The sequence below is a fragment of the Rutidosis leptorrhynchoides genome, chromosome 2 (genome assembly GCF_046630445.1).
Source record: "Rutidosis leptorrhynchoides isolate AG116_Rl617_1_P2 chromosome 2, CSIRO_AGI_Rlap_v1, whole genome shotgun sequence".
Lineage (NCBI taxonomy): Eukaryota > Viridiplantae > Streptophyta > Magnoliopsida > Asterales > Asteraceae > Rutidosis > Rutidosis leptorrhynchoides.
In genome coordinates, this window is record NC_092334.1 from 315,449,845 (window position 1) to 315,521,933 (window position 72,089).

The window sequence follows — 72,089 nt, forward strand, 5'->3', positions numbered from 1 at the left end:
AATGAAATATAAATAAAATGATGTTTCATGGTGTGAACATCAATTAAGGAATATTGATCATCGCACAAAAGAATGCGAAAAGAAAGTTCAAATATAATGCATATGCAAGAACTTGCAAATTAATTACTTTATGCATTTAAAGATACAAAAAATAAGTGACTAAATCATATATACCAGCAGTAAATGCTTCAGCTAGAATTGAAATTACAAAAGCTGGCAATAATGTCACTCATGAGTCTTTGCTACGGCAGAAACGTGGGAGACCAATTGGTTCCAAAGATAAAAATCCTCGAAAAAAGAAAATCAGCTGATAATGAGGTAAAAGAAAGTGTTCAACAAGAACCACAAATCAATACTCCTTCTACAGAGGATATTGATAAATGTAAATACATAAATTGCAATAAATTATGCAATATTATGAAACTGAAATGAAATGAAAAATCTTGATGAGATATTTTCATATAATGTTACAATGACATCATGAATAAAGATGATGATCTGGAACCAAAATCTGTCATTGAATATCAAAATAGACGTGATTGAACTCAACGGAAAGGAGCAATGCGAGCTGAATTAGAATCGCTCAATAAAAGAAAAGTTTTTGGATCAATCGTTATCACTTTTAAAGATGTGAATCAATGGGATACAAATGAATTTTTATCCGAAAAGAAATGTGCAAATGAAGTTACAAGGCAAAACTAGACTTGTAACTCAAGATTTTCCACAAAGACCAGAAATGAATTAGGAGAAAAACTCTATAATGAATATAATTACTTATTAGATACTTAATCAACCTGGTAGTTATTTAAATGCATCTCATGGATGTTGTTACTACTTATCTGTATGGATCACTTAATAGTGATATATATATGAATATACCTGAAGGGTTAAGGTATCATAAGCATCTAATGCAAAACCCAAGGGAATATATTCTATTAAATCACAAAGATTTCTAAATGGGTTTATACAATCGGGACGTATGTGGTATAATCGATTAAATTACTACTTGATAAGAAAAGGGTATACATATAAACTTATTTGCATGTGTGTTTTATAAAAACAATGTTCGGATATGTGATCATAGCTGTTTATATCAATTATCTTAAATAAAGAAATCTATGAAGCCATTCAACTTCTAAAGAAAAATTTTAAAATAACAAAAATCAAGTATTACGTTGATTTACATATTGAGCATATAACTAATGACTTACTTATACATCAAACAACTTATACCGAAAAGATTTTAAAATATTTTAATATGGACAAGACAAAAACCATTAAGTACTCATATGGTTGTTAGATCTTAATATTGATACTAATCCATTTCATCCTCTAGAAGATCATGAAGATCTTCTTGGTTCAGAAGTTCCATATTTTAGTGCAATTGGGGCTCTTATATATCTTACAAATTATACAAGATCTGACATTTCTTTTGCAGTTAATTTGTTGACAAGGTTCAGCTCAGCCCCTACCAAAAGACATTGGAATGGGATCAAACAAATAGTTTGATACCTTCGGGGAACTACTGATTTATAATTATTTTATTCTAACGAATCAAAACAAGATTTGGTTGGTTATGCAGATGCAGGTTATTTATCTGATCCACATAAAGCTAAATCTCAAAATGTATATGTATTCCTAAATGGAGGTACCGCAATATCATGGCGTTCTCAAAAACAAACACTTGTTGCAACATCATCAAATCATGCCGAAATAATTGCATTACATGAAGCCAGTCGGGAATGTTTTTGGTTGAGATCAATGACACAACTCATTACTGATTCTTGTGGACTAGAACGCAATAAAAGTTCAACAACTATCTATGAAGATAATGTAGCTTGCATAACACAGATGAAAGAAGGGTATATCAAAAGTGACCGAACAAAACACCTACCCCCTAGATTCTTCTCATACACTCAAAATCTCATTAAGGACAACCAGATTGAAATGAGATATGTTCAGTCCAGCAAAAACTCTGCTGACCTTTTCACCAAAGCACTTCCAACTGCTATTTTCAGAACACACGTTCATAATATTGGCATGAGGCATGTTCAGAAGATGTAACAACTCAGGCGTTCCCTACTTGAGGGGGAGTCAACTCTATGCTGCACTCTTTTTCCCTTAGCTAAAGTTTTATCCCAAAGGGTTTTCTTTAGCAAGGTTTTTAACGAGGCAGTACTAGTTATTCACTAATAAAATTATCATCCAAGGGGGAGTGTTATAAAAGTAATAATTGGATGATAATTTTATTATTATTATAGATATTGCATAGTATATTTTTTTGAGTATAAATAGGTGTGTTGAGTTGGAGTTTATTGGATGTATTTTTTGGTTAACAAAAACACTCTCTCTCTCTAGATTCCAAATGCCACCAAACTCTCATTGTACATTTTTCTATAAATAAAAAACCAATTACTCATACCTTTTGTTCAACCTTTGTTTTCTCCGTTTTACAGTATCTCTATCTCTATATACCTTCTACAGTCAAGAACCACTAAAGGTAGTTATAAGCCTACTGAATTATAACAGAATTAACATTTTGATTCGTTTCGCATTATTGAAGAACAATGTGATACTTATGTACTTGATATATAGATATCACTAAATCAATATGACGTAATTTTAGCTCAAATTTAGAAAATTAATTTTTTAAATTCTAATAAGAAAACTTGTTGAAATTCGTCTTTTTAGCTATTGTGTTTATTATGAATATGAAATAATGTATATTAAGATTAAGATTAAGAATTTTACTAACATGTTAAAATTGTTATGTTATTTTTCTGATCTTAATTTTAAGTTTTTTTTGGTCCCTATAAAATAGTTTGTGAACCCGACATTACAAGGTACCTGAAGTTTTTATAAGCATAACAACAAAACCGCCATTGACAGACAAATAATTATATAGATGTGAATCAATAAAACCGCCATTGACAGACAAATAATTAATTTCTTAAATATTAAGAGGTTGCGCAAAATACATGCCAATGTACATAACGCGCTATATGAAAAACAAAATGATCTATACAAACAATAGACATATATGCACAAATGCTTGAGTTCAAAAACCATCAAAAAAATGAAAATGGAATATGGGATCTTACAGGAAACATCTTTACTTCATGAAAATAGCAAGATCCCAGGTTTCAGTTTCATTTTTAACTGTTTTTTTAGTCAGGTTAATCAAACCCTAATCACAGTTGTACGATAAACAAGCTAAAAAGAGCACATCTTCAACTCAAACAGGAATCTTCTTCAACAACACAGCAATTGGCATGCTTAAAAACCCCGTACCAATGCTAAACAACCATTGTGTTGCTGTTAGTGGTGATGTATTCGCGAATGTACCCAAGTATTCGATTATTATGACCTGAAAAATAACGGTTGCACCTATAACGCTAACGAAAACCTTGTTCTTCCATATTCCATCTAACACATTTTCTTTCTCCATTTCTCTCGAATTAACCTCGTTAAACAGCTGCATAATTTATTGAATATAAGTTCAAGAAACGTGATCGCAAAGGTTTGAAAATTTGATCATGGAAAAGTAGAAATGAAGTTACCTGACAGAAAACAAAGCAATTGAAAATGAGTGTGTTAAGAATGAGATCGGAATTATCTCCATCAAGGTCGAAATATGATTTGCCTTGCAATTGAAGTAACCATATAATTGCAAATTGGTACACAGCTTGACCGAATATATTTCGCCACATAACGTTGCTTATAAAGTTTCCTTTTCTTCCAACGGGGGATCGTTTCATTAGTTCATCGTTTGGAGGCTCGGTTGCTAATGCCAGTGCTCCCAATGTATCCATGATCATGTTCACCCACAAAAGTTGAACAGCCGTAAGGGGCGCACTCCCTGAAAAAGTAATGAATCATTCAGAACATGCAGAACTCATAATTACTCAGCTAGTACTCGGTCAAACTCGATCGAAACTCGGTAAACTAGGGATTACTCGGAAACTTGGTTAAAAGTAGGTCAAAATTGGTCAAAGTCAAGCTTGGTCATCATTAGAGTAGCGATTTTTTTAAACTCGAGAACATGATTAAGGTGTTATTTTCAAAAGTTTGTTAAAAATGACAGTTTGAATCAAAGTACCTGTCAAACAAGCTGAAGTGAAGTTCACTATTAAAGCAACGATATTGACAGTTAACTGAAACTGCACGAACTTTTGAATGTTAACGTAGACTGATCGTCCCCATTTGGCCACAGTCACAATAGTGGAGAAATTATCATCCAGGATAATAACATCTGCACTCTCTTTGGCTACCTGAAATCTCAATATCATCAGAATTTGATCGTTTTTATAAGGTAAAAGTCGAAATCTATGATATGAACGACGTAAAATGTCGCTTATTTGCTGACCTCAGTTCCCGCAATGCCCATAGCAAGACCAATGTCAGCTTCATGAAGAGCAGGGGCATCGTTGGTTCCATCTCCCGTAACCGCCACAACCTCACCAAATGTGGTGCGTAAATGTTTGACCAACATATGCTTATCTAGAGGCGATGATCGAGCCATAACCTACATAGCACACAAATTAAATGTTTAATAATCGCGTAACCCAATATCAAGTAGCTAAATAAAATAAAAATCGACTGGATTTAACGGTATTAATTAACGATCGTCAGCCAGAAGGACGATCTATGCAAAAAATTTGAAACCATGAGGACGAGGAATGCAAAAAAAAAAAAATTTGGGGACTCGGAGTGCAATTTCATACAAACCACAGAGACGAGCCGTGTAATTTTGTCAAAATAAAATGATGAAATATAATATGAACCTGAATCTTGGGAATCAATTCGATCAATTCTTCTAGACTCTTCTCACGAAAATCGGGACCCTCGATTGCGATCCCGTCATCCGTAAGGATACCACATTCTCTAGCTATGGCTTTAGCGGTCGTTATATTGTCACCCGTAACCATACGAACAGTTATACCAGCTGAACGACAAAGAGCCACCGATTCTTTGACACCTGGACGAACAGGATCTTTAATACCCACAATTCCTATACACGTATACCCCGAACATGGAATCGGAGTTTCACCCGAAACACCACTTCCAAGATCTACATACGCAAGACATAACGTTCGAAGCGCTTCACCAGCAAACGAGTCAATGGTACTCTTCAAACGATTAACAATTTCATCATCAAGAGCAACAACTTCACCGTTTTCGTTTATCACTTTGTCACAAGCAGCCAACACGATTTCGGACGCACCTTTACAATGAGCTCGAACACCTCCGTTAGGTAGCTCAAGAACCACACCCATTTGCTTCTTCGTAGAGTTAAACGGCTCGACTCGAACAACTTTAACCGACTGACGTTCGGTTTGGAAATCACCACCGAGCGACAAACCGAACTCCAATATCGCAGTATCTGTCGGTGACCCGAGTATTTCACGTTTTCCTTCTTTGTTACTCACAACTTCACCACCCGTGTTAGTAAATATCGATTGTATAAGTATCTTTTTCGTACTATCGGGAATCTCAGATGCGTTTTCATTCAAACAAATACACGATTTGACAACTGTCATATGATTAGTAGTCAACGTTCCGGTTTTATCGCTGCATATAGTCGTCGCGGACCCCATCGTTTCGCACGCTGCAAGATTGCGAACGAGCGCTTTATCGTTCATCATTTTTTTCATCGCAAACGCAAGGCTTAACGTGACAGCTAACGGTAACCCTTCGGGAACAGCAACAACAACAATCGTAACAGCAATCGCGAAATATTCCAACAATATTAACGCATCGTCACCCGACCAAATCCATTGTGTTCCTTCGAGCATCTTACTAGCGGCTAACTTTTGTACCAAAACCGCAAACGTTACAATAGCAAATAAAAGACCGATCTTTCCGATTATAGTAGCTACTCCGTTTAGCTTAACCTGTAACGGGGTTTCATCGTTGCCACCTTCGGTAAGCGTTGCCATTAATTTTCCCCATTGAGTTCGCATGCCTACTGTCACAACCAACATCTTACACGAACCGTCTTGAACCTTGGTTCCAGACAACAAGTAAGGATTTTCGGTGTTGACTTTGACCGGCTCGCTTTCTCCGGTCAAACTTGACTCGTCAATCGAAACCGCAAACCCCGAAAGAAAAAGTCCGTCTGCTGGGACTTGATCTCCGATACCGAGATGTACGATATCACCCGGAAGTAAATCGAAAATCGATAACTTTTGTCTGAAACCGTTTCTTGTCACTTGAATCGATATCTTCTTCTTCTCTTTATCCAAATCCCGAAACTGTAACGATTGACGATAATCACTCGTTGCGGTTACAAACACAACCAATAAAATACTCGCTACGATACCAAGACCGTCGTGGGCCCCCATCGGCCAACCTTCGGTTGCTATTCCGACAATCAACGAGATAAACGCACACGCAGCGAGAACCATAAGAGTCATGTCTTGTAAAGCTTCCCATACGAACATGAAAAAGCTTCGTTGTTCACGTTCGGTGAATTCGTTCGTTCCGTAAAGTTCCTGTCTGCGGGTCAACTGTTGGTCAACAACTAGCCCATTGGTTGTACAAGTTTTGAGTTTGCTTGCAATACCATTAACGCCGCCATAAAACTTCAGCTTTTCGGGGTTACGACCTTCTACAATGGCGCCAGCATCATCTGCACCAATACCAAAACCAGCTTCCTTGAATTCGTCAGGTAATGTTTCGTCACTAGATTCAGCACCTACAAGCATCACATTCATAATGGCCATAAGAAAAGTATTACATGATTATTGAATAATAAAACATTTATAATGTATATGCATATCAATTATCAAGCTAACTCACCATTCAAAAGATGAATAGCTGCCTTGGACACCAAAACCAGAACCCTTAATTTCTGTAATTATAAAAATACAATCAGTAATTTTACTAATCTGCACATAAGATATGTATATTCATGCTTAATTCTCAATTTTCCGTCTGCTGCTGCACGTATTGGTCTACTGTGGTCATGTATGATCTTCATTCTGTCTGTTCTGTACTTTGGGTCAAAGTAGGGATTAACTGGTCAACATCAGTCGAAGTCAAAGTAGGAATTAGTTGCTCAAAATTTCAAATACGGGATTGATAGATTAATTGTCAACTTTGGTCGAAGTCAAAGTTTGTCAAAAATTCGACTAACCCCGATTTGACCGACTAATCCATCCAAAATCACTACCCATTAATCCCCTATGAGTGATTTTAACTACGCTATTTTAAAAAAAAAGAAAAAAAAAGACTATGACTACACTATTTGATCCAATAAAATAGATAATGGGTTTGAGAGTAATCTATAATGCATATCAATAACATCATTCTTTCTAGACCATATAAGATATCAGATACAATTATCATAGATACCTAACATTTTTTTCAAGATGTAACTTTAACTGGTGCAAAAAGTCAAAGTTCTGTCAAAATTTCTAAAACGCTAATTTGACAACAAATTTTGATTCATAAAAAAGCTAAACTTGAGCCCTTTTTTTGTTCTCAAACATACTAGCAGCCAGTGGCGAAAGTGTGTGGGGGCAGAGAGGGGCGGCCGCCGTGGATTTTTTTTTTTCATTATAAAAATTTTGAGTTTTTCGACTTTGAAACCCGGTGAATTTTTTTTTTTGCCCCCAAACCTACATATTTTGCCCCAAAATCTTCAAATTTTGCTCCAAAATCTTCAACTTTTGCTCCAAAATCTTCAAATTTTGTCTAAAAAAATTGCTATGGTTTAAAAAAAAAAATTTTGACCCCCGTGAAAAAAAATCCTAGTTTCGCCTCTGCTAGCAGCATCATAATACACTTAAACAAAATTTAAAGCTAGTAATAATAAACTATTAATGGAAGGTATGTATGTATGTCCACCAAGTGTTCGTGAAAATGCCATAAAGAAAGAAAGAAACAAAATAAGTGACCTGATTGTTACGGCGCATAGCAGCAGCTTCATTACGCTTCTCAATATTGGCCGTGAAACGAAAGCGTCGTTTAGGGTTTTTTACAAGAGTACACATATCTCTCCATCTTTGTAACACTTCTGGTGACGAATGTTTTGGTTTCACTCCCCCAAAATTCTCATTCAGATAATTCTCCATTCCAAAACAAAACTACTTCACTCAATTGAATTCACTCAGATTCAGATCTTTCTTCTTTATATATAAATAAAAATACAATATTATTTTTCAAGTTCCAATTTTCTTCCAATCTCTGTTGTTAAAATACTATGCAACGTTCTATATTTTATAATCAACTGGAGTATTATAATTATAAGTACAACTATAAGCGCGTAGAAAGAAGAAATCACCGGGAAAATTCAATATAATTATGGGACAAAATCTTTTAAAAAGCAGAAAGTTACGCTTGTATAATATGACAAACAGAAATTACTCCGTATATAGAGGTATCAAAAATCAAATATATATTCAAGTATATATTATGGAAATTAAATTATGAAATTGCCAGGAAGTTGAAAAAACACGTTTTTTATACTCACTAGCATAATAAAGACATAGATGGGTCTATTAACGTGTTTGTTAATTGAGGGGTCTGAAGACCAAGCCAACGAGGTTGAATGTTATAACGTTATACTCTTTTCGTCCCTAATTTATTGTTCAGTATTTCATTTTAATTGACGAATTTGATGAATTTCATGTTAAATATTGCTACGTGTGTGAACGTAATAAAATGTGTGCTTTTAATAATGTTGGCTAACATCATTACATTTGTACTATGTCTCTAACACGACATGTTGAGTACTGAACGGAAATATTCATTTAATTTCAATTTATTCATTCATATTCATACCCGATAAATTATCTAGTTATGGCTGTTCATTAATCACGTCATCGTAGATATCTTTTTTAACTTCATATTATTTAAAGTTATAGCTCGTAATAAAAAAAAAATATAATAACTTAAAATAAGGCAACTTTATAACCTACAACTCTAAATCACTTGAATCAACTAGTCCGTTGTAGATTATATATACAACCAATGGTGTGTGAGAGCCCATAGTACCATGTTCAATCTGCACCAAATTGAACTCAATCTGCACTAAATTGATTTCAATATGTACGAGATTGAACATGATGCTTAAGTTCTCTCTTGATCCTAATATATATATATATATTAGGATCAAGAGAGAAGTAACCAATCGGGGGAAGCGGGGGGAAGCAATTTTTTTTTTCGTTTTTTGAAAAAACTTTGTTCACGAACATTATAGATTGGATGAAAATAAGAACATTTAGAAAAGACACTTCGTGATGAATGTTATTATTTTGGCGGGAAAACGCTCGAAGAAGTAATATATAACAATTATCGTGTTTTTCGAGCGTATGTTGAGGTTTTAGACATTAGGGTTTAGATATTAGGGTTTAGATATTAGGGTTTATAGGGTTTAGATATTAGGGTTTAGAAATTTAGGGTTTAAGGTTTAGATTTAGGGTTTAGATTTAGGATTTAGATTGAGTTTTTAACACGAACGGTTTAGAGTTTAGGGTTTAGGGTTTAGGGTTTGGTGTTTTGGGTTTATGGAATAAACCCAAAACACCAAACCCTAAACCCTAAACTCTAAACCGTTCGTAAATTTTACTTCACAAAACATGAAAAAAAAGTTAACATTCTTCACGAACAATATTATCTTGAATGTTATTTATGTCGATCGTTTTTCCGCCAAAATAATAACATTCATCACGAAGTGTCTTTTCTAAATGTTCTTATTTTCATCCAATCTATAATGTTCGTGAACAAAGTTTTTTCAAAAACCGATTTTTTTTTTTTGCTTCTCCCCGATTGGTTACTTCCCCATTGATCCTGCCCCTATATATATATATATAGGGGCAGGATCAATGGGGAATTAACCAATCGGGGAGAAGCAGGGGGAAGCAAATTTTTTATTTTTTCGTTTTTTGAAAAAACTTTGTTCACAAACATTATAGATTGAATGAAAATATGAACATTTAGAAGAGACACTTCGTGATGAATGTTATTATTTTGGCGGGAAAACGATCTACAAAAATAACATTCATGATAATATTGTTCGTGAAGAATGTTAACGTTTTTTTTCCATGTTTTGTGAAGTAAAATTTAGCCCGGTTTAGGGTTTAGGGTTTAGGGTTTGGTGTTTTGGGTTTATTCCATAAACCCAAAATACCAAACCCTAAACCCTAAACCATAAACTCTAAACCGTTCGTGTTAAAAACTCAATCTAAATCCTAAATCTAAACCCTAAATCTAAACACTAAACCCTAATATCTAAACCCTATAAACCCTAATATCTAAATCCTAAAATCTAAACCCTAATATCTAAAACCTCAACATACGCTCGAAAAACACGATAATTGTTATATATTACTTCTTCGAGCGTTTTCCCGCCAAAATAAAAACATTTATCACAAAGTATCTTTATTAAATGTTCATATTTTCATCCAATCTATAATGTTCGTGAACAAAGTATTTTCAAAAATTGAAAAAAAAAAATTTACTTCCTCCCGAATGGTTACTTCCCTCTTGATCCTACCAATATATATATATATATATATATATATATATATATATATATATATATATATATATATATATATATATATATATATATATATATGTATGGTGAGGATCCATGGAAAATCAAAGGTAGTAGAGAACCCATGGAACTCGTGCAGATTCAGTAAATCTGCGTGCAGATTCACATTTTTTTTTTGCAGATTTTTTTTTATAGTGCAGATTTTTTTTTTTTTTTTTTTTTTTTTTTTTTTTTGCAGATCAAGTCAATCTGCGTGCAGATTGACAATTTTTTCCCTTTTTTTTACAGATCGACTTTTTTCTTTTTTTCTGTAGATTGAGTCAATCTGCGTGCAAATTGAGTCAATCTGCGTTTTTTTTTTTCAGTTTTTTTTTTGCAGATCGACTTTTTTCTGTGCAGATTGACTTTTTTTGTGCAGATTGAGTCAATCTGCGTGCCGAATGACCTTTTTTTGCAGTTTTTTTTTTTTTCGCAGATTCACTTTTTTTCTGTGCAGATTTACTATTTTTTTTTGCAGATTTTTTTTTTTTTTTTTTTTTGCAAATTGTATTTTTTTTTCCATAGATTGAAGTTCAATCTCCACATAGATTGAAGTTCAATCTATGAGTTCTATGGGTTCTCTACATACTCTAGTTCTCTAGGGATTCTTTCAAAATATATATATATATATATATATATATATATATATATATATATATATATATATATATATATATATATATATATATATATATATATATATATATATATATATATATATATAATTAATTGGATTACAACATAAACACCATAGGTATTATAAGATGATGATCTTCAAATATATGTTGATCGAGAAAATATAGAGGGAAATATTCCGTCAATATGAATAAGAAATATTAGAAATGTAATGTAATAGAAAAATGAAAGAAATATGTATATATATATATATAAGTGAAAGTAATTGTGATGATATATTAATATTTATATATTATTCTCTCCGTCTCATATTAATAGTCATGTTTTCACTTTAATTTTTTTTTTTTTCAAATTTAAATAAATTATTATTATTGTATTATATAAAACTTGATGAACACTATACCAATAAAATTACATTCAAAAATCAATCCATTTATATAACTTTTATCGAGTAACAGTTAATACAAACAAAAATATTTAAAGTCAAGGTTGAAAAAAAAAAATCCGTAAAGTCAAAACATGACTTATGGTACGAATGGAGTATACGTCTATAATTTAAGCATTTCGGGTGAAATCAGGTTCATCCATGAATCAAAAATGACAATTGTCATCCATATCCGATTCAATAAACATCCATATCCATATTCAATATTCATCGATTTAGGTAATCCAACTACGTTTTAAGCGGATTAGATCGGATGGATATCCATCAAATTAGATGTTAATTGTCATCCCTACCTTCATGTCAGTCTTTCGTACTGAAGATGATTTACTCTTAGACATTGTGTCCCCACAGGTTGGCAAACACGATCCCAAGGTCGAATTAACGAATGATGTGACTAGAGATGTTGGAATTGGCGATGGAACTTTCATGGCTCTTGTAACACCGATCATTTTTCTTTTAATTCACATCGGAAGTAAATCAATCATAACGTTAATTATGTCTAAAGCAATGTCATTAAACATCATTAACGTATCAGTTTACAAAACAGGTGTTACGTGAAAACTGCTATTTCATTATTACAAAATCAAATCAGAGTTTCTCCTGGTCAAACATATCTTCACCATCCAGTATCCCTTCAATCAACTTCAAGTTCTAGAACCTGAAAGGGAGGGTGTGGGGAGTTTGCATAATGCTAAGTGAATGAAACTATACACATCGAGGTATAAAGTACCACATCACAAACTGTTAATCAGTATAATAACACATAACAGTCACACATAAGAAGAGCAGTTGGCGGAACTTGAAGTTTTCAATTAGGGGTCAGAAATAAACATTTAATTTTTTCTTAAATGTAATACGTTTCAAAATAAGTGTCATAACCATATATAAACGAAGAACAAATCATTTACAAGTTAGCTAGGTGATCTTTAAGCATTTCGACTCATTCGGAGTAATTCCAAATTAAACTCTTCACTGTAATTGTTAATCTTCCCGTTAATAACAAAATAAAGAAACTGAACTCCTTCAAATTTCACTAAACAATCATCCTAACATCAAAGATAAAATCATAATCATATTTGAAAGCTTAAGACTTCAATGCATATACTATATTCAATTTAATAGAGTATTTGCCTAATTGCTATTGCTAAAAGAGTTTAAATAATACGTAATTAAATATTCTTGCTTCCATCCAAAATTAACTACCCTTCTGTTAGACTTCTATCATTTAATTTACATTGAGTAACGTTTATTTTATATATACGATGCCCACTGCTTTAATACTATAACATTAAAATTTAAAAGGCCCAATATCCTATACTTTTTTAAGTCCATGAAAATTGTAATACTAACATAAATAGTTAGGAGGGCTGTGGCCTTCTTTGGTCCTCACATAGTTCCGCCAGTAAAGAAGAGGACTAGTGACTTATACGGGCCTGCAACTACTAGCTGACCGGGCTAGAGTTTACCAATAGTTCCCGTTACTGGCTCCCTCGTATAGTAATCCGGACGCAGGGGGTGCATCATTCAAACTATACAATGTGCAGTTTCCAACCTTTCTGGCTCAGTTGGTCCTTTCCAACCTTTCTGACTCAAATGGGAACATCACAATGTGCACATATAATCACAAGGAAACATAATAACAGTATAATAATCTTCTACTTTATACTTAACCACGAATAGTTCGACTCACCGATTACCATCAATAGAAGGTTCTCAGAGGTCTAATCTTTATGAGCCTTCTCTTATCATTTCCACCCGAGAAAGACATCATCAAGTCGGTAATCGTATAACATTACCAACAACAGATCAGACATAACAGAATCAAAAATTTCCACACATAAACAGACATATCATTCGGTCCTTTGTGCGGATGAGTCATCGCATTCGCATGAATGAACCAAACCATCATGTAGAATGTAAAAATCATCTGGGTCTTGCGAATCACTAGATGGGTCGCACAAACGACCACCTCATCCGCACGAATATCAGGACTTAGCAAAATCTAACCACGTTCCAACTCTGGTTCACACGAACAACCAAGTGGTTCGCATGAACCACTGCCTCATTCGCAGAATGATGAAGAAGAGGTAGCAGCAGCAGTTTCAACGGGTTTCAACCCAAAAATACTGATTGTGCACAGTCTATGGTCGCTTGATGCTTCATGAAGATCACACAACACATATACAACATATATCTAACAACAAACAAGCTGCTAACATCCTAAACAACAAGATTCAAGCATCATGAACCCAAAAACCCACTAAAATTCAAATCCCAAGTTATACAAGGATTTAAACATGAAAATTGAAGTACAAACATAATAATAATAATATGCTATATATGATGTAAGAATCAATTAGCAAGCTTTAATTAAACTAAGTATAGCACAAAATCAAGGTAGGGCTTGTGAAGATGCAAGTGTAGGTACGGGAGTGTTAAATGAACGAGTTGGGGAAAATGAGAAGAAGCTCCATGCTCTTCTCTTATGTGGTGATAAACTATACCCCACAACACACGGGTATTTGCCAGTTATCTGATAGCAAATGTAATTCGTTAGGCGGCCCTAACGGAGTCCAAATTACAGAGTATATAAATAAATATGTTCTGTGACCCTTGTCACAAAATGAATCTAATCATACCATCAATTAATTGCTAACACACAATTAAAAATAATGCATATATTAAAGCATATAACATCTAGGGAAATTTAGTCAACTTACGTCTAGGCCCAAAGTTTAGTATGTTACAAATCACCCCTTTAAAAAGATTCCGTCCTCGAAATCTGGTCTTGGTCAAACAAGCGAGGGTAACGGGCCTTCAACAATTCTTCTGTCTCCCAAGTCAAGTTGGCACCCAAACTGTGTTTTCACTCAATTAATACCATTGGTATCTTTTTATTTCTCAACTTGGTAATCTTCCTGTCAAAAATTTTGATTGGTTCCTCCAGTAGTTTCTAACTCATATCCACTTTCAGATCCTGCAATGGTAAAATCTACTATTCATTTTCTACTTTACACTTACGTAAATAACAAACGTTGAAAGTGTTGTGAATCCCAGCTAACTCTGACCCTAAATCCAAAACTACTGTATGATCATTCAATACTTGATGTATACTGAATGGACTAATGAATCTTGGCACTGACTTACCTCGTTTACCAAATCTAATAACCCCTTTCCATGGCGAGACTTTCAAATACTCTTCGTCTCCCACATAAAAAGTTACAGGGAGTCTACACGGATCTGCATACATTTTCTGTTTATCCTAAGTTGCTTTCAACTTTTCTTGTGTAATAGCAACCTTCTCAGCTGTCTGCTGTACAATTTCAGGACCCGTAAACTGTTTGTCCTCAGCTTATAACCAACAAGTTAGAGTAATACACCGATGACAGTACAACATCTCGTAAGGTGACATACAGATACTCGAATGATATGAATTATTATATGAAAATTCGATCAAGGGTAAATGAGAACCCCATGATCCGGTATTCTAATGCATACGCTCTTAGCATATCCTCTAAAGTTTGAATTGTTCTTTAACTTTGACCGTCTGTCTCTGAGGATGATATGATGTACTGAGATTAATAGGAGTACCCAAATTCTACTGTAAACTCTGTCAGAAATTAAACACAAATCGTGAATCTCCGTCTGACATAAAAGATAACGCAATACTGTGACGAACGATTATCTCATTTACATACAACTGTTCTAACTTTGATAATGACATCGTTTCACTAGCAGCTAGAAAATGTGAACTCTTGATCAACTAATCCACAATCACCCATATCATGTCATGTCGTTTCTGGGTTCGGGGTGTTTGGTTACAAATTTCATTATTATGTGCTCCCAATTTCACTCTGGAATCTCTAACTGACGTAACAATCCGTAAGGTTTCTGGTGCTCTGCTTTCACTTATTCCAAAATATGACATTTTCCAGTAAATGTGCAATATCTGTCTTCATTGACGATCACCAATACATGATATTCAGGTCATGATACATCTTTGTACTACCCGGATGAACAATCAATCTAGATTTATGAGCTTTAGTCAAGATTAAATCCCTCAATCCTCCAAGCATATGCACCCGGATTCTATTATTATAGGTCTTAAGTCCACGAGAATCTTCAGTTAAATCCACCATTCGTTTAGTCATTAATTCAGATTTAAGATGTTCATCCATCAAAGCTTCGATTTGAACCAATTTCAAACGATTAATCAAATTCGATGTTATCTCTAAACGCATAAATTTAACGTTCTATGATGAATTTTTACGACTCAACGCATCTGCCACCACGTTTGCCTTACCCGGATGGTATTTAAATTCACAGTCATAATCTTTAATCAGTTCTTTCCACCGTCTCTGACGCATATTCAGTTCCTTCTGAGAGAATATATATTGTAAACTCTTATGATCTATACATATAAAACAACGCGTTCCATACAAGTAGTGTCTCCACAGTTTCAAAGCAAATACTACTGCAGCCATTTCTAGATCATGTAATGGATAATTTATTTCATAAGTTTTAACTATTTCAAGGCATAGGCAATAAATTTTACATCAATCACAACCCAAACCAGCGAATGAAGCATCACAATAAACCACGAAGTCATCTGACCCTTCTGGTAATGCTAACACCGGAGACTAACACAATAACTGTTTCAAAGTCTAAAATGCCTTTTCCTGTTCATCATTCCATCAAAAGGCTACATCTTTTCGAGTTAATTTCGTCAATGGACCCACAATTTTCTATAATAATGCCAATTCCAGAAAACTCTTAATTTCTGTTGGAGTCTTTGGAGAATTCCAATTCATTACTGCTTTAATTTTGGATGGAACCACTTTAATACCTTCAGGACATATGATATGACCCAGAAATTGAACTACTTGTAACCAAAATTCACACTTGGAAAACTTGGCATACAATTTCTCACCTTTTAACAACTCTAAAACCTGTTGTAGATGTATCACACGTTCAAATTCTGTTTTCGAATACACTAGAATATCACAAACTTATCGATAAACGAACGACACACACGATTCTTCAAATCCATGAAAACAATTGTGCATTTGCAACCAAAACGGCATAACCATGAACTCGTAATGCCCATACCTGGTTCGAAATGCTTTCTTAGGGATATTTGATTCGGAGTCAAGAACATGGTGATGCCCTGAACATAAATCAATTTTCAAAAAAAACTAAGCTCCTGTAATTGATCAATCAAATCATCAATTCTCAGTAACGGTTACTAATTCTTCACTTTCCTCTTATTTAGTTATTTTTCTTTTTAAGAAACAACACTAAAGCACCCTACGACGGTGAACTAGGACGAATAAACCCACGATCTAATAGTTCTTGAATCTAAGACATCATATCACAGATTTATAACGAAGCTAAACGATACGGAGCTTTCGGAACTGGAGTAGTTCCCGGCACTAACTCAATCTTATACTAAACTTCTCTTACCGACGGTAAACTAGGAAATTCATCAGGAAATACTCGAAAATTTGGAAACCACTAGAATATCAGCGATTGATTTCTTCTCTTTCCTAGCATCAATAACATACGCAAAAAATGATTCACAACCTTTAGCTAGTCTTAGTGTAACGACCCGTCAAAATCGCTATTGACGCGGCACGTTAATCATTGATTCCACAGTGAGGTTTTGACCTCTATATGTTACATTTTGATAAAATATTGCATTCATTAAAATAAGTGACTTTCTAAACATAGAAAGTTATAAACATGTGGGCGAGTGCTTAGGTATAAGCAAAACCCCAAAATACATAAGTCTTTAATTTACAGGTTGACATCACAGTCCAATTATTTATTACACAACGCAGTTTTATTTTGAATGCAATAAACTTTGTACAAAGCATGAGAGACTCCATGCAGGCAACAAGCACATCACAGCGGAAGCATTCTAAGGACCTGAGAATAAAACATGCTAAAAAGTCAACACGGATGTTGGTGAGTTATAGGTTTAATTGCTCGAGTCATAAACATATATAAAGATAGACCACAAGATTTCATCAAAAGTTTATCAATAGATTCTACGTAACAGAGCACCCTGGTAACTAAACTTAATGCTATAGTAATAATTACCCCATTCGTTTTAATACGCGCAAACCAACGTGTCTTAAACTCAAATAACATACGTCCGTTAAAAGGCTAGCGCTCTAGCTCGGACGGGGATGTCAAGCCCTATGGATCCATATACAATTATTCGCGCCCACCAGTCCATATCCTATGTACTGGCAGCTACTAGTTAGCAAAGCTAAGGGATTTTCGGTTTAACTCAGTGTAGAATTTTGTATGTACTTGTGTCTTATTGCGTTTAAAATAAATTGCATGTATTCTCAGCCCAAAAATATTTAAAGTATTTAAAAAGGGAGACTATAACTCACAGTTCAATATTGCGATTCAATATTGTAGGCAAATTGCGTAGACGTAATGATGGTAGACGACTGTATAGTTGGTCTTGGATTCAAGAACAATACCCCGAACAATACCCAATATTTCCTTATTTTAAAACGGTTTGAAACCCGAATTAAAAATACCCTCGAATATACTTTATTATTATTAAACTTAAAATTAAAATTATAATTATAATTATAAATATAAAATTTACGTACATATATATTTATGAAAAATTTCGTCGAGCAAAACTGACCTTTTATAGTACTTTTCGATTTACTGTAGCTCATGCGATCGCATGAGTTTTCAGTGTTTTTGCCATGCGATCGCATGGCCGCCTTTTCTGTTTTTGTTTGCTAGTTCGTCGACATCAAATAGTGTTTAATGTAGCAAATAGTGTTACTGTAGCAAATAGCGTTTTACTGTAGCAAATAGCGTTTACTGTAGCAAATCACTGTAGCAAACTCGTTTTCACTGTAGCACTGTAGCAAAATACGGTTTTACTGTAGCAAATAGTGTTTTACTGTAGCAAATTGTGTTTTACTGTAGCAAAGTAATTTTTACTGTAGGAAAGTCATTTTTACTTGTACATATATATATATACATACATATAATTGTTCATGAATCGTCGAGAGTAGTCAAAGGTAATTGTATATATGTAACAGTTCTAAAATTTTGAGACTCAATCTAACAGACTTTGTTTAACGTGTTAAAATAATAAATCGTATAGAGAATTGGTTTAAATAAGTTAAAAATTTTCGGGTCATCACACTCAGCTTTCATCATCGAGATCAATGGACATCCAAACCCGTCTCGTTCTCCTTGAGCCACAACACGGTTACCATTAGTCAAAGGAAAGGTAATGATCTTCCTATGACACTTAGTGGTAGCCCTATGCCCTTATGGAGGCTCATCCAGTTCAATCCTAATACTACATCAAAGCTAGTAATAGGTAACACTAAACAAGTCACGGGGAAAAAACTTCCACCAATCTCTATGTTAGCTCTTGACACGGATGTTGTGACTGGAACTGTCTTACCATCAGCTACTTCTACTCTTAAGGGCTCAAGTAACACGGTAGCAGGTAATTTCAACTTGACACAGAAGTTTAGTGACATAAAAGATCTATTCGCACCAGAATCAAACAATACACGAGCATGTATTGAGTTTATTAGGAACATATTGGTGATCACTTCGTCGGTTGCAGTAGCTGTATCAACCAAAATTTGGAAAGCTCTGGCCACTGTAGTTAGATGGTTCTTACTTTTCTGGCCGCTGGAGCTGTAGACCCTCCAGCTAACATAGTTCAAGCCCCTGACCCTGCCCCGGAACTCATATTTTAGATGGACACTTAGCTGATCGGCGACCTTTCTGATGACAACTCCAACAAACATTTTCAGAGAAGGAACAAGCTTGTGATTCATGACCTACTTTACCACATCTCAAACATTTCCTCATTGCATCTGAGCAGAGTGCTGATATCGGCTAAAAAGTCACGTTTTCACCCCAGTATAAAGGCCCAAAAACAATAAAGTTCCAAACTTTATAACCAAAATACCCGCTTCGTCGGTTAAAATTGAAGAACAAGTGATTACGAAGACGGTGCAAGAAAAATCAAGTAAATCGGAGCTAAAACGAAGATTCTTGAGCAAAAACGGTGAAAGACAGGAAATCAAGTTACGATCCAGCAAATCAGCAAGCCAAATGGCTTGCCAAACGGGTTTCCAAATGGCTTGCTTGGCTTGCGAACAGCCTGCCACACGCCCAAGTTAAACAGCCACAGCAAACGGGCTGGTTTGGCAAATGACCCCTTCAAACGGCCTGCCAAACGGCTTGCCAAACGGCCTGCCTGCCGTTTGCAGGCAAATTTCAAGCTTATTTTAAAGGGTCTTTGTCATTCATTCCAACACACACTTCAATTCACTTCTTTATCTCTCTTGTATAATATTAGTCATACTCTCAAGGTCTTCGACTCCGTGTGGGAAACCTAGTACCCGGAGAAGAACGCCGAAGATTGTATTAGGAGCGGTCTGGAGTTTGAAGTTGTCACTTTTGTATTCAGAACTCATTTAATCTACTGGTACTTCTATCCTTTGTCTTTATATAATGTTTTCCATTATCATGCTTTGTGATACTGTTGCCATGATTAGCGAGTAGTTATCTTTAAGTGTATGTTATGACGTAGTTAGTTATAATGTCGAAATTATATTATGGTTTGTGTATGTTGTCAAAATGCTTTCTGATTATGCTTTGAACTCAATCGCTTTTCTAACTAATAGAACGTAGTTATTGGCAAACCCCGATTCAGAGTACACTATCTGTGTCACCCCTTGGTAAGAGAAGTCTGTCAGATACAACGTGAGTTTGACTGAGGCACACCGGTTGTAGTAAGTCCAAAGAGCCTTGAATTTCAACTGAGGACTCTTTCGTAGTGAAACATCTAACTAGACCCCTAGTACATTGTCGGTCATAGACCATGCTAGTGTAGTCACCAAGCATATAAACTTCGTACATGCACGCTGAAGCACAATGGTTGTTGTAATCTGTACCTCTGCTAAGTAAGGCCATGGAACACGGTTAGTGCTGACTAGTACACTTTACCATAACATTGTCTCAAGCATTGCACTCCGCTTGAGGGATTCTTGGTTAATTAAGGAACTTTTTGTTCGAACACATAAAGGATTGGACCGTTAGGATAACCGAACGTGTTCATGGAAGTCAACTTGACTTGGCCATGGTGTTATTTATGGTTAAACTCTTTTTAAGGGCCTAACTATCTTTTAAAACCAATCATTAACGAAAGCATCGAGGCACATCACGTCTCTCACATATGGAAAACCATGTATCTAATTATGCTTAAGAAAGTTTAGACCATTGTGTAATCTTAATACGTCACCCAACCAAGTCGCTCAATTGGATGAGCCGTCTGAACGTGTACGCCTGTAGTCAGACTGCACGGGCGTCGGGGGTAAGGGAAGTTGCTGTCTATTCAGAATCTTCAAGCCTATCGCATTATCCAGTTACATGTCTTATGACAGGTGAGTTTAGGACTAGTGTAATGAATACAAGTTCACTGCCTATCCATGAGCCAGCATTCCATAATCTCGGCAAAGTAACTGACGTAATCATGGCATGCACTTGTTTTAGCCTTATCTGAATAACATATTTTATTGTATTTACTTTACTTTATCTTATAAACTAGAAAACCCAAAATTAGGTAATAAACCACTACTCCTGCACCTTAGAATTATCTTAAGCTTTAGATATAGGTTCGATTCTACTGATATCTCAAAAATACGACTCTAGGTCATACTTCCCTTACTCATAATAAGGAGTAATAAGATTTAGGCCGCGCTAAATATAAATTTAAAACTATTGCTCCCTCTCTTGGTGGTTGATTCTGATGCATTGCGGCCTAACGATACCGCATAAATAAAACCGTCCGTTTCGGCCATATCAAGGAGGAGATAAATTTTTGACGCCGCTACCGGGGAACTGGTATCAGACAATATTGCTTCTATCAAACTCATTCACAAGCATTTAGTGGTGTCTAAGAAAGACAATTATGCACGAACTTGGTTGTTGGATTTTCCAAACAGTCTCCAATTATATTGGAACCAAAAGGATCCTACCTCTCCGTGGTAGGCCTGGCCACTTGGTTTGTTGAATAGTTCATGTAAAGCTCTGTTATCGAAATACCAGGGAATCAGTAGCAAGAACCAAACACATATCTCTAATTAGGATAATTAGAATACCTTAGATTACCTTAGATTAAGATTACCTAAGATTACTTTAGATTACCTTAGATTACTTTAGATTAAGATTACTTTGGAATTACTTAGCTTATCTGCTTAAAATTTAAAAACAAAAAGGCATACCCAGTGCATGACCCAAACCCGATCTAGACCAGGGCCGTTATTTTTCGTACCTGATTCAGACGCAAGCACGCAAGGAAGCACGAATCAGAAAATAACTGGCGTTACGCGTTACTTTAGCAGAAAACACAAAACCCTCGATTGAAGGTCGAGGAGGACCGATCAGATTCCCAGAGATTCAAGGACACTCATTCGAGTTAAAACATCACATTATACAGCTCATCCAAAATGGCTATCAATTCCATGGACTACCGAATAACGATTATAATTCTCACATTTATAAATTCATATCTCTTTATAACTCCTACTAACAGCCAGGGATAGGACAAGATATAGTCCGGCTATACTTGTTCCCATATTCTCTCACTCATCATGCACAAACATGGTTCGAAGGACTGAAAAAAGATTCTATCACGTCTTGGACGGAGATGGCTACTAAATTCCTAACCAAATATTTCCCTCCTTCTAAACAAACCAAACTTAAGAATGACATCATTAACTTTAAACAAAGTTATGATGAATCTCTTTACACTGCATGGGAGCGATTCAAAACCCTGCTGAAGAAATGCCCTAATCACCAATTAGAACAGTCAGCCCAAATCTGTACCTTCTACAATGGTCTTACGGTAAATCATATGACGATGATCGATGCCGCAGCTCAAGGAAATCTGATGAACCAAACCGCAGACGAAGCATGGGAGTTGCTTGAGAACATGACAATGCATCATCATGACTGGAACAGTGGTGAAATAACTTCATCATCTGCCCCACTCTCCGCACTTAATAATCAAACGCAGGCCATCAAATCTCTCACAGATAAGATGAAGTCTCTTGCCAAACAACTAGGAGAATTGAAGACGCAGCCGCAGCAAGTTAACCAGGTCCAGGCCTGTGTTAATTGTACCAACCCGCAACCCACTGAAGAATATCAAGTTGAGTATGAGAACCCTGACAGTTCAGTCTGTTACGTTCAATACTCAGCTCGTCAATCAAATCCCGGATTCAATCAACAACCTAGGGTTAACCAATTCCAAAGAAACAACCAACCTTTTCGCTATCGTTACCCACCTTATCCACCCCAACAATCTCAATTGACCTACGATCAACCACTTCCACTCACTGGTCCACCAGTCGAGGAAACCTAGATTACAAAAGTAATCAACACTACTCTCGGAGTCGATGATCAGTTGACACAGTTCATCCAAGGACAACAACATCTAAATCAGGGAACTGCTTCTAGACAAGACCAGATGGAGATACTAATGAGAAATCAATTGGCTCTGCTCAAAAGTCTAGAAACGCAGCTTGTTGGTACAATTTTCCGTATAGCGGCTGTAAGGCCTCAATCAATCTGGGGATCAATCTGTAATTGAACCGTATAGCGTATTGCTGCTAAGCGGCTAATGTGCGTTTAGAGTGAGACAGAATTGTGTGAGAGAGAAAGTGTACTTCTCTCTGACTAAAGTTCCGATGTTAAATGTTGTGACCCAGGGGGTCTATTTATAGGCGTAGAATGTCCGAATTTCTCGGGATACACGAGTCAATTATTGAGTGGTTCTGTTACACAAAATATCTGGAAGGTCCGTGGCGTGTGCTGACGTGGTTGCATACCGTTCATGCACTGAGTTAAAGGGCTTAAGCATAGAAGCTGCCTGCAGGGCTTACGCTTGATGCTGGGCGGCCTGCTGAACGCTGGGCGGCCAATAATGAAAACTGCCAAATTTCGTTATCTTTTGTGTTGTTTGATCTATTTTTCTATATAAAAATGGTGTTTTTATGAGTGTATCCTGTAGGATACACCATTAAGTCCCCCCAGTTTAATGTCTTTATTTTTGCAAAAAATAAAGTCATTAAACTTAAAATAAAAGATGCCTTTTTCCTCGAAGACACAAAACTGCTGTAGCCGTCTGCTTTTCTGTTCTGAAGTCACATTTCCAATTATGAAATTGCCCCCAAAATCTTTTTGATTTATTTTCAAAATTTAAATTGTTGCCCAATTAATCTGGTCCATACACGCGTCTCAATCTCATCCTTTGATTATCCATTTGCTTGACTATGAATAGCCTGTCCCCTTTTCCTTTTTCCTTTTCTGAAAATTGATTATTTGCGTTGAAGATAACTGCAATTACTTATTTTAACGATTTGATAAGTGCAAGGTCAGTTATCACTCATCTTACTCTTCTGCTTGTATTTCTTTTATTTTGCATACTACTATGGCCGAATCCAGCAACACTTCTTCCCAAAGAGACAATTGCGATGTGAGCACTATTCCGTCAAGTATTACCGAAGCCAAAATAGATAGATTATGTATAGATCATAGGAATCTTAGATTGCTGAACCCCATGGTTCCTTCTTCTAGTGATAGGGCGAATAAACCTCCTAAAAAGATGATTACACTGTATAAGCTTCAACTTACTAAAGGTAACCTCCGTATTCCTCCTTCCGTTTTTCTTCAAGGACTTCTATCTCATTATGGGATTGGTCTTAGCCAAATTCATCCACTTGGGATGCAAAAAATTGTGATTTTTGAATTGTACTGTAACGCTGTTGGTAAAATTCCAAGTATAAACGTTTTTCACGAATTGTTTAGAACTCGATTGGTGAGTAAATGCTGGTACACGTTTGACTGTAAAGCTAATAAAGCTTTCACTGGAACAAAAGAAACTTCTTTAAAAAGGTGGAAAGAACCCTTCTTTTTTGTCAACGAAAGGGTTATCCAGGATAATTGGGCAAACATTCGGAAATGGAGAAAAACAAAAATATCAGTAAACAAGTCAATCACACTATCTGATGATGAAAGAACAACTGTTGAAGATTGGAAGTCATTGGAACTTCCACAACGGTCATATGCTGATAATGAAGCTATTTTAGTCCGTTGTGGAATGAGTGACAACTGGCGTTCTGGATTTGCACCAGTGCTGCATTGGAAAGGCTGTGGTAGGCATTTTAGGAATATGCTATACTTGTATTATGTCATTGTGAAATGTATTCTTAGATATTTTTCTGCTTGTTTATATGTTATCTGATTGCTGAAAAAGAATTGCAGGTCTATAAAGTATTTAAGAAGGCCAATTTGGATTCCCTTTCTGTGACTGAGCGTCCAAAAACTGATATTGAACTTGAAGCTGATAAGGTCAGAGACACTATTTTTGAAGAGCAACTTAAAAGTCCTGAACGACCTACAAAAGGCGGCGATGATGATGCTGCACAGCCTTCTTCATCTGATGTGGAAATCATTGAGACCACCCCTAAACCGCCTGGCGCCAAGAAAACTGGGAAGCGCACAAAGCGTGTTTGGCAACGTGCAACAGGCCAGACTTCTGAAAAATTGAAGAAGAGAAGTATGTCTTTCCTTTATGTCTTGTAAAAAATGTCTATAAAATGTTATAATGCTAACTGTATGCTCATTTGTTTTTGAATTAGAATTGGTTCTTCCGGCAGAAGATGATGAAACCACTGCTAGTGGTGAAAAAGATAATAAAACTGCTGATGTTGAAGATGATGATGATGATGATGATGAGGAGGATGATGATAATGAAGATGATTCACATGAGGATAATGCCTTTGAACCTCCTCCATTCACTAACCCATTAACTTCTACAAAAACTAGCACGACACAATCTTCTTCTTCTTCTCAGTCGTCTTCTGCTGTGCTACTAGCTGGTTTAAGGAGTTTTCTGGAGAACCCTGTCAACAAATTTGAGAGTTTTATCAATTTCCTGAAGGTAAAAATTACAACTAAATCCATGGAAATCTATCTGTTTTGCCCATTATGTTTGTAGGTGATAATTGTATGTTTTTGTTGCAGACACATACAATTGCTGATCTTTCTTCTTCTTTATCTACACTGACTCTTAAACAAAGTTACCAATCCACCGCTGCAGCAATGGTACTTCTTAATCACCATGTAATGCATGGTCTGAAGATGCAAGAGGTTCAAGAAACCATTGTTGCCAATGCTGTCTAAAATTCCAACAAACTAAAGAGGTTGGAGCTTGATTTAAAAGATGCTAATTTGAAATGGAAACCACAATTGATTTGGCTAAGAAGAAGGAGGAGAGCCTGCAACTAGTGGAAGAAAAATGTGTTGCAGAGAGGGTGGAGAAAGAGAAAGTAATGGAGGAAAAGGAAAAACTGTTGAAGGAAATTGAAGACTTGAAGAAAATGTTAGAGCAAGAGAGGTGTGTCGTTGAAGAGAAGACTATTGCTGCTGCTGTTTCTGAAAAGAATTTTATAGATTTAAAAGCTGGTATTCCTGGCCTTGTGCAGAGGGTATTGAGATCTGAACTTGTTGGCAAAACTTTTCATAAATATCTTGTGGCCTCTGTTGAAAATGACATTTCTGATGCTGATGAGGAAATTGTCAACTCTCTTCCAAACAAGCCTGATCCATTACCTACTGTAATATCAAAGCATATCAAACATGATGCCGAGGCTACAATGCAGGCTGCAATGGGTGCAGTTTCTTCTTTAAAAATTGTTTCTGTTGAAGAAGTTTGTAAGAAAGAAGATTCCTCTAAGAAGGATATCTTAGAAGTCCCTATTTGAGGATACATTGAAGTTTATCTATAATGATTTTATACAATTTACATATTTATCATGTTTGTACATGCTGTTATTACCATGCTTTTTGTTTTTCATGATTAACATATTTTTGTTGTTGTATATGTGTCTAACCATTGCTAGCTATAATAAGCTTAAACATCATATGCCATATTACATAAATTTACTTTTACCCCAAACTATTTTTTATATGGCATATGTACTAAACTGTCATCCGTTATCCGCTATTCACCGAGCATTATTGTATTTTTAATGATATAATGATGACCGCACCAAGTCAATAATTTTTACTATTATATGTTCATAATATATATATTTTATCATGATTATTTGTGTGAAGACCCGTTCTAAACCATCCGGACGAAGTCCATATCGATTATAAACGATTCCCAACAGTTGATTACATCGCGAGGTACTTGACCTCTATATGATACATTTTACAAACATTGCATTCCTTTTGAAAAGACAATCTTTCATTACATCTGAAGTTGACAGACATACATACCATTTCATAATATATCCAACTATAATTGACTTAATAATGATCTTGATAAACTCAACGACTCGAATGCAACGTCTTTTGAAATATGTCATGGATGACTCCAAGTAATATCTTTAAAATGATCAAATGTACATCGGAAGATTTCTTTCGTACCTGAGAATAAACATGCTTTCAAGTGTCAACCAAAAGGTTGGTGAGTTCATAGGTTTATCATAAAACAATAAAATTCATCATTTTAATAGACCACAAGATTTAAATGCTGCAAGGTATAAATGGGCCCGAATCCTATACCCACCTATAATGTACATGCGATATCTTTTAAATACAGTACATCTTTCTCGTGTACGAAATCAACTTTAATAAATCTTAGTAAACGTACACATATTTCGTGCACAAAAATAACATACACATAACCTATATAATGCGCATAATAATATCCCCAAAACAGAACATCTCGTCTGTATAATAATCATATAAACTTCGAAGTACTAAATACCACGTCCACTAGCTCTTCCGTCTAGTGAACATTCTGGGTGGGGGTGTCAAACCCGGTAGCTACCTTTAGGATTTGAGTCAATTAGGCGTGCACTAATTCTCAAAATTAGTGATGTTCCCTAATTCTTAGGTTACCAAGCAATAATAATCAGGGGAAAAATATTCATATCAATTGTGGCAATTATCACATCCACATAATTCAATGGTGGCAATTATCACGTCCACATAATTCATTCGAGAAATGTTTTGCTTGTGTCTATCTCGTCAAACATTTATAAAAGCATCTCATGTATTCCAAAAATATAGATTTTAAAAGCATTGAATAAAACAGTTGTAAATTAGTTATAAAGCAGCGCATGTATTCTCAGTCCCAAAAATGTAAAGAGTAAAAGGGAATCAAATGAAACTCACCTAATGTATTTTGTATTAAAAATACATATGACTATAATCAACAATGCAGGGTTGGCCTCGGATTCACGAACCTATATCATTTGTATATTTATTAATATACATAATTGTAATCGAACAAATATATATGTATTTACTATTAGTGATATAACTTTTATATTTTTAACTTATATATATATATATATTTTCATTATTTCATTAAGTGTATTATTTTTATATTTGTTTGTCGAAACTAGTAATTGTAATAATACCCAAATTAATATTTGTAATGGTAAAAGTGATAATACTTGTTATTGCTAATAACTATAATAATGTTTATGAAAATAATAACATAATGTATTGTTTCAAAATGGTAATATTATTAATAATCCTAATTCTAATATTAATAGTAATATTATTAACGATAATAGTAATACATATGATAATATTAATAACAGTAGTTTTTAATAAAAATGAAAAGTTTACTAACTAAGATAATGAAAATAATGCTTCTGATAATTATACCTAATACTTAATAATAACAATCTCATTGCTAATGATAATTTTAATAACAATACTACTTACTAAATCTACTAATGGTAATAATATTAGTAGTAGTAATAATAATAATAATAATAATAATAATAATAATAATAATAATAATAATAATAATAATAATAATAATAATACTAATAATAATAATAATAATAATAATAATAATAATAATAATAATAATAATAATAATAATAATAATAATCACTATATTGGAAATTATAATCGTAAATGATATTTAATTCATATATCAATAATAGTAATAATAATAATTTAGTAGTCTATATCTAATATTAATAATAACCATAATAATACTAATAATGATTGTGATAATTATAATACTCATATTTACACTATTTAGTTATAATCCTCATGGTAATAATATTCATATTATTAGTATTAGCATATAATAACAATCAATAATAAATGTAACGATAATAATAATAATAATAGTAATAATGATAAAAACAATAAGAATAATAAAAGCTACCTTAAGAGTATAATGTCCCAAAAAAAAAACAATAAACCAGTCTCTGCCGAGACTCAAACTCGCGACCACCCGCTTACCTAAATCAACACTTAACCACTCGTCTGAACCATTTTTTATATATATCTCAGCAACCCTTTTTTATTTAACCCGTTCCTCCTATTTTTCCCTAGTTCCCCTTCTTCCTTCTCTCCAAAACTCCTTCGGACATAACCAATTAGTCACACAAAAAAAATAGCTGTTCTTATTATTTGTAAACGAATTAAAAGTATCTGTTGTAGTTATTAATAGAACCGAAAAAAAATAAAAAAAAAATACGCTGCCTGCTGGGTTACGGTTCCAATAACAAAAAAAAAAAAAAAATTACTTATGATTTTGACAATGTTTTTGAAAATTGTTACAACACGAAAAAGATTGTAAATCGTTCACTGAAACTATACAAACAATCAATTTAATCAGAAACATCAACATGACTTCAGATTTTTGGATGAACAAACGAGTTGACTTTCTAATTTGAAAACTTTGACTACGAAATTAGAATTTGATAATAAGAATTGGAATTTGAAACTTTGTAGAAAGATCATTTAAAGGTTTCCTAACACAATGGTATTAATAGATTTTGAAAACTTGTTCGAATTTGAGTCTTTGGTAAAAAGTACCCACGAGCAGAGGTAGCGAAGCATATATATATATATATATATATATATATATATATATATATATATATATATATATATATATATATATATATATATATATATATATATATATATATTAAAAAAAATAGCAGATAAATGGCCGTTGTATTTGATAATGATGATGGATAAAGGGAAGAACTTAATTAGAAGTATTGTATTAGTCGTGTCCTCTACAGTTAGTTTTAGTAGACAGTTTATATATCAGAAGATAGAAAGAAAAAAATAAATAAATAAAAAAAAATAAAGGAAAGGGATTGCTAACGAATTTTGTATGTATTAAAGATTTAGATTCGATTTTTGTGTACCATAATGGATTGAGACTGCTAACAAATTAGAGACAAAACAAGAAAGAAGAACAGTTGGATGGTGATGCACACAGAAGAATCAATTCCTTATATAATACTTATTTATAATTAATGTTTATATTAATAATTAGTAAAAATAAACATATTAATAATAATAATAAAAATACTGATAATTATTATAATAGAAAATGATAATAAAATATTACTAATCAAAATAATCATACTAACAATAATGATAGAAATAATAATAATAATAATAGGGTTGACAATACTAATACTGATATTAATATTTAAAAATATTGAAAGTAACTATAACAATTATATTTAATTCTATTTTGAACCCGTAATCGAACTTAATATTACATATTATAAAATATGACATTATAATAACATATATATAACGTTAATATTTATATATATTACAATATATATATAATATTAAATATGTATAGAATTTATATATGTTTACACATAGATTTATTTTAATAGCAACTTTATTATTTTATTTATTATCTTTCATATTCAATTCAAATGATTTAAATTGTTTTCTTTTATTATATATATACTTATGTTTATTTATATATGTATATATATATATATATATATATATATATATATATATATATATATATATATATATATATTATATTAACATATTTATTTGCACAATTGTTCGTGAATCGTCGGAAATAGTCAAAAGGGTAAATGCATTTATGTAACTGTTCCAAAATTTTGAGACTCACCATTACAGACTTTGCTTATCGTATCGAAATCATATAAAGATTAAGTTTAAATTTGTTCGGAAATTTTCGGGTCACTACAGTACCTACCCGTTAAAGAAATTTCGTCCCGAAATTTGAGTGAGGTCGTCATGGCTAACAATAAATATGTTTTCCTGATGAATAAGAGTTGATAAATTGAGTTTCCATCATTCCAGAATAATACAGATAAAATAATTCGATTATTCGAAGAGCACGAATGAAACTATCATGAGAGAGGTCCCAACGGGCATCGTCCACCTTCGCCCAAAAACTTGCCCAAATTTGTAGCCGTTAGTAAAAAAAATTTCCAACGGCTATCCCAACGTTCACTTTTACACTATATAAACACCAACCATATACTTCATTTTATACACTCAAACATACATTTCTTTTATATTTCCACCTTTCTCGAAATCAAAATCAAACACTCCCAACCTGCAAAATGTTAACACTTCCCCCAATGATTGTTTCATTCGATGTTCATTACGGAGGTGATTTCCGTAATCAAATGAAGGAATATAAGTGGGGCGACAGTATTTCGTTTGAAGATATCGACATTCGTGATGTTGGTTTACAAGACTTGCTACCCTTTCTGAAAGAAAAAGTTCCGTGTGAATTCACGTCTGTGTTCTTTTATAAAGACGATTATGATGCGGATTGTAGGGCAAGTTTTCTGTGTACCGATGATCAATGGTACTTTATAAAAGATACTATTGAAGATCACGGTAAATGCATTTCTTTGTATGCGGTTCTTGAAGATGAAGAGACGTTGGGTTATCGTTACCTCGATGAATCAGCTGAAGCAGCAGTTGAGGCATCAAGAGAAATACCGATGTCTCCAGAGTACCTCACAGATGGTGAAATGACTGGTGAACGCTACTTTGCAGATGACAATTGACGACGACGAGTAGTTTGATTGTTATCTTTTAATTTTTAATTGTCGTGATGTTTTAATTTTTAATTATTGTAATTTCAGTGTTGTTGTCGAGTTTTATATCTTCCTTTATGTTTCGGAGCTCTTCGTCTTTTTAATCTCCTCTCGATCTCTAGTAAAACGAGTAATGGTCTAAAATTTGTAAGTATGGAGTTTCGAATGAATTTAATGTTATAATCAAGAAAGAACGTAATAGCACGATTTGATTCGTCAAATTACCAGAATCATTGAGAATAGAGTTATCAAGAATATACTTTCTTAATATGTTCAGAAGTTAATTAGAATGAAAGAGTTATGTAACATGACACGTGATGACGATATGATCTGTGAATCATCACGTTCCATTAGAACTCAGCATGACTTACTGTAATATAATCACGTTGATCAAGTGTCATTATATTATACTAACTCATGCATCAGTTCCCAACATTACTTCAATAACATTCATATTTTAAGCTCGAAAGTTTACAGAATATAGAAACTAACAGTTTCTATATGATGTAATACTGATAACACGAAGAGATTAATGATTTCAGATAAGAATAGTTATAAAATATCTCCAGAAATATGGAGGATATTTATAATGAAAGATACGATAATATTTCGGAATATCTAAGATCAGAGGATGATAGAAACTATTGTCTGCAAGGGTTTAAAGTAAGGAGCAAGATATTCACTAAAGACTTTAGCAGACAATGAATCATTTGGATTCTTTGAAGTCAAACTTATTCTTTGTGATTTGTCCACGGCTTTCTTCATAGTTTCGTATTATCTGCTTTTTGGTACTAAATTTTCTATTGAATGTTTCCAATATAATGATACACAGGAAGCACGAAAAGGTATATAATTTCAGACTAGAATATTTATGAAAATATCCTCAGAAATATCGAAGATATTGATGATGATATTTTGGAATTTCTAAGTTCGATGGTTGATGGAGAAAGATTTTTCGCAAGATTTTAACATGACTTCGGAGCAAGATATTCTCTAAAGATTTCAACGGATCCAGAATTATCTGGATTACTTGAATATAGGGTATGGTCCTTGTATTTGTCCTTGGTCTCCTTCATGGTTAACTCTACCCGTTTTTCAGTTCCAACGTTTCTGAGCTTTTCCAACAAATTATTCTTTATCATCAACTTCTGACGGTTAAGGTCGTGTACAGTTTTTGCTGCTGTATTTAGGTTTTTCATAATTTGTGGTATTGATTTGTAGACTGAGTGCTTTTCAGGATTTCAGAATGAAAGATCATAATTCTAAGAGATAAATGTTGTACATATAACTGTTGTTGTAAATATGCTGTGAGTTTTTCAAGGTACTGATTGCTGATTCTCGGTATTTGGTACGGCAATTCTCGTTATCCGATGCAGATGGGTAGATGATAGGATTTCAATAAACATAATAACTTTTCATAAGGTCAAAGATCAATGATGTTGCTGGTAAATTTGTTGCTAATGTAGTGAGATATAAACGGTTTTCCGGTATTGATGACGAAAGGCAACTTTTATATCAGGGTTATAATAAGGTTGTTTCGAACGAAAAATTGAAGTTGACTTATTGGAGCTGTGACAAAATTGGCTAATTTGAAGAGAGATTATAAAGTTACTTTCGGTAATAATAACGCCAAGGAGTTAGCACAGATACGTGTTAAATGTTTACTCAGGTTTCAAGTGTTTTCAGGTGCATAACTATATGCGTTAATCTTTTCTTTCGTTGATGAAGTGCGGTTGGTTCATCTTCTCGATTGAGGTATTTTCAAGAATCATGAAAGGTTTGAACGCAGATTGTAATCGTCAAGATACAAATGAGGTTTAAGATGAAATCAAGTGGCAAACTTGAAGAGTTGTTTAGTTTCATATGTTATAATCAATATTTTAATTCATTTTAAATTGTCCAATCTTGATAGTCCACAGTCGATAGTCCACAGTAACAGTCCAATAATTCATATATAGTTTAATATATAATATTCGAATTAATTAATACGTATCGTGACCCGTATATGTCTCAGACTCGATCACAACTCAAAGTATATATATTATTTGAGAATCAACCTCAACCCTGTATAGAGAACTCGATCATTACTGCATATAGAGTGTCTATGGTGATTTCAAATAATATATATAGATGTGTCGATATGATATGTCAAAACCTTGTATACGTGTCCCGATATTTAAAGTGTGTAAAAATAAATAACAGAAATTTAAATGACGATAAATAAAGTGCGTAAAGTAAATAACAGAAATTAAATGACGATAAATAAAGTGCGAGAATGTAAATTGCGATAATTAAATTGCGATAAATAAAATGTAATCAGTTAACTAGGAATAATTAGCTAGGAACAGTTAGCGTGGATTCTTAACAAAATTTCTCATAGTTAATTTGTTTGTTTCTAACAAATTTTATGTTGTCAAATCTTTTCTTCATTATGCCACTTGTTGGATTTTGATAAACCAAAATCCAAATATGAAATTGGATGAATATGGTTATTCTCTGGTGAACGGATTTGTATAACGGTGGATGTAAGTAGGATAGTATATGACTGTTGAAACAGATTCGAAGAACGTACAATGTAACTTATTAATGTGAAATTTAAATATTCCTCGAGTATTACCTACCCGCCAAAATATTTTCACCATTAACAGTTTGTACAAGAGAATTTTAATTACAATCTTTATGAAAACATATATACATATGAAGGTATTTCGTATGCCCGAGAGACATATTAAATTAATGTGGCTAATGTGTTATGATCCAAGTCGGGTCATACCCAATAACAAGCTTACCAACACTTTATATGTATTTATTTTAACGGTTGGATTGTTAAATAAATACGCGACACTTGAACTTTAGAAAAATCGGTTTTCTAAATAATAATCACTTGAGATAAATTATTTGGATAATTTATATATGATGTGGATTTAATTATTTATAGGTTTAAATAATTATGTTATGTTATATTTTATAAAATGGTTTATAAAATTATTGCAAGTAACAAATACATGTTTATTTTATACAAGTTTTATAAAATTATTACAAGTTTTATAAAATCATTCTTGTTATAAAATAATGGATGGTGGGCAGATTTTGGAGCCCCAAGAAAGTCTATCCCATGCTTATTCTTGTTGCTTTCCATAACACAATTCCACATATACATGTCCTTTGACTAGTAGCAATACATACATGCAATTGTACATCAAAATTCTGCACAAAACTCTCCTAAAACCCAGCTGAATTTCGTGGCCTTTTGGGAGGAAGAAAGGGTTCTTCATTTGGTTATTGCAAGCTCAATTCAAGTGTTATTAAATCCTAACCAAAGGCTAGGTGTTGGTGCAAAAGCTTGGGGTATTTCTCCTTGAGGTTTCATCACTTTGAAGCTCCATTCTTCATCATCTTCATCATCTTCTTTTGAACTAACCCTCAACTAGCTTGAGGAGGTATAAACTCTAAACCCACTCTTAGTTTGTAAGTATGTTTCACAACTTGATCCTTATTGGGATTTAACTTTAATTGGTTAAAGATTTACAAGTTTCAAAATGGTAATCTACACGCTTCCGCAAATCTTATTTCTTGAATGATTATAAGTATTATGAAACTTGTTAAATCCCAACAATGGTATCTAGAGCCGAAGTTGTTGAAATATGCTTCGAGATGGTTATTAAACCCACTATAATTTTGCATTCTATGAAGATGCATGAAGTAGAATGTAAAATTTTCGGTTTTGGGTGGTTTGTCATTTTAGCCAAAATCACTTGTGATTCTGCATTCTGTACTGCCAATCACTTGTGATTCTGTACTGCCAATCACTTGTGATTCTGTACTGCCAATCACTTGTGATTCTGTATTGCCTATCTCTTATGTAGTTAAAGTTCACAATCTAAGCCTTGACCTTGTGTTTGGTTGCATGCATGGTTGATTGATATTTATTCAATTGGTTTGTAATAATATTTATTCATTTGGCATGTAATAATTCATTTGGTTATGTAATTTATTTTATATTTGGTATGTAAAATAGATTAGGTTGTAATTTGATTTTTTAGACAAAATGTATTAGGATATATTTTGTAAAAAGATGAAGATGATGAAGACTTGAAGAACACAAGAAGAAGCATTTGGATGCAAGATTAAGTGGGAGATTTAAAATCTCCTACTTTGTGTTATAACCCCTTATCCAGTGGCATTTGTTTTTGGCTAAACAAATGTCTACCAAAATGACTTGATTGTGAACATATTTGTTTTGCATGCATGGTTGTTTATTGTATGATTGTGGATTGTATGTTTGTATGCTACAAGTTAATCACACAAGTTAACAACAAGCAAAATGGCAATTTAATTGGTTAAATTATACATTTATTAACGACATGCAAAACGACAATTTAATTGGTTAAATTAAAAATGGCTAAAAGGACATTAATAAACGGTTATTAAGAACATGATTAGGATCATATATATAAAATGGTTTATAGACATGAAAATGGATTTTCATAAGAACCATACACTAAATGCATGTTGGTGTATGGCATAAAAGTTTTCTCAAACTAGAAATAATGAAAACTTAAAATCCCTTTAACACACTAGGTTAACAAGTTTAAACGCCATCCTATTGTATGACACTTAGACGTATTAAGGAACTTATAATGGGATAAAGGTCACCTAACCGTTATGAGCAAACTAATATGATTAAGGTAAATTTCGCACACTTGTGGGATAAAGGTCACCTAACCACTTGTATGTTAAGTTTACATGTCTAAACAAGTAGGACGACTTGATTTGGAAATCATGAACTTAGGGTCACCGAAGCATGATGAACAAATAGGTGTTGATGGGATAATATGTCATGCAAAAGGATTGCATGATCCCATAACTTAGAAGTTGCAAAAGGATTGCAATTGTCATATAATGACTACCTAGCTAAATCAAATGACGGGATAAAGGTCACCTAACCGAAATTTGGTTTATCGTTGGATTCTAAAATTTAATATATATCAATTGGATTTAAAGGGTATTGATTGTTAAATTTAAAATCGATACTTAAATGAACTTTGTTAAATTTTGTAGATGGCCGCCAATAACAACAACATGCAAAACGCACCTATTAACTTGAACAACCTATCGTTAAGGTCTCTCCTCAAGAAAGACAAACTCAACCATACGAACTTTATGGATTGGTTCCGCAATCTTAGGATTGTCCTCAAACTTGAGGATAAGGCGTATGTGTTGGAAGACCCCATTCCCGATCAACCCGACGAGGATGATACGGAAGGCATGGCTTATTGGGATAAGTATTGCACCGATTCGGTGCAAGTCGCTTGCCTAATGCTTGGGACTATGCTACCCGAACTCCAAAAGGATTTCGAGCATCATACTGCATACGACATGATCACGCAATTGAAGGAGATGTTCCTTCAACAAGCTCGTGTCGAGCGCTTTGAAACGGTCTGAGCGCTTCATGCATGTCTTATGGACGACTCCCAATCCGTTTCATCTTATGTCCTTAAGATGAAAAGCCTCATTGATCGTGCAAACCGTCTTAATCTCAACATATCTAATGAGCTAGCCACGGACTTATCCTAAACTCCTTGTCAAAGAGGTTTGACCAATTTGTAATTAATTACAATATGAATGGGATGGATAAGACCATTGGCAAACTTCATGGCATGCTTAGGACGGCAGAAACTAGCATGGGTAAGAGGGCTTCACCCGTGCTAATGATCAATGATGGTGGGTCCAAAGGTAATAACACCTCTAAGCCAAAGGCGGCTAAGAGGAAAGGACCCGCCCATCAAGTCAAGGGAAAGGGGAGGATGGTTACCCCAACCAAAAACAAGAACAAGAAGCAAAAGGTTGCCGGACAAGCAAAACTCAAGGAAGACCCGTGCTTCGGTTGCGGTGAAATGGGTCACTGGAAACGAAACTGCCTGGTCTACCTTAAGGAGTTGAAGGAAAAGAGGGATGCGGGGAAAACCTCAGGTAATATATATATGGTATATATAGAGCTTAGTATTACTTCTTCTAATACATGGGTATTAGACACTGGATGTGGAACTCACATTTGCAATTCTTTGCAGGGGTTCAAAAGAAGTAGCAAGCAAACGGGAACATCAAGTCTCTTTATGGGTAATGGAGCCAAAGTGCAAGTGAAGGCTCAAGGAGACTTTGTATTAAAGCTTCCAAGTGGTTTGGAACTTATTTTGAACAATGTTTTGTATGCACCGGATTTATGTCGAAACATTATTTCAGTTTCCCGTTTAAAACAATGTGGTTTTTATCTTAATTTTGTTAATGATGATATTCACGTTTATTTAGATAATGTATTCTATTTTAAGGCTTCACCTTCAAATGGAATTTATGAATTGGTTCATGATGACACATCATCTAGTAGCTCAATATACCATACTAGCACCAAGAAACTCAAAAGGGATTTGAGTGATTCCTACTTATGGCATTGTCGCCTTGGTCACATAAACAAGAATCGAATGCATACACTTCAAAAGAATGGCCTTTTGAAATCAAATGAACTAGACTCGTTTGATGTATGTGAATCTTGTTTACAAGGCAAAATGACTAAAGCACCTTTCAAAGGGACCTATGAAAGGGCTAAGGACTTATTGGGATTAATACATTCGGATGTATGTGGACCCTTTAAGCCCATAACTAGGAATGGTGAAAGATACTTCGTTACTTTCATTGATGACTTCAGTCGTTTCGGATATGTCTACTTGTTAAGACATAAGGACGAAACTTTTGAAGCATTCAAAGAGTATCAAAGCGAAGTACAAAATCAACTCAATAAGACAATCAAGGTACTTCGTACCGATAGAGGAGGTGAATACCTAAGTGATGCTTTCCAAGATCATCTTAGAAGTTGTGGGATTATCTCGCAACTCACTCCTCCTGGAACACCCCAACTGAATGGAGTTTCCGAAAGGAGGAACCGAACCCTAATGGATATGGTTCGATCTATGATGGCTAGAAGCTCGTTACCTCTATCATTTTGGGGTTATTGTCTATGCTCCGCGGCTCGTATTTTAAATATGGCCCCAACCAAGAAAGTGGAACGAACACCTCATGAGATGTGGTTTGGAAAACCTCCATCTCTATCATACTTAAAGGTATGGGGATGTGAAGCTTATCCTAAGCGTTACGTCCCTAATAAGTTGAATGCTCGATCCACGAAGTGTATCTTCATAGGATATCCCAAGGATAATATGGGATATTATTTCTATGATCCATCCGAGCAGAATGTATTTGTTGCTCGGAAGGCGGAATTCCTTGAAACTAAGTTCCTAATGGAAGGAAGTAGTGAAAGGAAGATAGATCTTGAAGAGGTTCAAGATCAAGTAGATGATACACAATTGGTTGACACTAGCACTCAACATGAAAATGTTGAGAGTGATCAAATGGATGATCAAAATACACAAGACGTTCGCAGATCTGGTAGGATTAGTAATCCTCCTGAGAGATATGGGTTTCTCATGGATGGTTGCTATGTGATTGATTTGGATGAACCAATAAACTACCAAGATGCTTTATCAAGGATTGATAAAGATAAATGGCAGGAAGCCATGAACACTGAGATGCAATCCATGTATGACAACCAAGTTTGGGAACTTGTTACACAACCTGCTGGCTCAAGGCTAGTTGATTGTAAATGGCTTTTCAAAATGAAAACCGACATACATGGAAACTTGGATACATATAAAGCTAGACTTGTAGCAAAAGGTTTCACTCAAACTCAAGGGGTTGATTATGATGAAACTTTTTCGCCTGTGGCGATGCTAAAGTGTATTAGGATATTACTTGCCATTGCTGCTCATTATGATTATGAAATATGGCAAATGGATGTCAAGATTGCTTTCCTAAATGGATATCTTGTGGAAGATGTCTATATGGTTCAGCCTGAAGGTTTTGTTGATCCGAAATATCCTAAAAAGGTATGCAAGTTAAAGAAGTCAATCTACGGATTGAAACAAGCATCTAGAATGTGGAATCATCGTTTTAATGAGGAAGCCGAGAAATTTGGCTTCATTAAAAATAGTGATGAATCTTGTGTATATAAGAAAGCTAGTGGGAGCACTATCATGTTCCTTGTACTATATGTGGATGATATATTGTTATTTGGAAATGATATTCCGGCAATGCAAAGAGTTAAAACTTGGCTAAGTAAATGCTTCTCCATTAAGGATCTTGGAGAAGCACAATACGTTTTGGGGATTGGGATCTACAGGGATAGAACCAAGAAACTGATAGGTTTGAATCAAAGTGCACACATTGAAAAGATCTTGAAAAGGTTCAAGATGGAGAACTCTAAGAAAGGTTTGGTACCTATTCAAAGAGGAACACTCCTTAGTTCATCTTAGTGCCCCACCACGAAAGATGAACAAGAGAAAATGAAGAAGGTCCCATATGCGTCTGCCAATGGGTCAATCATGTATGCAATGATATGCACTACACCGGATGTGTCATGCGCTCTTAGCCTGACAAGTAGATACCAGAATAACCCAGGAAACAGTCATTGGATTGCTGTCAAAAGTATATTGAAATACCTTAGGAGGACTAAGGATATGTTTCTGATATATGGGTCTGGTGAGGAGGAACTTGCTGTAAAAGGTTACGTGGATGCGAGTTTCCAAACTGATCGAGATGATTCTCGATCACAATCTGGTTATGTCTTCACATTAAATGGAGGTGCGGTCTCTTGGAAGAGTTCAAAACAGGATGTTGTTGCTTTATCCGCTACAGAGTCGGAGTACATCGCCGCATCATTGGCAGCTCAGGAAGCTGCATGGATGAAGAAATTCATCGACGACTTAGGAGTAGTCCCTTCCATTCAGGACCCTCTTGAGATCTTTTGTGACAACGAGGGTGCGATTGCTCAAATCAAAGAACCTCGTGCTCACCAAAAGACCCGTCACATTGAGCGGAGATTCAACTACATAAGGGATGAAGTTGAAAAGGGAAAGATATGTATTCGCAAAGTTCACACAGATCTTAATATAGCGGATCCTCTCACGTAGCTCTTACATGGAGCAAAACATACTGGACATGTTTGTGCATTAGGGCTTCGATATTCTAGTGATTGGTCATGATCTGTTTTAAGTATTGTAACGGAACGAAATTGTTCAAACTCATTAATATAATTATGGTATTAATTTATTTTGAGTTATGTTCCTATTTTGCATATTTTATCCATGAATAAGTAATTATTCTAAATTCCGTAGTCGATCACATTTGTAGGAGCAAATGTGAGGTTTAGACTATTATGAACTTGGATTGGTATACATTCACGGACTGAATGTGGGGCAAGGTTGCTACCAAGGTTCATAGATATTTGTGGGATACAAATATTGGAAGACCCGCTCTCAAGATTCACTAAATAGAGCCTTTGTGGTTGATCACATGTAATCTTGAGTAAAGGCGAATATCATTGTATCCTCTGACCTGAGATACATATTGGGTTCAGATATTTGCCAAGTATTGTGCCTTGATTCTTTCCTTCGCTATTCTGAAATATGGTAGTTCATAAGGAGGAGCTCAGGTATAATGCAAGGTATATATTTAGGACATATGTAGCCAAGATGGAATTTGTCCCTCTTATTCGTTGAGAGTCAGATGTTTAAGGCCTGATAAAGTTAAATCTAAAGGAGAGTGATCACTCCGTATCTCTTGGATTTAACATGACATCTAGGACAAAAGGATGTAATGAAAAGATTCACCTATTCATATTCGAGATGGGAACTCGAAAGGAATGATGTTATTGAATGGCACAAAGTCATAACATATTGGGGGTGATGGACGGTCGTTAGGTGGTATCCATCACTTGCATTAATTTCTTATGTTTCTCGTGCAAGTGGGAGATTGAAGGTATTTCGTATGCCCGAGAGACATATTAAATTAATGTGGCTAATGTGTTATGATCCAAGTCGGGTCATACCCAATAACAAGCTTACCAACACTTTATATGTATTTATTTTAACGGTTGGATTGTTAAATAAATACGCGACACTTGAACTTTAGAAAAATCGGTTTTCTAAATAATAATCACTTGAGATAAATTATTTGGATAATTTATATATGATGTGGATTTAATTATTTATAGGTTTAAATAATTATGTTATGTTATATTTTATAAAATGGTTTATAAAATTATTGCAAGTAACAAATACATGTTTATTTTATACAAGTTTTATAAAATTATTACAAGTTTTATAAAATCATTCTTGTTATAAAATAATGGATGGTGGGCAGATTTTGGAGCCCCAAGAAAGTCTATCCCATGCTTATTCTTGTTGCTTTCCATAACACAATTCCACATATACATGTCCTTTGACTAGTAGCAATACATACATGCAATTGTACATCAAAATTCTGCACAAAACTCTCCTAAAACCCAGCTGAATTTCGTGGCCTTTTGGGAGGAAGAAAGGGTTCTTCATTTGGTTATTGCAAGCTCAATTCAAGTGTTATTAAATCCTAACCAAAGGCTAGGTGTTGGTGCAAAAGCTTGGGGTATTTCTCCTTGAGGTTTCATCACTTTGAAGCTCCATTCTTCATCATCTTCATCATCTTCTTTTGAACTAACCCTCAACTAGCTTGAGGAGGTATAAACTCTAAACCCACTCTTAGTTTGTAAGTATGTTTCACAACTTGATCCTTATTGGGATTTAACTTTAATTGGTTAAAGATTTACAAGTTTCAAAATGGTAATCTACACGCTTCCGCAAATCTTATTTCTTGAATGATTATAAGTATTATGAAACTTGTTAAATCCCAACAATGGTATCTAGAGCCGAAGTTGTTGAAATATGCTTCGAGATGGTTATTAAACCCACTATAATTTTGCATTCTATGAAGATGCATGAAGTAGAATGTAAAATTTTCGGTTTTGGGTGGTTTGTCATTTTAGCCAAAATCACTTGTGATTCTGCATTCTGTACTGCCAATCACTTGTGATTCTGTACTGCCAATCACTTGTGATTCTGTACTGCCAATCACTTGTGATTCTGTATTGCCTATCTCTTATGTAGTTAAAGTTCACAATCTAAGCCTTGACCTTGTGTTTGGTTGCATGCATGGTTGATTGATATTTATTCAATTGGTTTGTAATAATATTTATTCATTTGGCATGTAATAATTCATTTGGTTATGTAATTTATTTTATATTTGGTATGTAAAATAGATTAGGTTGTAATTTGATTTTTTAGACAAAATGTATTAGGATATATTTTGTAAAAAGATGAAGATGATGAAGACTTGAAGAACACAAGAAGAAGCATTTGGATGCAAGATTAAGTGGGAGATTTAAAATCTCCTACTTTGTGTTATAACCCCTTATCCAGTGGCATTTGTTTTTGGCTAAACAAATGTCTACCAAAATGACTTGATTGTGAACATATTTGTTTTGCATGCATGGTTGTTTATTGTATGATTGTGGATTGTATGTTTGTATGCTACAAGTTAATCACACAAGTTAACAACAAGCAAAATGGCAATTTAATTGGTTAAATTATACATTTATTAACGACATGCAAAACGACAATTTAATTGGTTAAATTAAAAATGGCTAAAAGGACATTAATAAACGGTTATTAAGAACATGATTAGGATCATATATATAAAATGGTTTATAGACATGAAAATGGATTTTCATAAGAACCATACATTAAATGCATGTTGGTGTATGGCATAAAAGTTTTCTCAAACTAGAAATAATGAAAACTTAAAATCCCTTTAACACACTAGGTTAACAAGTTTAAACGCCATCCTATTGTATGACACTTAGACGTATTAAGGAACTTATAATGGGATAAAGGTCACCTAACCGTTATGAGCAAACTAATATGATTAAGGTAAATTTCGCACACTTGTGGGATAAAGGTCACCTAACCACTTGTATGTTAAGTTTACATGTCTAAACAAGTAGGACGACTTGATTTGGAAATCATGAACTTAGGGTCACCGAAGCATGATGAACAAATAGGTGTTGATGGGATAATATGTCATGCAAAAGGATTGCATGATCCCATAACTTAGAAGTTGCAAAAGGATTGCAATTGTCATATAATGACTACCTAGCTAAATCAAATGACGGGATAAAGGTCACCTAACCGAAATTTGGTTTATCGTTGGATTCTAAAATTTAATATATATCAATTGGATTTAAAGGGTATTGATTGTTAAATTTAAAATCGATACTTAAATGAACTTTGTTAAATTTTGTAGATGGCCGCCAATAACAACAACATGCAAAACGCACCTATTAACTTGAACAACCTATCGTTAAGGTCTCTCCTCGAGAAAGACAAACTCAACCATACGAACTTTATGGATTGGTTCCGCAATCTTAGGATTGTCCTTAAACTTGAGGATAAGGCGTATGTGTTGGAAGACCCCATTCCCGATCAACCCGACGAGGATGATACGGAAGGCATGGCTTATTGGGATAAGTATTGCACCGATTCGGTGCAAGTCGCTTGCCTAATGCTTGGGACTATGCTACCCGAACTCCAAAAGGATTTCGAGCATCATACTGCATACGACATGATCACGCAATTGAAGGAGATGTTCCTTCAACAAGCTCGTGTCGAGCGCTTTGAAACGGTCTGAGCGTTTCATGCATGTCGTATGGACGACTCCCAATCCGTTTCATCTTATGTCCTTAAGATGAAAAGCCTCATTGATCGTGCAAACCGTCTTAATCTCAACATATCTAATGAGCTAGCCACGGACTTATCCTAAACTCCTTGTCAAAGAGGTTTGACCAATTTGTAATTAATTACAATATGAATGGGATGGATAAGACCATTGGCAAACTTCATGGCATGCTTAGGACGGCAGAAACTAGCATGGGTAAGAGGGCTTCACCCGTGCTAATGATCAATGATGGTGGGTCCAAAGGTAATAACACCTCTAAGCCAAAGGCGGCTAAGAGGAAAGGACCCGCCCATCAAGTCAAGGGAAAGGGGAGGATGGTTACCCCAACCAAAAACAAGAACAAGAAGCAAAAGGTTGCCGGACAAGCAAACCTCAAGGAAGACCCGTGCTTCGGTTGCGGTGAAATGGGTCACTGGAAACGAAACTACCTGGTCTACCTTAAGGAGTTGAAGGAAAAGAGGGATGCGGGGCAAACCTCAGGTAATATATATATGGTATATATAGAGCTTAGTATTACTTCTTCTAATACATGGGTATTAGACACTGGATGTGGAACTCACATTTGCAATTCTTTGCAGGGGTTCAAAAGAAGTAGCAAGCAAATGGGAACATCAAGTCTCTTTATGGGTAATGGAGCCAAAGTGCAAGTGAAGGCTCAAGGAGACTTTGTATTAAAGCTTCCAAGTGGTTTGGAACTTATTTTGAACAATGTTTTGTATGCACCAGATTTATGTCGAAACATTATTTCAGTTTCCCGTTTAAAACAATGTGGTTTTTATCTTAATTTTGTTAATGATGATATTCACGTTTATTTAGATAATGTATTCTATTTTAAGGCTTCACCTTCAAATGGAATTTATGAATTGGTTCATGATGACACATCATCTAGTAGCTCAATATACCATACTAGCACCAAGAAACTCAAAAGGGATTTGAGTGATTCCTACTTATGGCATTGTCGCCTTGGTCACATAAACAAGAATCGAATGCATACACTTCAAAAGAATGGCCTTTTGAAATCAAATGAACTAGACTCGTTTGATGTATGTGAATCTTGTTTACAAGGCAAAATGACTAAAGCACCTTTCAAAGGGACCTATGAAAGGGCTAAGGACTTATTGGGATTAATACATTCGGATGTATGTGGACCCTTTAAGCCCATAACTAGGAATGGTGAAAGATACTTCGTTACTTTCATTGATGACTTCAGTCATTTCGGATATGTCTACTTGTTAAGACATAAGGACAAAACTTTTGAAGCATTCAAAGAGTATCAAAGCGAAGTACAAAATCAACTCAATAAGACAATCAAGGTACTTCGTACCGATAGAGGAGGTGAATACCTAAGTGATGCTTTCCAAGATCATCTTAGAAGTTGTGGGATTATCTCGCAACTCACTCCTCCTGGAACACCCCAACTGAATGGAGTTTCCGAAAGGAGGAACCGAACCCTAATGGATATGGTTCGATCTATGATGGCTAGAAGCTCGTTACCTCTATCATTTTGGGGTTATTGTCTATACTCCGCGGCTCGTATTTTAAATATGGCCCCAACCAAGAAAGTGGAACGAACACCTCATGAGATGTGGTTTGGAAAACCTCCATCTCTATCATACTTAAAGGTATGGGGATGTGAAGCTTATCCTAAGCGTTACGTCCCTAATAAGTTGAATGCTCAATCCACGAAGTGTATCTTCATAGGATATCCCAAGGATAATATGGGATATTATTTCTATGATATGCTAAGATATAAAGTAGCAGATACACTAAGATATGAATTTTGTCTAAGATATGAAACGTGTCTAGACTAAGAATGATAAGCAAGTGATTCCCTAAGAAGGATAAGCAGAAAATTTTCGACACGAAAAGATAAGCAAAACTTTTGACATGCAGACACGGTCTGAGTCCAGACTCACTAATGCATCCTAACGACTTATCAGTTAGACACACTAATGCAGACCTGGTTCGCTAAGACCACTGCTCTGATACCAACTGTGAAGACCCGTCCTAAACCATTCGGACGAAGTCCATATCGATTATAAACAATTCCCAACAGTTGATTACATCGCGAGGTACTTGACCTCTATATGATACATTTTACAAACATTGCATTCGTTTTGAAAAGACAATCTTTCATTACATCTGAAGTTGACAGACATACATACCATTTCATAATATATCTAACTATAATTGACTTAATAATGATCTTGATAAACTCAACGACTCGAATGCAACGTCTTTTGAAATATGTCATGGATGACTCCAAGTAATATCTTTAAAATGATCAAATGCACAGCGAAAGATTTCTTTCGTACCTGAGAATAAACATGCTTTCAAGTGTCAACCAAAAGGTTGGTGAGTTCATAGGTTTATCATAAAACAATAAAATTCATCATTTTAATAGACCACAAGATTTAAATGCTGCAAGGTATAAATAGGCCTGAATCCTATACCCACCTGTAATGTACATGCGATATCTTTTAAATACAGTACACCTTTCTCGTGTACGAAATCAACTTTCATAAATCTTAGTAACCGTACACATATTTCGTGCACAAAAATAACATACACATAACCTGTGTATAAAATCATTCTCTCGATACATAACATTCACTTTTCATTGCTTTCATAGCTTGGCTTGGTAACCGACCTTAACATATAATGCGCATAATAATATCCCCAAAACAGAACATCTCGTCTGTATAATAATCATATAAACTTCGAAGTACTAAACACCACGCCCACTAGCTCTTCCGTCTAGTGAACATTCTGGGTGGGGGTGTCAAACCCGGTAGCTACCTTTAGGATTCGCATTAATTAGGCGTGCACTAATTCTCAAAATTAGTGATGTTCCCTAATTCTTAGGTTACCAAGCAATAATAATCAGGGGAAAAATATTCATATCAATTGTGGCAATTATCACATCCACATAATTCAATGGTGGCAATTATCACGTCCACATAATTCATTCGAGGAATGTTTTGCTTGTGTCTATCTCGTCAAACATTTATAAAAGCATCTCATGTATTCCAAAAATATAGATTTTAAAAGCATTGAATAAAACAGTTGTAAATTAGTTATAAAGCAGTGCATGTATTCTCAGTCCCAAAAATGTAAAGAGTAAAAGGGAATCAAATGAAACTCACCTAATATATTTTGTAGTAAAAATACATATGACTATAATCAACAATGCAGGGTTGGCCTCAGAATCACGAACCTATATCATTTGTATATTTATTAATATACATAATTGTAATCGAACAAATATATATGTATTTACTATTAGTGATATAACTTTTATATTTTTAACTTATATATATATATATATTTTCATTATTTCATTAAGTGTATTATTTTTATATTTGTTTGTCGAAAATAGTAATTGTAATAATACCCAAATTAATATTTGTAATGGTAAAAGTGATAATACTTGTTATTGCTAATAACTATAATAATGTTTATGAAAATAATAACATAATGTATTGTTTCAAAATGGTAATATTATTAATAATCCTAATTCTAATATTAATAGTAATATTATTAACGATAATAGTAATACATATGATAATATTAATAACAGTAGTTTTTAATAAAAATGAAAAGTTTACTAACTAAGATAATGAAAATAATGCTTCTGATAATTATACCTAATACTTAATAATAACAATCTCATTGCTAATGATAATGTTAATAACAATACTACTTACTAAATCTACTAATGGTAATAATATTAGTAGTAATAATAATAATAATAATAATAATAATAATAATAATAATAATAATAATAATAATAATAATAATAATAATAATAATAATAATACTAATAATAATAATAATAATAATAATAATAATAATAATAATAATAATAATAATAATAATAATAATAATAATAATAATAATAATCACTATATTGGAAATTATAATCTTAAATGATATTTAATTCATATATCAATAATAGTAATAATAATAATTTAGTAGTCTATATCTAATATTAATAATAACCATAATAATACTAATAATGATTGTGATAATTATAATACTCATATTAACACTATTTAGTTATAATCCTCATGGTAATAATATTCATATTATTAGTATTAGCATATAATAACAATCAATAATAAATGTAACAATAATAATAATAATAATAACAATAATAATAGTAATAATGATAAAAACAATAAGAATAATAAAAGCTACCTTAAGAGTATAATGTCCCAAAAAAAATACAATAAACCAGTCTCTGCCGAGACTCGAACTCGCGACCACCCGCTTACCTGAATCAACACTTAACCACTCGTCCGAACCATTTTTTCTGTTTATCTCAGCAACCCTTTTTCATTTAACCCGTTCCTCCTATTTTTCCCTAGTTCCCCTTCTTCCTTCTCTCCAAAACTCCTTCGGACATAACCAATTAGTCACACACAAAAAATAGCTGTTCTTATTATTTGTAAACGAATTAAAAGTAGCTGTTGTAGTTATTAATAGAACCGAAAAAAATAAAATAAAATAAAAAATACGCTGCCTGCTGGGTTACGGTTCCAATAACAAAAAAAAAATTTACTTATGATTTTGACAATGTTTTGGAAAATTGTTACAACATCAAAAAGATTGTAAATCGTTCACTGAAACTATACAAACAATTAATTTAATCATAAACATCAACATGACTTCAGATTTTTGGATGAACAAATGAGTTGACTTTCTAATTTGAAAACTTTGACTACGAAATTAGAATTTGATAATAAGAATTGGAATTTGAAACTTTGTAGAAAGATCATTTAAAGGTTTCCTAACACAATGGTATTAATAGATTTTGAAAACTTGTTTGAATTTGAGTCTTTGGTAAAAAGTACCCACGAGTAGAGGTAGCGAAGCATATATATATATATATATATATATATATATATATATATATATATATATATATATATATATATATATATATATATATATATATATATATATATATATATATATATATATATATATATATATATATATATATATATATATATATATATATATATATATATATATTAAAAAACATAGCAGATAAATGGCTGTTGTATCTGATAATGATGATGGATAAAGGGAAGAACTTAATCAGAAGTATTGTATTAGTCGTGTCCTCTACAGTTAGTTTTAGTCGACAGTTTATATATCAGAAGATAGAAAGAAAAAAAATAAATAAATAAATAAAAATAAAGGAAAGGGATTGCTAACGAATTTTGTATGTATTAAAGATTTAGATTCGATTTTTGTGTACCATAATGGATTGAGACTGCTAACAAATTAGAGACAAAACAAGAAAGAAGAACAGTTGGATGATGATGCACACAGAAGAATCAATTCCTTATATAATACTTATTTATAATTAATGTTTATATTAATAATTAGTAAAAATAAACATATTAATAATAATAATAAAAATACTGATAATTATTATAATAGAAAATGATAATAAAATATTACTAATCAAAATAATCATACTAACAATAATGATAGAAATAATAATAATAATAATAGGGTTGACAATACTAATACTGATATTAATATTTAAAAATATTGAAAGTAACTATAACAATTATATTTAACTCTATTTTGAACCCGTAATCGAACTTAATATTACATATTATAAAATATGACATTATAATAACATATATATAACGTTAATATTTATATATATTACAATATATATATAACATTAAATATGTATAGAATTTATATATGTTTACACATAGATTTATTTTAATAGCAACTTTATTATTTTATTTATTATCTTTCATATTCAATTCAAATGATTTAAATTGTTTTCTTTTATTATATATATACTTATGTTTATTTATATATGTATATATGTATATATATATATATATATATATATATATATATATATATATATATATATATATATATATATATATATATATATATATATTATATTAACATATTTATTTACACAATTGTTCGTGAATCGTCGAAAATAGTCAAAAGGGTAAATGCATTTATGTAACTGTTCCAAAATTTTGAGACTCACCATTACAGACTTTGCTTATCGTATCGAAATCATATAAAGATTAAGTTTAAATTTGTTTAGAAATTTCCGGGTCACTACAATTTGCTTGTTGCTTACCAGCTTATTGATAAGACATATGTACTCTAATTGTTCTCGCTTGACGGATAAAGCAATATGCTTTCCGTCCCCCATGCTGTGTAAGGATACTTGTTTGTAGAAATATACTGAAATTTTGTAATCAATTCCTGAAACATGTTATGAATTAATCATGATGTTTTGTAGAAATGATGAGTTTGCATTTAGGCATGCTTGTTAAAGAATGAACTGTGTTCTGTTGAGCGTGTTGCGCTTAGGCGTTGTGCGGCTTACAAATTATACTTGTATTTAATTTTTTTCTGTTTTCTGTATATAAATGGATTTATGAATTTGTGATAAACCATTCTGTTATGTCATGACATTTAAGTGGTACCTTTATTTTGCCTCAGTGTTCTCTAGCAAAGTAAACACTTTACGCTAGCCGATCCCTTGTGCCTATAATGTTAACACAAGAGCCTGTACCACCGGGGGAGTAAAAATGCCTTACCTTATGTGGGTAGGTAAGAATGCTATGTTTTGCATTCATAACGCGTATCGCTTTGCGTAAGAAAAGATAAAATTTTATTGATATTTCCTTGCCACACATATAATATTTTGTGCAACATCTTCGTCTGGGGTGATCAATCCCATCCAGAAAATTACAAAAATTGTATTGTGCTTTGTCCAAACTGATAAAAAACATGCTAAAGAAACTGTGCTGCACGATGATGTTCTCCGTGCTATGTGTTGCGGCTTGCTTCTAGGATTCCCATGTTTTGGGCAGTTTGAAATACCCATTCACATCATTTCTGCTAAATAGCTGCCTTGACGTTCCTCCCCTGACAAAATTCTCCTGAGCTACATAAAAAACTGATCGTTCTCTTGCCGGTCCCACATATTCAGAATTCACCACAACAATTCCATTTGGAGTTGGAAATCGTAATTCTGCATGTGGCGTGGAAGTAATTGCTCCAAATTTACCAAGAGTTCGCCTCCCAAATAAAGCATTGAATCTTGATCTGCCATCAAGAACTGTAAAGTCCACAATTTCTGTGCGAACTAGAGGGTATACTCCCAATGTGACATCCAATTTCACTTTACCAACTGCCCTTATCGATTCTCCCGTGATGCCAGCAATCTTCAAGTTTGTATAGCGAAGTCTATCCTTCACGCTGAACGGATAATCACTGAAACAATGCAAATATAAAATATCTGCTTCACTATCTATATCAGTGTAAATCCTGGTAATGTGTTTGTTTGCAATTGTAGCTGAAATAACCACAGGATCTTCTGATAGACGCCAATTTGGGATGGTTTGAAATATAATGGGAGCATACATCCACTGCTCCGCTCTGCATTCTCCGTCTGTTTCAGAGTCTTCCACCTCATTCCATATAACCTTGATGTACATTTCAGGTGTTGGATCACTTTCATCTTTTCTCTCTTCTCTTTTGTTCCAATCATGCCGTCCACCGTTATGCACCTTTCCTTGCCAAGAAAAACGCTTATTTGGATCATTTCTCCGGTATTGTTTTCCTGGTAACAGATGGTTTAACTCTCCAGCCTTGATCTTTACAATGATTTCCCTCATCAGCGACTTACAGTTATCAGTGTCGTGTCCATACGCTTCGTGGAAATTGAAATGTCCCGTTCATATTGATTATAAACGTTCCATATTAATTGATTTCGTTGCGAGGTTTTGACCTCTATATGAGACGTTTTTCAAAGACTGCATTCATTTTTAAAACAACCATAACCTTTATTTTATCAATAAAGGTTTTAAAAGCATTACGTAGATTATCAAATAATGATAATCTAAAATATACTATTTACACATGACCATTTCATAATGGTTTACAATAGAAATATATTACATCGACATATGTTTCTTGAATGCAGTTTTTACACAATATCATACAAACATGGACTCCAAATCTCGTCCTTATTTTAGTATGCAACAGCGGAAGCTCTTAGTATTCACCTGAGAATAAACATGCTTTAAACGTCAACAAAAATGTTGGTGAGTTATAGGTTTAACCTATATATATCAAATCGTAACAATAGACCACAAGATTTCATATTTCAATACACATCCCATACATAGAGATAAAAATCATTCATATGGTGAACACCTGGTAACCGACATTAACAAGATGCATATATAAGAATATCCCCATCATTCCGGGACACCCTTCGGATATGATATAAATTTCAAAGTACTAAAGCATCCGGTACTTTAGATGGGGTTTGTTAGGCCCAATAGATCTATCTTTAGGATTCGCGTCAATTAGGGTGTCTGTTCCCTAATTCTTAGATTATCAGACTTAATAAAAAGGGGCATATTCGATTTTGATAATTCAACCATAGAATGTAGTTTCACGTAGTTGTGTCTATTTTGTAAATCATTTATAAAACCTGCATGTATTCTCATCCCAAAAATATTAGATTTTAAAAGTGGGACTATAACTCACTTTCACAGATATTTCCTTCCTCGAAAATAAGACTTGACCACGGATCGATTCACGAACCTATACAAATATGTACATATCTATCAAAGTATGATCAAAATATAATTACAACCATTTTTATTATGTTTTAAAGATTTGAGTGTATTAAGTCAGCTGTCCTCGTTAATAACCTACAACTAGTTGTCCACAGTTAGATGTACAGAAATAAATCGATATATATTATCTTGAATCAATCCATGACCCAGTGTATACACGTCTCAGGCTAGATCACAACTCAAAGTATATATATTTTTGGAATCAACCTCAACCCTGTATAGCTAACTCTAACATTACTGCATATAGAGTGTCTATGGTTGTTCCAAATAATATATATACATGGGTCGATATGATATGTCAAAACATTTGCATACGTGTCTATGGTATCCAAGATTACATAATATATTAGAATACATGTATAATATAATATAAGTTAGCTAGGATATGATTTGTATAGATTTGTTAAACATTTCCCGTAGCTAAAAAGATCAAAAATATCCAATCTTGTTTTACCCATAACTTCTTCATTTTAAATACGTTTTGAGTGAATCAAATTACTATGGTTTCATATTGAACTCTAATTTAAGAATCCAAACAGAAAAGTATAGGTTTATAGTCGAAAATTTAAGTTACATGTCAATTACTAAAGAGGTAGTCATTTCCTTCGAAAGAACGACATCTTGATGACCATTTTGAAAAACATAGTTTCACTTTGAGTTTAACCAAGATTTTTGGATATAGTTTCATGTTCATATGAAAAATAATTTTCCCAGAAGAACAACTTTTAAATCAAAGTTTATCATAGTTTTTAATTATCCAAACCAAAACAGCCCCCGGTTTCACTACGACGGCGTATATCCGATTTTATGGTGTTCATCGTGTTTCCAGGTTTTAAATCATTAAGTTAGCATATCATATAGATATAGAACATGTGTTTAGTTGATTTTAAAAGTCAAGTTAGAAGGATTAACTTTTGTTTGCGAACAAGTTTAGAATTAACTAAACTATGTTCTAGTGATTACAAGTTTAAACCTTCGAATAAGATAGCTTTATATGTATGAATCGAATGACGTTATGAACATCATTACTACCTAAAGTTTTCTGGATAAAACTACTGGAAATAAGAAAAATGGATCTAGCTTCAAAGGATCCTTGGATGGATTGAAAGTTCTTGAAGCAGAATCAAGACACGAAAACAGTTCAAGTAAGATTTTCACTCGAAATAAGATTGTTATAGTTGTAGAAATTGAATCAAAGTTTGAATATGAATATTACTTTGAATTAGAAAGATAACCTACTGTAAATAACAAAGGTTCCTTGATCTTATATGATTACTTGGAATGGATTAGAAAGCTTGGAAGTAGATTTGCAAACTTGGAAGTATTCTTGATTTTTATGAAACTATACTTATGGAATTTATGAAGAACACTTAGAACTTGAAGATGGAACTTGAGAGAGATCAATTAGATGAAGAAAATTGAAGAATGAAAGTGTTTGTAGGTATTTTTGGTCGTTGGTATATGGATTAGATATAAAGGATATGTAGTTTTGTTTTCATGTAAATAAGTCATGAATGATTACTAATATTTTTGTAATTTTATGAGATATTTCATGCTAGTTGCCAAATGATGGTTCCCACATGTGTTAGTTGACTCACACGGGTTGCTAAGAGCTGATCATTGGAGTGTATATACCAATAGTACATAAATCTAAAAGCTGTGTATTGTACGAGTATGAATACGGGTGCATACGAGTAGAATTGTTGATGAAACTGAACGAGGATGTAATTGTAAGCATTTTTGTTAAGTAGAAGTACTTTGATATGTGTCTTGAAGTCTTTCAAAAGTGTAAGAATAATATCAAAACACAACATGTATATACATTCTAATGGAGTCGTTAAGTCTTCGTTAGTCGTTACATGTAAGTGTTGTTTTGAAACCTTTAAGTTAACGATCTCAATTAATGTTGTTAACCTAATGTTTATTATATCAAATGAGATGTTAAATTATTTTGTTATCATGATATTATGATGTATGAATATCTCTTAATATGATATATACATTAAAATATCGTTACAACGATAATCGTTACATATAAGTCTCGTTTCGTAATTCTTGAGTTAGTAGTCTTGTTTTTACATATGTAGTTCATTGTTAACATACTTAATGATATATTTAAATATCATTTTATCATATTAAATATAGTGTATCAATATCTTAATATGATACATATGTATTTAGTAGGCGTTATCATAACGATAATCGTTATATATATCATTTCGAGTTTCTTAACTTAGTAATCTAATTTCTTATGTATATCACACATTGTTAATATACTTAGTAAGATGCTTACTCATCATAATCTCATGTCAACTATATATATATGTCTATATATACCACAACATGTAGTTTTTACAAATTTGTAACGTTCGTGAATCGCCGGTCAACTTGGGTGATCAATTGTCTATATGAAACTTATTTCATTTAATTAAGTCTTAACAAGTTTGATTGCTTAACACGTTGGAAACATTTAGTCATGTAAATATCAATCTCAATTAATATATATAAACATGGAAAAGTTCGGGTCACTACAGTACCTACCCGTTAAATAAATTTCGTCCCGAAATTTTAAGCAGTTGGAGGTGTTGACGTATCTTCTGGAAATAAGTGCGGGTATTTCTTCTTCATCTGATCTTCTCATTCCCAGGTGAACTCGGGTCCTCTACAAGCATTCCATCAAACTTTAACAATTGGTATCTTGTTTTGCTTAAGTCTTTTAACCTCACGATCCATTATTTCGACGGGTTCTTCGATGAATTGAAGTTTTACGTTGATTTAAATTTCATCTAACGGGATAGTGAGATCTTCTTTAGCAAAACATTTCTTCAAATTCGAGACGTGGAAAGTGTTATGTACAGCCACAAGTTATTGAGGTAACTCCAGTTGGTAAGCTACTGGTCCGACACGATCTATAATCTTGAATGGTCCAATGTACCTTGGATTTAGTTTCCCCCGTTTACCAAATCGAACAACGCCTTTCCAAGGTAAAACCTTAAGTATGACCATTTCTCCAATTTCAAACTCTATATCTTTTCTTTTACTGTCCGCGTAGCTCTTTTGTCGACTCTGGGCGGTTTTCAATCGTTGTTGAATTTGGATGATTTTCTCGATAGTTTCTTGTATTATCTCCGGACCCGTAATCTATCTATCCCCCACTTCATTCCAACAAATCGGAGACCTGCACTTTCTACCATAAAGTGCCTCAAACGGCGCCATCTCAATACTAGAATGATAACTGTTGTTGTAGGAAAATTCTGCTAACGGTAGGTGTCGATCCCAACTGTTTCCGAAATCAATAACACATGCTCGTAGCATGTCTTTAAGCGTTTGTATCGTCCTTTCGCTCTGCTCATCAGTTTGTGGATGATAGGCAGTACTCATGTCTAGACGAGTCCCCAATGCTTGTTGCAACGTCTGCCAGAACCTTGAAACAAATCTACCATCCCTATCAGAGATAATAGAGACGGGTATTCTATGTCTGGAGACAACCTCCTTGAAATACAATCGCACCAACTTCTCCATTTTGTCATCTTCTCTCATTGGCAGGAAGTGTGCTGACTTGGTGAGACGATCAACTATTACCCAAATAGTATCATAACCACTTGCAGTCCTTGACAATTTAGTAATGAAATCCATGGTAATGTTTTCCCATTTCCATTCCGGGATTTCAGGTTGTTGTAATAGACCTGATGGTTTCTGATATTCAGCTTTGACCTTAAAACACGTCAAACATTCTCCTACATATTTAGCAATATCGGCTTTCATACCCAGCCACCAAAAGTGTTTCTTGAGATCTTTATACATCTTCCCCTCTCCGGGATGTATTGAATATCTGGTTTTATGTGCTTCCTTAAGTACCATTTCTCTCACATCTCCAAACCTTGGTACCCAAATTCTATCAGCCCTATATCGGGTTCCGTCTTCCCGAATATTAAGATGTTTCTCTGATCCTTTAGGTATCTCATTCTTCAACTTTCCTTCTTTTACAACCCCCTGTTGTGCCTCCTTTATTTGAGTAGTAAGGTTAGTATGAATAATTATATTCATAGCTTTTACCCGTATAGGTTCTCTGTCCTTTCTACTCAAAGTGTTAGCTACCACATTCGCCTTCCCCGGGTGGTATCGAATCTCAAAATCATAATCATTCAACAGTTCAATCCACCTGCGTTGTCTCATATTCAGTTGCTTCTGATTAAATATATGTTGGAGACTTTTGTGGTCGGTATATATAATACTTTTGACCCCATATAAATAATGCCTCCAAGTCTTTAATGCAAAAACAACAACATCCAATTCCAAATAGTGAGTCGTATAATTTTGCTCGTGAATCTTCAATTGTCTAGACGCATAAGAAATCACCTTCGTTCGTTGTATTAATACACAACCGAGACCTTGCTTTGATGCGTCACAATAAATCACAAAATCATCATTCCCTTCGGGCAATGATAATATAGGTGCCGTAGTTAGCTTTTTCTTCAATAACTGAAACACATTCTCTTGTTCATCCTTCCATTCAAATTTCTTCCCTTTATGCGTTAATGCAGTCAAGGGTTTTGCTATTTTGGAGAAATCTTGGATGAATCTTCTGTAGTAACTAGCCAATCCTAAAAATTGACATATATGCTTCGGAGTTTTTGGGGTTTCCCACTTTTCAACGGTTTCGATCTTTGCCGGGTCCACCTGGATACCTTCTTTGTTCACTATGTGACCGAGGAATTGAACTTCTTCCAACCAAAATGCACACTTTGAAAACTTAGCGTACAGTTTTTCTTTCCTCAATACTTCTAGCACTTTTCTCAAATGTTCTTCGTGCTCTTGTTCATTCTTTGAGTAAATAAGTATGTCATCAATGAAAACAATGACAAACTTGTCAAGATATGGCCCACACACTCGGTTCATAAGGTCCATGAACACAGCTGGTGCGTTAGTCAATCCAAACGGCATAACCATAAACTCGTAATGACCATAACGCGTCCTAAAAGCAGTTTTTGGAATATCATCCTCCTTTACTCGCATTTGATGATATCCAGAACGTAAATCGATTTTCGAATAAACCGACGAGCCTTGTAGTTGATCAAATAAGTCGTCAATTCTCGGCAGTGGATAACGGTTTTTGATGGTAAGTTTATTCAACTCTCTGTAGTCAATACAAAACCTAAATGTACCATCCTTCTTCTTGATAAACAAAACAGGAGCTCCCCATGGTGATGTGCTTGGTCGAATGAAACCACGTTCTAATAGTTCTTACAGTTGGCTTTGCAGTTCTTTCATCTCGCTGGGTGCGAGTCTGTAAGGAGCACGAGCTATTGGTGCAGCTCCTGGTACAAGATCTATTTGAAATTCAACAGATTGATGTGGAGGTAGTCCCGGTAATTCTTTCAGAAATACATCAGGAAATTCTTTTGCGACGGGAACATCATTGATGCTCTTTTCTTCAGTTTGTACTTCCTCGACGTGTGCTAGAACAGCATAGCAACCTTTTCTTATTAGTTTTTGTGCCTTCAAATTACTAATAAGATGTAGCTTCGTGTTGCCCTTTTCTCCGTACACCATTAAGAGTTCTCTTTCTTCTCGTACAATGCGAATTGCATTTTTGTAACATACGATCTCTGCTTTCATCTCCTTCAGCCAGTCCATGCCAACTATTACATCAAAACTCCCTAACTCTACTGGTATCAAATCAATCTTAAATATTTCGCTACCCAGTTTAATTTCTCGATTCCGGCATATATAATCTGCTGAAATTAATTTACCGTTTGCTAATTCGAGTAAAAATTTACTATCCAACGGTGTCAATGGACAACTTAATTTAGCACAAAAATCCCTACTCATATAGCTTCTATCCGCACCCGAATCAAATAAAACGTAAGCAGATTTATTGTCAATAAAAAATGTACCCGTAACAAGTTCCGGGTCTTCCTGTGCCTCTGCTGCATTAATATTGAAAACTCTTCCGCGGCCTTGTCCATTCGTGTTCTCCTGGTTCGGGCAATTTCTAATATTGTGGCCCAGTTTTCCACATTTATAACAAACTACATTGGCATAACTTGCTCCGACACTACTTGCTCCGTCATTACTCATTCCGACACCATTTGTTCCTTTCGTTCTGTTAACCCCTGGTCCGTAGACCTCACACTTCGCCGCGCTATGACCATTTATTTTACACTTGTTGCAAAATTTGGTGCAGAACCCCGAGTGATACTTTTCACACCTTTAGCATAGCTGCTTCTGATTGTTGTTGTTGTTGCGGTTGTTATTGTTGTTGGGATGATTGTTGTAGTTGTTGTTGTTGTTGTGCCGTTTGTTGTAGTTGCGATTAATGTTGCGATTGTTGGGATAGTTATTGTTGTATTGGTGACTCTTATCACAGTTTTCCTTCCAATTTCTTTTAACTAGCTTCACGTTGGCCTCTTCGGCAGCCTGTTCTTTAATTCTTCCCTCAATCTGGTTCACAAGTTTGTGAGCCATTCTACATGCCTTTTGTATGGAGGCAGGCTCGTGTGAACTTATATCTTCTTGGATTCTCTCCGGTAACCCTTTCACAAACGCGTCGATCTTCTCTTCCTCATCTTCGAACGCTCTCGGACACAATAGGCACAATTCTGTGAATCGTCTTTCGTACGAAGTAATATCGAATCCCTGTGTTCGTGACCCTCTAAGTTCTGACTTGAGCTTATTGACCTCGGTTCTGGGACAGTACTTCTCGTTCATCAAGTGCTTGAATTCTGACCACGGTAGCGCGTAAGCAGCATCTTGTCCCACTTGCTCTAGATAGGTATTCCACCATGTTAACGCAATACCTGTGAAGGTATGCGTAGCGTACTTCACTTTGTCTCCTTCAGCACACTTACTTATGGCAAACTCCGATTCAACTTTCTCGGTCCACCGTTTCAATCCGATTGGTCCTTCGGTCCCATCAAATTCTGAAGGTTTGCAGGCAGTGAATTCCTTGTAGGAGCATCCTACACGATTTCTTGCGCCGTTAGCTGTATTGCTAGATTCAGAGTTATTATTGGTATGTAGCGCGACCTGTACTGCGGCTATGTTTGAAGCAAGAAAGGCACGAAATTCCTCTTCGCTCATATTCAAGGTGTGTCGAGTAGTCGGTGCCATTTCCTTCAAAATAGTCAAATGAAACAAGTTAGTCATACAGAATATTAAGAGTAGTCAATAGTATCTCGTAACATAATATGAACTCATTTATAAAAGCTTTTTCTTCATATTAGCGTTTTCTAAGTTTAAATTCGGGTACTACCTACCCGTTAAGTTCATACTTAGTAGCTATTATACAATTCAACTACTACAATTCCATATGAAAAACTGATTATAATAATATATCACATACAAATATTCTTCAAACTTACAACTTCGCTATATTACATATAACATGAAATATAGTACACTATGATACAGGACAGTTTTGAAGATAAATCTAGTTAATACGCAAGTTGTTCAGCAAAGGAAATAAAGACACGTAATTCATAAGTCCAGAAACAAGTCATGCATTCTGGTTTTACTAAGACGACTTTCCATCCTTGGTCTTGTGGAAAATAACCGTTATGACCATTGGCTAGGCAGCATGTTGTAATGTCGTCAAAAGGACGAGGGTTTCGTAATGTCCAACAGCCCCGTAATAATCTAAAAACCTTGTTTCTCACCCCAACTACTGAATCCGTCACTTGTGGGAAAGTTTTATTTAAAAGCTGCAATCCAATGTTCTTTTTCTCACTTTGGTAAGAAGCAAAAATCACTAACCCGTAAGCATAACATGCTTCTTTATGTTGCATGTTAGAAGCTCTTTCTAATTCATGAAATCCTATGTTGGGATATGTTGAGTCAAAATAGGTTCTTAACCCGTAGGGTAAAATTGTATTTGGGTTCCCCGCGTTTAACGCTTTAAAAAAAACACGGCATAACTTAAAGTCTCCCCAATGTGATATACCCCACCTATCAAAAGAAAGCCTTTTATAAACTAAGGCATTTCTGGAAAGTCTTTCAAATGTTTGACAAGTTAATTTTGCCATAACTAAATGTGCTGATGAATTCTGACCGACTCTAAACAAGATTTCCTCAATCATATCCTCTGGTAGGTCTTCTAAAATATTCGGTTGTCTACCCTTAACGTCCATTTTGTTTTTATACTGTAAAATAGACAAGGATTAGATTCGTAATAACAAACAATACAAGAAATTTTTTTACATAGAACATAAAAGTACAAGCATACTACAATACATTTATTACACAACATGCTCACACCCCTCTAATCTGAATCACTGGTTTCTTCTTCTTCGGACTTGGTTCTTTTTCCTAATTTTCTAGGGATATATGATGTTCCTCTAATATGAGCCATCGTTTTCCACATTCGTTTAGAAAAACCTGGTGGTTTACAGGTTCCTGGGTTATTGTCACGATAATGAAAATACGGGTGTTGACGGTATATATAAAGTTCATCGGGGTTGGAATCAGATTTCTCTATTTTGATGCCTTTTCCCTTATATATATATATATATATATATATATATATATATATATATATATATATATATATATATATATATATATATATATATATAATATAAAAAAATATATATATATAAATATTACTTGTAAATATATAATATTATATTCAGTTGTTTAAAAGAATATAATTAATATATTTATTTACTTAAACTTTTTAATTAGGATTTGATATATATATATATATATATATATATATATATATATATATATATATATATATATATATATATATAGGCTCCCTAAGTGTGAAAATAGACGGTGTTGTCCGAAACATGGACAAAATCATAAGCACCGGCGCTTTGGACTTGAACTTAAGCTATAGCATCCTTTTTGTGATCACGACCAAACTTTGAAAATGAAAGTGAATACCAGCAAACCCTATTTAAAAGCTCCACACCGATTAAAGGTATGGAACCTAAACCAAAACATAAATGAAAACCAAACATTTGCTACCTTCAAGTCTTCAACAATTGGGAAATATAAATTCTATTCATGTGAATGGACAAAACATATAAAAAGATAATACTTAAGTTTATCAATTTGTATATCCTTACAATGCATTTAACTATTTAAAATAACAATATTACAACTTTAATTGACAATTTTTTATTTAATTAAATAGAATATTTTGATATATATATATATATATATATATATATATATATATATATATATATATATATATATATATATATTAAATTAGGTCGGGGTAATTTCTATAACATCATCGAAATCCTCATCAGGATCCGATTCATCGAAAAATTGGTAATTTTCCCAATATTTTGCTTCCTTAGCGGAAACACCATTGACCATTATTAACTTTGGTCCATTGGTTGAGGATTTTCTTTTATTTGACCGGTTACTATTCCCCCCTCCGGAACCTCTTCTTCTTCCGGTTCCTCTTCTTCTGGTTCCTCTTCTTCCGTTTCCGTTTCCTCTTCTTCCGGTTCTTCGGGAACTTGTGAATCTTGCCAATATATATTCGACTCTTCGTTATTATTAGGTGAGTCAATGGGATTTGTGCTAGAGGTAGACGTCTATCACACAATATCAAACATGTTAAGAGATTAATATATCACAAAATATTTACATGTTAATAATATATAGTTTCCAACAAAAATGTTAAGCAATCATTTTTAAAGAAAACACGGTCGAGGTCCAGACTCACTAATGCATCCTAACAAACTCGATAAGACACACTAATACAAATTTTCTGGTTCTCTAAGACCAACGCTCGGATACCAACTGAAATGTCCCGTTCATATTGATTATAAACGTTCCATATTAATTGATTTCGTTGCGAGGTTTTGACCTCTATATGAGACATTTTTCAAAGACTGCATTCATTTTTAAAACAACCATAACCTTTATTTTATCAATAAAAGTTTTAAAAGCATTATGTAGATTATCAAATAATGATAATCTAAAATATACTATTTACACATGACCATTTCATAATGGTTTACAATAGAAATATATTACATCGACATATGTTTCTTGAATGCAGTTTTTACACAATATCATACAAACATGGACTCCAAATCTTGTCCTTATTTTAGTATGCAACAGCAGAAGCTCTTAGTATTCACCTGAGAATAAACATACTTTAAACGTCAACAAAAATGTTGGTGAGTTATAGGTTTAACATATATATATCAAATCGTAACAATAGACCACAAGATTTCATATTTCAATACACATCCCATACATAGAGATAAAAATCATTCATATGGTGAACACCTGGTAACCGACATTAACAAGATGCATATATAAGAATATCCCCATCATTCAGGGACACCCTTCGGATATGATATAAATTTCGAAGTACTAAAGCATCCGGTACTTTGGATGGGGTTTGTTAGGCCCAATAGATCTATCTTTAGGATTCGCGTCAATTAGGGTGTCTGTTCCCTAATTCTTAGATTACTAGACTTAATAAAAAGGGGCATATTCGATTTCGATAATTCAACCATAGAATGTAGTTTCACGTACTTGTGTCTATTTTGTAAATCATTTATAAAACCTGCATGTATTCTCATCCCAAAAATATTAGATTTTAAAAGTGGGACTATAACTCACTTTCACAGATATTTCCTTCCTCGGAAATAAGACTTGACCACGGATCGATTCACGAACCTATACAAATATGTACATATATATCAAAGTATGATCAAAATATAATTAAAACCATTTTTATTATGTTTTAAAGATTTGAGTGTATTAGGTCAGCTGTCCTCGTTAATAACCTACAACTAGTTGTCCACAGTTAGATGTACAGAAATAAATTGATATATATTATCTTGAATCAATCCACGACCCAGTGTATACACGTCTCAGGCTAGATCACAACTCAAAGTATATATATTTTTGGAATCAACCTCAACCCTGTATAGCTAACTCCAACATTACTGCATATAGAGTATCTATGGTTGTTCCAAATAATATATATACATGGGTCGATATGATATGTCAAAACATTTGCATACGTGTCTATGGTATCCCAAGATTACATAATATATTAGAATACATGTATAATACAATATAAGTTAGCTAGGATATGATTTGTATAGATTTGTTAAACATTTCCCGTAGCTAAAAAGATCAAAAATATCCAATCTTGTTTTACCCATAACTTCTTCAATTTAAATCCATTTTGAGTGAATCAAATTGCTATGGTTTCATATTGAACTCTAATTTAAGAATCCAAACAGAAAAAGTATAGGTTTATAGTGGAAAATTTAAGTTACATGTCAATTACTAAAGAGGTAGTCATTTCCGTTGAAAGAACGACATCTTGATGACCATTTTGAAAAACATAGTTTCACTTTGAGTTTAACCAAGATTTTTGGATATAGTTTCATGTTCATATGAAAAATCATTTTCCCAGAAGAACAACTTTTAAATCAAAGTTTATCATAGTTTTTAATTATCCAAACCAAAACAGCCCTCGGTTTCACTACGACGGCGTATATCCGATTTTATGGTGTTCATCGTGTTTCCAGGTTTTAAATCATTAAGTTAGCATATCATATAGATATAGAACATGTGTTTAGTTGATTTTAAAAGTCAAGTTAGAAGGATTAACTTTTGTTTGCGAACAAGTTTAGAATTAACTAAACTATGTTCTAGTGATTACAAGTTTAAACCTTCGAATAAGATAGCTTTATATGTATGAATCGAATGATGTTATGAACATCATTACTACCTCAAGTTTTCTGGATAAAACTACTGGAAATGAGAAAAATGGATCTAGCTCCAAAGGATCCTTGGATGGCTTGAAAGTTCTTGAAGCAGAATCATGACACAAAAACAGTTCAAGTAAGATTTTCACTCGAAATAAGATTGTTATAGTTGTAGAAATTGAATCAAAGTTTGAATATAAATTTTACCTTGAAATAGAAAGATAACCTACTATAAATAACAAAGGCTCCTTGATCTTAGATGATTACTTGGAATGGATTAGAAAGCTTGGAAGCAGACTTGCTAACTTGGAAGTAGACTTGATTTTTATGAAACTATACTTATGGAATTTATGAAGAACACTTAGAACTTGAAGATGGAACTTGAGAGATATCAATTAGATGAAGAAAATTAAATAATTAAAGTGTTTGTAGGTGTTTTTGGTCGTTGGTATATGGATTAGATATAAAGGATATGTAATTTTGTTTTCATGTAAATAAGTCATGAATGATTACTAAAATCTGATGGTTCTCACATGTGTTAGGTGACTCACATGGGCTGTTAAAATCTAATCATTGGAGTGTATATACCAATAGTACATACATCTAAAAGCTGTGTATTGTACGAGTACGAATACGGGTGCATACGAGTAGAATTGTTGATGAAACTGAACGAGGATGTAATTGTAAGCATTTTTGTTAAGTAGAAGTACTTTGATATGTGTCTTGAAGTCTTTCAAAAGTGTAAGAATACATATCAAAACACAACATGTATATACATTCTAATGGAGTCGTTAAGTCTTCGTTAGTCGTTACATGTAAGTGTTGTTTTGAAACCTTTAAGTTAACGATCTCAATTAATGTTGTTAATCCAATGTTTATTATATCAAATGAGATGTTAAATTATTATGTTATCATGATATTATGATGTATGAATATCTCTTAATATGATATATACATTAAAATATCGTTACAACGATAATCGTTATATATAAGTCTCGTTTCGTAATTCTTGAGTTAGTAGTCTTGTTTTTACATATGTAGTTCATTGTTAACACACTTAATGATATATTTAAATATCATTTTATCATGTTAAATATAGTGTATCAATATCTTAATATGATACATATGTATTTAGTAGGCGTTATCATAACGATAATCGTTATATATATCATTTCGAGTTTCTTAACTTAGTAATCTCATTTCTTATGTATATCACACATTGTTAATATACTTAGTGAGATACTTACTCATCATAATCTCATGTCAACCATATATATATGTCTATATATACCACAACATGTAACGTTCGTGAATCGCCGGTCTACTTGGGTGATCAATTGTCTATATGAAACTTATTTCATTTAATCAAGTCTTAACAAGTTTGATTGCTTAACACGTTGGAAACATTTAGTCATGTAAATATCAATCTCAATTAATATATATAAATATGGAAAAGTTCGAGTCACTACAGAAATCACACCACTTGTCACTCTGTGGTCCCTGACACTCTTCCATTGGTGGTGGAGGGTGAAAGGTTTCCTTAACAGGCTCAGTGAACAGAATCTCCTTTTGAGTTTTTTTTAGAGCCATGATGAGTGGGTGTCTATCTAGTGGTTTTTGCTGATGGTAATTGTCATACGGATGATTATTACCCCTCCAACCGTGTTGTTACTTCTGGTAATTGTTATCATATCCACGCAGTCTTTGATAATTGTCATTTCTGTTCCTTTCTCCACCTTGCTGTCTAAAATATCTATGATGATTATCAACTCTTTGATATCTCATCTCTCCCGCCCTTAGATGCTTCTGAGAAATAACCAATGCTTGATGCAATGTTTTTAGGACATCATATCATAACGCATGAATTAAACTTGCAAAACGTCGTTGATCAAGACAAAAAATAAACCCTGAAACAAGCTGAGATTCTGGTATGTCGGGTATTTTTTAGCATTCAATGGTATAACGTTTCATGAAATTACTTAGTGACTCATTCTGGTGCATTGTTATCTCATGTGCATCAAGATGTGACAGTGTACATCTTCTTAGACTTTGGTATTGCATCACAAACTTTGCCCTTAAATCAAAGAAACTAGTAATGCTCCTTGGTGGTAAACTAGCAAACCATTCTCTTGCCATTTTCTGCAGCACCATTGGAAACATATGACATGCAGTCTCGTCTTCCCAATACTGCAATCACATAACACCTTCAAACATAGTGAGAAAATCTTCTGGATTAGTTTTTCCATTGATGCGTGCGAGGTGTACTAGGAAATAGTATTATTTTTACAACGAAATACTATTAAATACGATACAATTTTACACAAGATATTTATTTATTTATAGAATGGATATACCTAAACCTTGCTACAACACTTATAGGCAGTGTACCTAATCGTACAGTAGTGTAGTTTTTAGTAAGTCCGGTTCGTTCTACAGGGATCTCTTAAACAAGCTTAACGCTATATATTTAAAAACTATATAAGTAATATTATTATTATAAAAGGGGGTTTTTTTACCATTTAATGACCGGTTTGTCGATTTTAAAACTTTAGTCGCAGTTAAAACCTAATGTAAAATATTAAAAATAAATACAACTTAATTTAAAGCGTAAAGTAAATAACGATAATGAAATTGCGATAAATAAAAGTACGATAAAATAAAATTGCGATAATTAAAAAGTACGAAAATTAAAAGAACAATTAAATACAATAAATAAAAGTGCGATAATTAAAAGTTCAATTAAATATGAAATAAAGGAAATTAAATATGAAATAAAGGAATTATGCTTATTTAAACTTCCGTAATCATGATGTTTGACGTGTTGATTTTTAGTTTATTCCCATGGGTTAATTGTTCTTTGTCCTGGATTTTTTAATATGTCCATACGGATTTGTCCATAATAGTCCATCAGTCATAAATATAAAGTGCGAAAGCCTTCATCAAATTATTCTTATTCCCGAAAATATTCCAACTAATTGGGGATTCGAATTGTAACAAGGTCTTAATACTTTGTTTAATGAATACACCAGGTTATCGACTGCGTGTAAACCAAGGTTTTACTACTTTGTTAACAATTACACCAATTACCCTTGAATGTAATCCACAGCTGTTTCAACAAGTCTATTAACTATTAATCCAATTCCGTGTCCGGTAAAATGAACAATTATTGGTATTTATAGATATCCCGCCTACCGTACCCAGTCAAGCGTATGTGGTTATATATAAATACGTCAAATTATAAGTCTATATATTAAATTAACGAGGTATCACATAGTTAATATAAAGCCCATTAATAGCCCATAGTCTAATTTCCACAAGTGTCGTTCTTTTGTCCAAACCCCAATTATGGTACAAAGCCCAATTACCCAATTTTAATATTTAGCCCAACATCATGATTACTTCGGCATTAAATAAGCATAATAATAACTTAGCTACGAGACATTAAATTAAAAATAACATTAACCATAACTTATAGTGATTAAAAATAGCGTAGCGTTACACGGACAGAGTTCCGACTTACAAGACTTTAAAACATTCGACTAACCCAACCTTATTATTATCACTAACTTAAAATTAAAATTACAAATTGAGATTACTAATTGGAGTGATACTTGGTACATGGGGATTTTAAGAAAAAGAAAATAAAATAAATATATGTGTAAATAAGACGTCCGAAAATGCTGAATTTATAGATCCTGACTTCACTGTAGACCACCGCGAGTGCTGAGGTTTCCTTCACAAAAGTACCGCGAGTGAAGAGGTATGGAATACAGCTCTTATCTTGATTTAAACGTGTGCTGCTGTATTTTTTTAATATATATATATATAATATATATATAATTTATATAATTATATATATATTATATTATATTCTTGTGCATAGTTGACTTGTAATTTTTGGTCCGTTGCATTGCGCACTGAAAGTTGACTTTGGTCCCGGTTCCGGATTTTCGAACGTCCTTGCGTACAATTTAATATCTTGTATTTTGCGTTTCGCGTCTTGTACTCTTGTAATTTCGAGACGTTTCTCATCAATAATTGGAACCACTTTGACTGTATTTTGTACTTTTGAGCTTTTTGGTCGTTTGCATCTTTAATTCGTCGAATCTGTCTTTTGTCTTCACCTTTTATTATTTAAATCAATATCACTTGTAAATAGGACAATTGCAACTAAAAGCTTGTCTTTCTTGAGAGATAATGCTATGAAATATATGTTCATTTTTAACATTATCAAATATTCCCACACTTGAGCGTTGCTTATCCTCAAGCAATATAGTCTTGAAATAAAAATACTAGAATCACTTCTTTATTCTTCACACTTTGTACATCAGTGATTTCTATACGGCGGTATGAACAATGGTAGTAGCGATGTGGTTTACAGTCCCACATGACTATAAAAATTTAGATCCTTTAAGGAAATTGGATCTTTATGAAAACATTTGATCTTTTGAAAATTAAATCTAGCTTTTACCCTAGATAAGTTTTTCGGAATAACCCTTCACTGGTGTTTGCAAATTGTTTTTGTGGGTTTGGTGGGTTTCAGATTTGAAAACTTTAGCTCAAAACTTGAGGTTTTGTGTCACCCACTTGCTAACCTTGTATTGGGAAAGCAACACGTCCGGTATACTTGCTCCGTATATTACCTTTCGATAAACTACCGTCTGGCTGTAAAGGAAAGCGTTGAACAAGCAACTGTTAAGGCAATGTCCCCTGACATGCTTTTAATTATGGTCTATAACGTGTCGGATGCAATTACTATCCTTGGTAGGAGCAATAGTAAAGCTCACCCTTATAATTTTTCGGTCTGGCACAAGGTCCTGTCTTCGACCATGCTATGCAACCACCATTCTTACGGTTGACACCCGATTTGGTTCAGGTGACCTAATGAATTCCAGGTGAATTCCTAGGATTTTACGTTCAATGGTAATGAACGAATTGAAAATGGATTTTCTAGAAAACAAATCGGTTTGTAATTTTGATCAAAATATTTTCTCATTCAAGCTCGAGTTTAGATATCATTGAATTCCATGAGTTTGTAATTCTCAATCTTTAAGGTCAATCTCAAGGATTGAGTAATATCAGTCTAAAAAGCTGATTTTTGATCTTTTAAGGAGATTATCCTTTCGGGGGATCTGATTCATTAGTCTTATCCAGCTAATTTGCACGACGTCCTCCCCATTTTACGAGACAGATCCTCTCATGGTTAGGATAAGTCTGACCACTTGGCAACCCTGTTTGATGCTGAGGTCCGTGGATTTCCTGCTGATTTTAGTGATGACTTTTCTAGATTTTTCGTCAACCTACAGCTGGTCTTGACGACAACTTCATGACCTAAATCAAGAAGCGCGTGTCTTTTTTGGAAGACTTTACTTCCTTTTAATGATGGAATTGATTCATCGTGTAGATTCATCTTTCTTACAGTAAATCGGGTAAAACTTTTTAGTTTAGTCCAAAGCAAAAGCATCTTCAGTTATTTGTAAAAAAATATGTGATATATGTTTTAAATAACTTGGTAAATTTTTTCCACACTTGGCTTTTATTTTCTTTTATTTGCCTTTTTATTGTCCTCTATTCCATTTTAAATGAATTCTAACATTTTGGTTTGTTTCTCAATTTATGTCCTTTATGAGGTAACAATAATTTCGGTGTTAACACCTAGTTTTATCGTTCATAAATATGTATAAACATGATTTTGAGTTCATTTAATTGAAAATTTTAAAAATTTTACTAGAATTGGGTAGTCAGTATATAAGACTAGGGCTGTTCTTTATTATCAGAGAGCACTAGATTCTAATACAACTACTGCGTTACTAGTATTTTTAATGGTAACCAAGTGTTTAAGTTAAAAATTTTAAAAATACGAAAGAATTTAACCCCTTCCCACACTTAAGATCTTGCAATGCCCTCATTTGCAAGAAATCAGTAACAATTTAAATTATTGAGGGTGATTAGCGTAGAAAAATGATTAAATTTTACCAAAGTTTCCAAACATATTGGAGTTTGTTTGCTGAATGATAAATGGTGCACATCAATTGTTCATTCCGTCTTGTTGTTACATCACATTTGTTTTTCATTTTGTCGTCAAAAGTACTAGCTTTTGCTGAACTTAATGCCAGTCTTTGAAAATGCGCTGCTTTACCCTGTTTTGTACATGAGAAAAACTACAAACATATATATACATATTTTTGAAGTTGGGTATATCACCCCACATTCAAAAATTATTAAAAATCTAATAATAAAAGTTAGAAAATAAGAACAATTAAAATATCAAAAGAAATATTAAAAGTATAAAATTACAAGCTATCAAATAAATAAAAATAAAAATAAAAGAAATCAGGGTTGATAAGGCTGGTGCCAGTATGGATCCCATTCATAGCCATATGTACTGTAGAATGCTTGAGCTGGGTCATATGTAGGGTACGGTGGTCGGGTCTGTATAGTCCAGGGAGGAAATACGGGCATTGGAGTCACAATGTAAGCTGCATTTATGTGTGCATGATGACTTATGATTTGGTTTTGATAATACTGCCAATCTTGAAATGCTCGTTGTCTAGCCATTTCATACTCATGATGAGCCATAAAAAGTTGCATTTCTGTCATCTCATTCCCCCCTCCCGCGTTACCTTGCTGCTGATCTCTTTCGACCTGTGTGTGTGAGCCCTCATATGGTGCTGCAGCGTTATGTTTTTTTCTTTAAAACCTTAGCACCATGATATACTTCTAAACCAATTGTATCACGGGGTTTCGGTGCTGCAATTATTAATCCCCCCTGCTATCGACACCGAGATACTCAGCAATTAGGGTAACAAAGATACCACCTCCTATTATCCCATTAGGCCGTATACTCTTAACTATAGCTGATAAATAATAACCCACACAATAAGGTATACTCACAGCGCTTTGTGGGTCTCGAATACACATGAGATAAAATAAATCATTCTCATTTACTTTCTCTTTGTTCTTACCTTGCTGTGTAATCGAATTTGCTAAGAACCTATGGATTACTCTTAGCTCAGCTCTATCAATATCAGTATAAGAGTTATTGCCCCTACGAAATCGTGTATGCCTAGTCATTCTACTCCATACACCATTCATATCAAAATTCTCATCAATTCTCCTACCATTAAGTATCAACCCTTGACAATCAGTAGATGCCAACTCCTCAGGCGTATATATACACAAAGCCTGAGCCATGTCTAGTAGAGACATATGGCGCATCACTCCTCCTAATAAAAATCTAATAAAACTATGATCGGTTAAGGTAGATACCCGATCATTTATTTCAATACTATACAATAACTCCACACACCATTCTCTATACACACGTCTACGTATATTAAACAAACGTTCCCAATCAGTAAAAGTAGAATTACCATACCTTTGTGTAAGTAATTCTCTGATTGGACCAGCTAATCCAACTGTTTCTAATGGTTCCCAATCTATGACTCTAGGTACTTCAACAACATTAGACTGAAGGGTGTG

General features: G+C 33.7%; 1 protein-coding gene and 1 non-coding gene across 2 annotated transcripts; both read right to left on the reverse strand.

Moving 5' to 3' along the window:
• Nucleotides 1-2,927: 2,927 nt before the first annotated feature.
• Nucleotides 2,928-8,300, reverse strand: LOC139894426 (calcium-transporting ATPase 2, plasma membrane-type-like). The gene is made up of 7 exons (XM_071877713.1): nt 7,902-8,300; nt 6,802-6,853; nt 4,785-6,697; nt 4,367-4,525; nt 4,100-4,271; nt 3,561-3,859; nt 2,928-3,475 (listed from the first exon to the last, which is right to left on the reverse strand). Exons 1-7 carry the CDS (start codon nt 8,076-8,078, stop codon nt 3,236-3,238), a joined length of 3,012 nt encoding a protein of 1,003 aa, XP_071733814.1. The 5' UTR covers nt 8,079-8,300; the 3' UTR covers nt 2,928-3,235.
• A 14,089-nt stretch (nt 8,301-22,389) lies between these two features.
• Nucleotides 22,390-22,496, reverse strand: LOC139895088 (small nucleolar RNA R71). Its single transcript, XR_011775556.1, has one exon. It is a non-coding gene; the product is annotated as a small nucleolar RNA R71 (small nucleolar RNA).
• Between the last annotated feature and the right edge of the window lie 49,593 nt (nt 22,497-72,089).

What these genes read in the sequence shown, in the direction of transcription:
- LOC139894426 (XM_071877713.1), bottom strand. Translation starts at nt 8,078, where the DNA reads ATGGAGAATTATCTGAATGAGAATTTTGGGGGAGTGAAACCAAAACAT. An exon ending in AATTGATTCCCAAGATTCAG is followed by an intron (nt 4,526 to 4,784) that starts GTTCATATTATA and finishes TGTGCTATGTAG; the next exon opens with GTTATGGCTCGATCATCGCC. An exon ending in ATTGCTTTGTTTTCTGTCAG is followed by an intron (nt 3,476 to 3,560) that starts GTAACTTCATTT and finishes TAAATTATGCAG; the next exon opens with CTGTTTAACGAGGTTAATTC.